A 72,089-nucleotide genomic window follows, 5' to 3' on the forward strand; every position below is an offset into this window, starting at 1 on the left:
TCTATTCACAATGTCATACTAATAATGTAGAAGAATAGTAGGAGCTATTGATAGTTGTTAAGAAAGTTTTATCTTTTTAAAGTGGTGTTTTTTTTTTCTTAAATCATTATTTATAATTCTTAGTCTTAAGGGCTAATTATTTGTTTATGGTATTTAATGAAACAATTTATAAGAAATGGACATTTTTTAAATAATTTGTAAATTTAGGATAGTCTAAGTAGTTTTTTTAGTTAAAATCTTGGAAAGCATAGTCTGGGACTTAAAGTTTCGGACACAATATTTTAAATATATTGTCTGAAACTTTAAGTTCCAAACCTGCCTTTTCACGGAGAATATCTATGAAAAGACAATGAGTCTGAGACCAATGCGTTGTCTGTGACTTAAAGTCATGGAAAACTCATGTCGTAACGCCATGTAGAGAATCTCTCTATATGGTGTACATGTAATTGTTGTTCGGGGATATAAATTAAACTATATGTTTAAAATAAGTCATCTAATTAACTAAGTCATTTAATTAACTATGCACCATAAAAATATAACATATATACTGATGCAAGCATTTCCAACATAGATATAATGATGCAGACATTTCCAACACGAACCCGGCAAGAGGAGTGGAAAAAGACCCAGGGGGCAGAACCTGAGTAACACGCCGTGTCACTTTCCGCATGTCGTGTCAATCAGCGTGCCAATCAGGCTTGACATGCGGAGCTCATGCGGATGAAAGGGAGAAATGGCTACGAGATTCCAGAACTGGTCTCACACGCCGTGTGAGCTAATGGAGATGTCTTCTTCGCCAAGCTGACCTGAGGGGGACAAGAGCTTCCATCATCTTAGTTATTGTTTTGCCATCACAACTAATTACTATTCTGTCATTTTCTCTAATTTCCTTATTGCCATTTATTCCATCCTACCCCTGTTATCTTCTATTTGCTTGTAACTCTATTGGGGCTATGTTGGTATTTTTACTTAACCTAAAGGGAAGTATATAACCCTTTCGTTTTGTAATGAACTCAACCTTTTATGAATTCAATAAAAAAAAATTAGCCTTCATTAGAGAGCTTTGTTCATCTGTATAAGATTAACTCCTTCAAGCAAATGATTGAGATTTGGATTTACGATTAAAATCCCCACGTCGATTTCACTCCGTAATAGTTGGTATTTTTACTTAATCTAAAGGGAAGTATATAACCCTTTCGTTTTGTAATAATCGAACTAATAACCGATTGATAAAATACCTTGTTGTTTAAACCGAACCGAACCAAATTACATTTTCATTTCGGTTATTGGTTAATTTTATTCACCCCTACTAATAAGATGTGATACCCTTCTATAAGTATTTATATTGTGCTCCGTTCGGGAGCATTAAGATCATGACACATGATGACTAAGGCTACTTCGAGACAATTTAATACCATAAACTTGATATGAAATGTGGGCATTTTATACGTGAACAACTTTTATAAATACATATAATTTAAAAAATATATTATTTTGGATTAAATTGCTTATTATTATAATTAAGTCTCTCAATTTAAAAAAAAAATTAAATTATTGATTTTTAATTTGTATACACATTAAGTTATTCATTAGTGCTAACAGAACCATTAGTCAGAGACTTAATGTAAGATCGATTGAGATTTTGATTTTTCACCTTTAGAAATCGGACACCAAATTAACATTAAACCTTTAGCATTCAGACATACATATCTTATTTATTTATTTCAATAAATATTATAAGAAATATTTCTTATTTTTTTCTTTTGGATATTAATAAAATTTAATTGATTTTTAAACATACATGAAATAAATCTTAAAAATTTAATGAATTGTATAATTTGAAGGGTTAATTTCAAATAAAAATTTTGTGGTTTCAAATTTTTCATATCGATATCTGTGATTTTTTTTGTTACAAAATAAAAATTATGTGATTGACATTGTTAGCCATTTTGGATTGATATAGCCAAATTTTATCGATAACAGTCTCAAAATGAAAATTTTTAAAACTTAAAGTTGTTTTGTATCATATTTACTATGTAACTATGTTTTTTATTTTTTAAAATCGTCATTTTTAAAGTTTTCTCTCTCTAAATATTAATATTCTCTCTCTTAAAAAACAATATCTAATTGACATTAAACCTAAAAATTTGAAAAATTAAAGTTGCTTAAAATATTATTTAATTTAAAAAAAAATTCAGTTTGAAATCGTTATCGGCCAAATTTGACAAAATCAATCCAAAATGGCTACCGATCTAAAAAACGTGAAACCACAAAGATTTTATTTGAAATTAACCCTAGTTTAAATTTAATTAAAAAATATTTTTTTAATTTATATTAAATTTTATTACATTTTTAAGTTTTAATTATTAGATTGAATCTATTACGGGATGTTTGTTAGAAGAGATATAGGAGGTGGGATTGGGATAAAAAAACACGAGATAAGTTATCCCGTGTTTGTTTGGGAGATAGAAGAGTGAGACGGGTGAGGGATACGCTTCTTATCCCTCAAATCCTATACCCACCCAGGAGGAGGGTGATATAAGGAGGTGTGATAAGTTTCTGCGATTTTAATAGGATGAAAATGTCCATCTTATCTCTCAAATTAATGTTATGCAGTTTAAATAAGATTAAAATAGTAAAATGTACTCCATCTATTTCATACTACATGTCTTTTTAGAGAGTTGTATAGAAATTAAAGATACTAGAAAAAAGACATTATTACCCCTTATTTATTGATTCCAATATTTATTTATTCTAAAATAAGTCTATTATTCTAATTAATTTTCGTAAACTCTCGTTTTAAAAAAAAGATGACTTAACGTGTACTGATCATATAAAATGACATGTAATATGAAAAAAAAAATTCATGTAATATCTAACGACGGTAGTATTATTTTATCCTCATCCATAACCCACGTACTAAACATTGAATACCATATCCCATATACCAAACATTGAATAATATACTATCATATTTTTATCCTTGTACCAACCATTTATCCTTATCCATATCATTGTCCCAACCTTTATCCGTATCAGTGTCCCAATAGATACCAAACGCCCACGGTGAATCGGATCATCCGTTAAAACCATCGACTCAGCGAGTGGAACAGCCCCCAATTCCCAAAAACCTCTCTTCAACCCCTTCATTCCCACCCTTTTTCCGTTTGCCAGTATGAATAGATTCCGGCGCCTTCCGACCAATACCTTCTGCCACCGCCTCCTCTATCAGTACTCCACCGCTGCTCTTATGGAAGAACCAGCAATTGAGGTCACTGCCGCCGCCCCTTTTACATACATCGAAGGATTTCCGAAGCCTGGCCCGCTAGAAACCATCATCGGTATTCCTAGGGCCAGCTCCGGCAAGAGTATAGCCGCCAAAGAGCGAAAAGCTGGTAGAGTTCCTAGCATTGTGTTCGAGCAGGAAGATGGGCAGCACGGTGGTAACAAAAGGCTGATTTCTGTGCAATCTAATCACATTAGAAATCTGGTGAACAAGCTTGGTAGATCATTCTTTTTGTCCAGACTTTATAATCTTGAGGTCAGGCCGGAGTTTAAGTCCGACGAGATCATTGAGGAAGTTCGCGTCTTGCCGAGATTGGTAATTCTTTTTCTTTCTCATTCAATATCAATTTGGGGATTCGTAGCTGGTTGTGTTTGGTTTCTGAGAAATTTCCTGAATACTTCACTTAATTGAGCTAATGCAATTTATCAGAAAATGCTGAAATCAAAGCTTGTGAGAATTGGCTTATAACTTTAGCTTTGTCTTTGAAATTAGTTTGGTTGAATTGTCTCAGATTCATTTGCACGCTATCTCCGATGTGCCTATTAATGTGACCTTCATAAGGGCACCTTCTGATGCATTGTTGAAGGTTGATATTCCCCTTCTCTACAGAGGGGAAGACGTTTCTCCTGGACTTAGGAAAGGTTAGTCATTCCTTCGCAGCATTTGTTTTTAAATTGGGTCTATATTTTTCGTTAGATGGATTACTCTAATTGTAGAAATGCGTTTAATCTGATAAAATGTAAGGATAACTCTGATTATAGAAATGTGCTTAATCTGATGAAATGTGGTTTATTTGGGTATATGTAAAGGATTCAATGAATGTAAATGTAAACCATCTTCCATCCATCAGGAAAATAAAAGAAGTAGAAAGTTACAGCCTATCTATGTATGTCAGGTCTTGTCATAGTCAGGTAGATTAGACTTCCGACTAATCATCTATACATGGAAGGATCTTCCTGCAGTTCTCCTTCATCAATTGAGAACTTATGATTCCATTCTATAGGAATAGGAGTTTCAGCAGGTTTGCAAGCAGTTAGACCTGTTCGAGAGATAAGGGCTATCTCATATTTGCAATGAGATAGGACTAATGGAGATACATACCTTACAAGGAAATACTGGAGTCTACCAAACAAGGGTCTTTCATGTCGAATAGACTTTTAGATGAGATTGAGGACCTTTAATGAAATGAATTCTGGTTTGACTTACTATTTTATATAGAGAAGAGCCAGAACTGATGCAGATTGCTTGACAGAGTAGTCATTTAGACTTCTCTTCAATCCCATCTTTTCTCCGTGCTGAACCGATCTCGAACTCAAACGTTGGCGCTTGGCTCTTAAGCCGTATAAATTTCTGTCATTTGCAGATGTTTCTTTGGGTCTGAGAATCCTGGAGGTCTCCAAAAATGCTATATTGTCCCCGCCCTTTTATTTTACTGCAGCAATTGCTATAGCAGTCGTTTTTTTTTTTTGTTATCTTGGCTACCGTTTCTTCGTAATCAATTCAAGACTCCTTTTTTCGCATATCCCTGAAAGCCGTGTTTCGTATCGCTCTATTCTCTCAATACATCTGATTTTTTTTACTTCTTCATTTCTTGTTACCAATCTTTTCCTTTAGAAATGGTACTTAGGAGAGAAGGTCCTGCGAGAGTTCGGCATGGACCTGCCAGTACCTGATTATATTTCGACTGAAAAGTAAACCCTGTTGAAGAGTTCGTTCGTCTGCAAGACTCACAAAGTGGGTCGTACTCAACCTTAAATCCCAGATGGGCACATTCTATAAAAATAAAATAAGGCTCAAGGCTGGGATGAGGATTTGTGGTCAAGACGATAACGCGCTTTTCCGCCCCCGGAGACAGAATCGAGTTAATGAAATAGGACTAGGAAGTGTACGTCGAGGCACTTAAAAAGTTAGCGTAGAATTTTTCTATCACAGTTAACGGTCTTCCTTTCATTTCGGCCAAGGCTGTAAGACAAGACATCGTCAGACCAGCAAGTCTAGCAGCAAATCCTGAAAACAGGAAGGCTTTAGACTGACTGATTGATGAGTTCAGTTCTTTATCAAATGGCATAAGGGAGCTTTCCAAACCAAAGAAATGCAACATACTGGAACTTCCAAACCAAAGAAATGCAACATGAGAAGGAGCTTTTTACGTTTGTTCAGCTGCCAGCTCATAACAAAATGTTAGACCGGGCTGGGAGGTTGTGCCAATACGGCTAAAGCTTCCTAACGAAAAGGAAGAAGATGGGGTGGTTTACTGTAAAAAGAATAGAAAGAAGGGCGTTACGGAAAGAAGCTATAAATGCCTAACACATCTTTGTGTAGACGAATAGAAAGCAAGAAGAATGGAAAGCTAAAAGAAAGGACTAAGGCATTTACGGAAGCACTAAGGATAAGAAAGTCAGAGCTGATGGTTTACAGACTTACATAAAAGAAGAAAAAGCAATTCTTTAGCAAGAAAGGGGTAAGATTCGGCCAAGGACAAGCAAGCGAAAAGCAAGGGTTAAAGGAAAGGCTAATGGTCCAGTAAATGAGTAGCAAGCAAGGGGTTACGGTAGGGCAAGAAAGTTTGAAGATTGAAAAATAAAGAACAACACGGGGTTTCATAACTTTTCATATTGAAATGATTGCCTACTTTCTTTTCCTATTCTGAAATCACCCTATTCTCTTGCGGAAAGATCAGTTACCGATCCAAGCCCTATCTTTTATGGGATTCTGCGATTCTGCGAATCAAAACCTATTTTTCTACCTATCTTTTCTGGTTTACCGATTCAAAACCTATCTTTTTACGTTCGATTAAATTAAAGAGTTGAGAGTGGATTAAATATGTAGTTGATGTCAATAGAAGGGGGTGCTTTTGAGGTTTTTAGCCAAACTGCAACACAATAGAGTTAGAACAGGGCCATCGACCAGCACCTGCACTTTGATGATTAAGTTAGTCATGTTTAAGAAGAAGAAGATTAAGGATATGAATCATGAGCTATGGGATCAGACAGAGTGTCTCATCTCGAGTAATACGTGCCTTTATAAAGGAGCACCGTCAGTATTACCTGGTAGGTCCCAATATCGAGTGGCCTGTGATTTTATCTTGGGGAACCATGGATTGGTGACTTGAGACTTGTGAAGTCGTGCCATCACACTTCTTAGACTTATAGAATATCATACCAGGCCACTTGGTCAAGTGTCTGGTGTGAGGGGTGGGGCGTAGCTCTGTGCATTGGTCCACATGGCTAAAGATTATTAGCAGCTGTCATCAGTAGTCTCTTTACTTTTTACTGTATATTCATTAAGTTTGCGTGCTATACTTTCACTTCCAATGAAACTTCTAACAGTTCTAAGTGCATCATAACTATCTGCCCAATCATGTTTTTTCTGGTGATATATTGCTGAATTTCTCTGCTGATATTCTTTAATTATCAGAGACTCTGGTTAATTGAGTTATTGGGGAATCTAGACTGCCATGTTGTCGTCTAGCTAAAGTAGTAGATACGAAGATGGAAGTACAGGCTTGTTTACGTCCCTATCATATTCCACATGCGTTGTTGAATTTTGTGGTATAGTATCAGTGCTATCACAGTAAAATCAATGCTACCTATTTTGTGAAAGTAACTAATAGTGTCAAGTTACTCTTCAGTCTTTAGAGCTGTTTTTTTATGGAAATAAGACTAGATACGTCTCTCATTTTTCATTCTGAGAGGAGGTTGGCTTCCAATTCTCCCTAAAGTTCGCACTTAGCATCTCTCGCTTACTCAATGACAAGTTTTGATATGTGATGCGTCAAGAAGCATATATCTCTTTGATTTTCTTTCTCTTACTGTTCCAACAACTTTCTCATTTTCTAGCAAAAGCTTACTGAAATCCTCTGCTGATTAATGTTACCAATGTCTTTTTCGAGCTTTTACTTTTCCAGATTCCTCTATAGATTAACATTACAAGCCTCTTATCCTTTTCAAGGTTCAGAGCTCCGAGGCTGCATTACATCACAAAGAAATAATAACGAACTGTATTCTTGTTGACTACACCCTAGTGTTGCAGCTTTTATTTGTTATCTACTGCTTAAGCATTAGATTATGTGGCTAGAAGCACTGATGACAGACCATTTCACCCTCTGCCTAATGCTCACAGCATTGGCAGCAACTGGTATTAGAATTTGCTTGAGTTGGTGATAAGGAACATGTATTTGTGAATGTTTTTTTCCATTGAGATGTTTTGTGTTTGAACGGTAAAGAATATTTTTACCGCCTATGCAACAATTGATGTGCTGTCTTTTGTGGTAGATCCTAATAGTGCAGTTCTCAGTCATTTTCCCAAACAAAAATGTTTGCATAGTAGTTTCTACTGTTATCTATCTTAGTGAAGCCATATAGCCGTAGAATCCTTGTCATCCAGTGATATTAGTTGCAAATCTGGGATTGCATATTCCATCCAACCACTGTTGTTAAAATTGTACAATTCGCGATTCGAGTCTGCTACATTTCGAGCCGACTCTATACGCAGAATTGAAAATCATCAAGAATCCGATGTGAATTGGATGAGTCGTCCGACTCCACCAATTCATGAATTAAGAGAAACAAAACCGACAACAATTAAGAGTTTTTATGATTTTGGAATCTGTAGAGTTTAATTAAAGGCAAGAATGACTATTTTCTGCTCAAACAACCAATTATAAGTTAACAAATAAGATCTCCAATTTGGAATTGTAAAATATGACTATTGGATTGACCATTTGGGACAAACTTGAGTTCCAAAAGGTAAAGGATCAAGGAAAAACATCAGCTAGTTTGACGCATAAGATCAACCAGGATGTTCTATTGCTATTTATTGCATTTCAAGCATACGAAGACGGATGCATTATGTTCATGCTTTTATGGAGAACTGATATATTTATCTAGCAACCTCTTCGCTGAACTAAACTAACTGGTGTTTTATAATAATCATTTGTTTGCTTCTCACTTAAACGTTTCTTCAGAGGTGAATAACAGTCTCCTCTTTGATATAGAATCTTCTTCATAGCATAGTTGTTAAAGGAGCATCTAAGGTTCCGAGTGCACAAGGCACTAGGTTGGGTGCAAAGAGGTGCGCCATGATGCGCCTATATGTCTCATGGTTTTTTTAGGGTTCTAAAAGATTTAAATACATGTCTAATTTCCACCATCGGACTAGACACATCTAGTGTCAAAAATAAACAACAAAAAAAGAAGAAGACAGACTTTGAATAAACACAAACACCACAATGGGAAAAAAAGAGAGAGGAAGAAGCGGGTTATGAAAGAAGAACTTGAAGCTGTTGAAGAACTTTGTAGATGAGGATGAAGAGGATCAGAATATTGAAGAAGAATTCTACGATGTTGGAGATAAGGAAAGTGATGGTGATGAGTGATGATTGATGATTGATGAATTTGGAGACTTTTGATGAGAAGTAGCTATTAGTCAACTTAATATTTACTCCCTTCGGTCTTTAATATATGTTGTTTAAGGTTTTTCACAAAGACCAATAAAATATTAATTAGACTATCAAAATGACTAATTTACCCTTAATATTTCTATCCTAAAATTCTATTTTCTATCAGAAATTTCTCTTTCTTCTTAATTATTATGGCTTAATTTGAATTATTTGCATGAATTACTAAACCCCTCTCTTATCATAAATAAGGGTAAATTTGAGAAAATATTGTCAAAAGTGCATATTGGTAATACAAAAGACATATAAAAAAGACCAAATTGAAAATCTTAAAACCACATCTATTTGAGACTGGAGGTAGTATTTAAGAATCAAACACTTTAGAATATGGGGTTGATTAATGTTAGAATTTATGATTAAGAATATTGTTATGATTCAGTATTTATTGCATCTTGATTTTGGAATTTACCATCTCCTATATTTTAAATATTACCATATTTTTACTTTTAAGGCACCTTGCGTCACTCAAGCCCGCGTCAAAGGTGCAAGACTCCTTTGCGCCTTAGTCTGCCTTGTGCTTGACCTATTAAAAATGTTGGTGTTGACCTATTATTTTGTGAAATAGCCTGTAAAAATGTTTGTGTTCTACTTCTGACCTATTATTTTGTGACATTAACCCCCCTGGCGTATGTCCAATTTAGACGAAAATTAGCATGTATATACAGAGACCCGTTAAATCTCTCTGTTTGATGATTGCTAATCCCAACCTAATTGTTATAATATTTAGGCCAATCTGCTTAGTTGCCTCAATTTTCATATAATATTTCACACCATACTCACTTGGCAGGTTCTTATTTGAATATTATTAAGAGAACGGTCAAATTCCTTTGCCCTGCGGATATCATCCCTCCATATATCGATGTCGATCTAAGCGAACTCGATGTCGGCCACAAACTCGTAATGGGAGACCTCAATGTTCATCCAGCTCTAAAGCTCGTTCAACCAAAGGAGCAGCCTGTTGTTAAGATCATGGGAGCTAGAGTATCTGACCAAAAGAAAGCTAAATAACCAAACACTTGTTCTTCTTCTTCTGCTTCTTCTGCTGTCTTCTCAAGCCAAAGTTGAGGTAATTTACATTCATAGCCCCTAAATTATAGCGGTATTAACATTATAACTCCTAAACTTTATTTCTTCACATAAAAATCCTTGAACTTTACGTAGTCTAAATCAATTCAAACTTGTCAAAAAACAGTTATTTGACTATAATTTTTTGTGGCATGGATTAAAAAGACAGTTAACAATCTAGTCAAGGACTTTAAAGTTACAAAATGTAATCTTCAAAGGATTTATTGGTCAAGAAATGAAGTTTAGGAGTCGTAATGTTAGTAGCACTATAGCTTAGCGGCTATATGAATGTTTCGATGGCGTTTATTTTTGTTGTAATACTAGCAGAGGGCCTGAATTAATACAAGGACCATAGATTAGCAATTTGTTTCTATATTTGCTTATCTCATAGGATTCCCTTTTTTCACATTTTGGGTTAGAAAATAGAGGAATGAGTGAATGCCATTTTGGGGCTGTGAAAAATAAGATACAAAGGAATCAATTCCTTATTTATCATCTTCTTCTTTTCCTCATGAAAATGGTTTTCATTTGGATTTTAGTAGTTTTAACATGGAATTTAATGTTTATATTTACGTGATTGTCAATGAATTGATAACTTTGATCTTGAGGTTTTACAATTAAACAGTGACCTTAGACTTTGGGTTCAGACTTCTAATGTCTATGTCATATTTTAGAGAATTTAAAGGTCTAATACATCCTCAGCTCTTCCAAGTTATCCAAAAACTGCAACTGACTCAAACGTTTTGAAGTTCCAAACACGCGCTGCCATGTTGCATTTGATGGGTTATTTGTTCCAAATAAACGAGTTGAGAGAGTTAGTTGTAACGTTTTAAAGTTCAGGGGGTCAGTTGTAGTTTTTGGACAACTTGGGAGCTGTGGATGTATTATGCCTAATTTAAATTTAAGAAATAAGGTACATGAATATGGCATCAGTGGCGAATGCATGACTGCTACTTTGGAGAGCAAATTTTAACCTGCGTGTGTGTGTGTATATATTTCACGCTATCTTGATATCCCAATTTTCCGGAGACGGGGGCTGGAACCATTTCTAGAGGGGTGATTGCAGAGGCCGGGACCCCAGGCCCTTCCGTCTCCGTCTATGATTATTGTCCTGGGAGAATGGGGCATTTCTTTTTGCTATTTTTTTCCTCATTCGGAATAATTCCTATTTGCATGGGAAAAACACCTTAGAACGAATGGATTTGTTTGGTTTAATTGTTATTGTTTATTGTTTTTTTGTCGGTAGTTTAATATTGTTGGTTGTTAAGTAGTTTACTATTGCCAATAAATGTTAGCTTATAAAACAAGTAAATCTTTTTATCTGTTTGTAATTAGAGGAATACAATATATTTTTCTTGCAAAAAATGGTATTGTGTTTTACACAGTTGGCAACAAAAATGACGGATGGTGTGACATGTTGACTTTGATAATTTGATACGATCATTTGTTGATTTTGATTATGTGGCACCTATGAAGCACGGACACGAGTGTGGACACGGGTGCGGACACGACAAACGATATTTTTAGAAAATATGAGACACGGGTGCAGCGGGGACATGACAAATTTTATATAATTAATTATATATATATTAGATATAAAAAATATATAAAAAAACTTGCTAAATCACAAATAAATCATTCTCTAATCCATTAAAAAAAAACATCCATAATAAGATAAGTCATTAATTCATCACAAAAACAATAACTACTACAAATCAAATCAAATCAAACCAAAGTACTTAATCTTCAAGCATTTCATTTTCATCATCTTTTTCGTCTACAAACATCATCGATTTCAATTTCGGTTCATCAAGAGATAGATCGGCAATCTCAAGGATTCCTGCACTATCTGGTGACTCAAAGGCATCTCCACCAATATCCTACATTCTTGACTTTCCTTTCTCATATTGTGGTGTCTTCCTAGAAAGAAGACGCAAGTTAGTGTGGACAAACACTAGATCCTCCGCACGTTAAGGAGTGATTTTGTTTCTTCTCATTGAATTGATAAAAGAGTAGGTACTCCAATTTCTTTCACAACAGGAAAAGGATGTCGGTTGACCAAGAAGCTTGATTGCTATAGATTTAAGCATAGGAGTACCGGCTCCATAGTAGAGCCACCAATAAGATGGATCCATTTCACCCCTGTCATTAATGGAATCAAAATCACCAAACTCTTCACGCATAGATTAAAACTTAGCATATTCAATTAAAATGTTTCTACGATCATCCCCATTTGGAAAATAGCGTCTAATACACTTGTTTCTTTCGGTAGAAATCTCCACATCATTATAAGGAGCTACACGTCCAACACCATTTTTGAGCCAATCATCAGTATAGTACCTACAAATGTTAACAATTAAATTAAATTTTTAAATGGATGAACTATAAATAAATTATTTATGTCAAAGGAAGAGACTAAAAAATTACCTAGGATTCAAGGAGTGTGCCAAGCAATGAAGTGGGGTGTTGCTTTTGTTCCAACGAGACACTAAAATTTCGTGAATCACATTGTAAAATGTAGAATCTTCAGCAGAAATGTCTTTGTGCTCATGTCTAAAGATAACAATCTTTATCTTTTCAATCATTGTGTCCCACATATCATAGATCAAGTGAGACATGGCTTGTCTGTGTCTGCAATCCTTAACATTTCATAAATAGGCTCAGTGAAATCAACAATGTATCTAATTTTGTCCCACCAAACATCATCAACTACCCTTGACTTGAAAAAAGCAGCTTTCTCCTTATCTTCATCCTTAAAACTATCTCATTTATCACTAATAACTACAAGTGTAAGCTCTCGTTTGATAGACAACATTCTTCTAAGCATCACAACTACAGAAGCAAAACGTGTAGGAGCAATTGACAACATCTTTAAATTGGAAGATTCATTGTAAATGGCAGTACTCAAGCTATGATTAGTGATGAAATTCTTCATTCCAAATGCATCACTAGCAACTTCAGCAATCCAATTGCATTCAGTATAAGTTTCAACATTAGACTCATTTGGTGCATAAATTTCTTTCAATGCCAAATTAAGAGTGTGGACTACACAAGGTGTCCAATAAATATGTGGAAATTCATTTTCCACCAACAACCCTGCAGCTCTACATAGGTCCACTCTGTGATGTAGCCATGAAGTTGATAATTGGCATTCTTTGAGGATCCGTCCATCCATCACTAACCAAGCTCAAACCATTCTCCACCCATTTGCTTTTAGTTGGCATCAACTTCCTTTCAATAGCCGCTCTTTCTTTTTGCAATAATGTAGTCCTCAGCATATTGTATCCTGGTGGCAAATATCCAATTATACTTTGATTTGCAGCCATTGTATACGAACTCACAAAGTATGGGTTCCTCGTAAGATGAAAAGGTAGCCCGACAGAATAAAACATTCTTGCAATTTCACTGTGTAGTTGATCAACTCTTTCGTTATTTGCTAACTTATCCAAAGGATTTGTAATCGATGCCTTCCTTTTCCGTTGATCAAATGGTTTCAGTCCGTCCACCCTAAAGGAGCCTGTTCCAGTAGTACCACCCATGCTGCTCGTATATGAACCACTACTTCGAGAAGTAGGAAGTGAGAAGGGATGCGGTTTTACTTGGGCCTTTGCTGCTGCTTCTTCTTCCACTTCTTTTTTACTTGAAGATAACTGTCTTTGTTTATTACAGTACAAGCTTGAATCCTTTGTCCTTTGATCTTCAACAAATGAGCTTTGATTCGGGATAAAGAACCAGTAAACTGCTTCACACAATATTTACATTCGAACTTCACATTTCCTCCCCTTTTGTCAAGAAGTCTATCAATCACTCTAACATGATTCCATAATGGGGATTCAGTAGATTTTGAAGTGTTTTCTCCTATTGTAGCAGAAGAAGAAACACTGGCAGAATTTGTATTGCTGGCTGTGGCTGAAGAAGAAGCCATGAGTGAGGAAGTATGAAATTAGAAGGGAAGGGAGATGAAGAACCCCAAAAGAACTATGAAATTCGAATATCCAAAAGAACTATGAAATTCGAACCCCAAAGGGAAGGGAAGGGAATGGTTTCTGTTTTAGGTTGAAAGAAAAAGGAAAATCAGAGAAGAACACAAGAAGAATCGCGCATGTAAGAACCCAGGAGAGAAGGAATTGTTGAAAGATGTTGATTTGCGCAGGGAGATGGAATCGTGATGTTGAAGGAGATGGAATCGTGATGTTGTGATTTGCAGGTTGCAGGAGAATCGCGATTTGTGCAAAGGAAGGAAGGAGAGAAAGAATACCTAATTTAATTTGCGATACACAGGTGAGTCTAATTTAGGTTTTGTTGGTAAAATGTTTAATTGATCCTTAAATTTTATAATTTTTTTAAAAAAAACCCTAATGTTTTACCCCAGCCGAGTCCCCATCCGAGTCCCCCCGTGTCCCCCGCCGTGTCCAACTTTCCGGCCGTGTCGCCGCTGTGTCCGACCGTATCCCCGCCGTGTCCCCGCGTCCGGCGAGTCCGACTCGGCCATGGCGACCCCGGGGAAGAGTCTGTGCTTCATAGTGTGGCACAATTGAAATTTTGAGTTTTGTTGATGTGTTATATGGGTTTAATGATGTAACATATTAACTTGATGAAATGACAAATAGTGTTAGTTAAATTTTTTTGTTTGCTAACTTTGTAAAGTATATATAACGACTCTACTTAACTTTTCCTTATAACTATTAGCATTTTCTGTTATCAGTTCTAATCAAATGAATAATATGATTCTTTCTCGGTTTCAACTTTAACTTGCGAGATGAAGGACTTGTTTCGGTGTCGAGTTTGTTATTGCTGATATGTAGTAGATGTTAGTTGATTTTTTTGTGCGTTTTGAAATTTTATTAAATACTTTTTTTATATCCCTTTTAGAATTAAAGGCAAAAAGAATTTCCAAAAGATGGAACCAAACAGGCACGAAGCTATGAGTCATTCAATGAGAAATCAATAGGTGAGATTTAATTTTTAATTTTTAAAAATCAATTATTTATTTATTAAAATGATAAGATATCAAAATAGGTCTAAGGTTTTTGGGGAAGTATCAATTTAGGTTTTACATAAAAAAAAAATAGCATTAATATATGCTCAACATTTAAAAAAGTATCAATTTAGCCTTTGATAACGGAATATGACATGTTATTTATATTAGTTTGTTAAGTTCTGTCAATTGTATGTGGAGAGAGAAATTAGAACTTAACAAAGTAATATGAATAACGTGTTACATTTTGTTATCGATACATGAATTAGTACATTTTTTTAACGATAATAATTAGATATTTATGAGATAAGGTATTAAAATAGGGTTATAGTTCTTGAAAAGTATCAATTTAGGTTTTACCGTATAAAATAATACTAATATAGTTTTAATTTAAATCTATATTGGTGCTATTTTATACGTGGAGCCTAAATTGACACTTCCCAAAAACTATAGCTCTATTTTATACTTTATTCCATATTTATAGCTAATTATTAGCAAGTGATGTCTATAAAATTTATCCAATTATAATTTTTCTCTTCAACAGGCAGATTATATTTAATTAATCCTAATAAAAATGGTCGAAATAAAAGTGAAAATTAATCCAATTATAGATTTTTTTTTTGAATCAAGATTTTTTATTTTTTAAAATTAGCAGGTTCTAAGTTATTGTATAGTTAATAAGAATAAAAAGGAAATTGAAGGCAACGTTTTAAGTGCTTGGAAATGATAAATTTTACAGGGTAAATAATTATGAGGTCTATGTTTTTACTTAATTTACTAGTAGATCCATTATATTATTATAAGGTCTTTAGGTTTTATCTTAATCAACTCTTTAATTTCTTTATTTATTTTTATACATGAAATACAAAATTACCTCTAATTATATAAATAAAATAACTTATCTTCTAGTTTTCAAATTTAATCAAAATAGTTTTAATGAAATTTGTATTTTATATATATATATATATATATATATATATATATATATTGAAATTCTTATGCTTGTGTATATTAATTATAAAAAAAGTTATATTTCTTATTCTCTTGCAAAAAAAGAGAGGGCGAGCCTTGGCACAACGGTAAAACATTGTTGTCTCCCCAGACCTTCGCTTAAGCGGGGACGCGTAGTGCACCAGGCCGCCCTTTATTCTCTTACAAAAAAAATCATTTTTATAATTTTATATAGTTCTAAGCCTATTTTCTTAATTTTTACTATATTTATCATCCATTTTTTTTATTGAATAAGTTCTACACTACTAAATTAAAATTTGTAATTATATGAAAATTAATAAAACAATTAACTAATATTGAAGAGATTATTATTATGAAGAAAAAAAACATAAAATAGGAAAAATAGATATTTTATTATTAAAACATATAATACATGATAATTTTGGTATTTTAAATTTTATTTAGTCTAATCTGACTCGCTCAAATATAAGGGCCCTGTTTGGGAATTAGCTGTTAGCTGTTAGCTGATTACATTAGCTGTTAGCTGTTAGCTGATTTGACTAGCTGTTTGTGTAGACCTGTTTGGTAAAAATTAGCTGATTGATAATAGCGGTTTGTGCAAAAAGACGAATAAGGGCATTAATTTTGGCGCAGGAAAAGAGGGAGTCTATCTATTAGGGTTAAAGAAGTCCATTAATTTTAATATTCCAAAACGCTAATTGAAAAAGCTCCTTTTAAGAGCTTTTTCTAAATTAGCGTTTTCATCCCAAAACTCTCTCTCAAACCTCTCTCTCAAACCTCTCTCCACCAAACACTCCAATCAGCGGTTTCAGTGGTCAAACCTCTAAAATTGGTCAAAACCGCTCTTTTTATCCCAAAACGCTCTTTACCAAACAGGGCCAAGAACTAAAGAGTTGACGAAAATAAAAACTGAGAGACTATATAATCATTTATAAAAACACACGAACTAACTAGTGTATTATGTAAAAACACATGGATCTTATAATTATTTACGCAAAAGTTTGATTAGTCACTGAACTTTTAAAGTGTCCCGATAGCCCTCTCAACTTGCATAAAATGTTCGATTAGCCACCTGGATTTGCGTAAAATGTGATCAATTATTCACTTGGTTACAAAAATGTAAGCTGCATGCGGAAGATGTGTTGCACATACTTTAAAATGTTATTACATAATTCACAGATTATATTAAAAAGGAAATTATTACTTGTTCAATTGTAAAACTTGTCTTCTTTAATATTAAATCCGCATATACCCCGGATGCTGCAATACATCTTCCGTATTTAACTTACTTTTTTTGCAACTTAGTGATTAATTGATTAATCTTACGCATTTGTGAATACACGATTAGTCAGGTAGGGAGGGGGTGGGGGGGGGAGAGAGATTTTGCACGTGCGTGCATAATAAAATTTTTTTTTTTTTTTGCTAAATCGAACTTGTTTATATTTTTTCGTATATATACATGTGATAATTTGAGTGGTCAAAAACCAATTTTTAACTATCAATATAAAACTTCTCAAAATTAAACTAGATTGTGTCTAAGATTCTTTAACATGTAAAAAAATTATGTTCAATAAAAAAAATTTGGATTTAGAGGAAGGCATAAGAGGCAAAAAGAAAATTACAAATTTGAATTTGAGAGAGCCTAACATGCCAAAAATAAATTAGAAATTTGGTTTTAGGAAGGGCCTAACACTTCTCGGACCGTTTTGGGGTGCTAAACCAGCACACCATTAATATTTCTTAGAGACAAGGGGACAGGGGGGACAGAATTGCATCTGGTCAGGCAGTTTATCAAATACTTAATCAAAATTGTAGGTCAAATGTCCAATTTATCAAATACATAATCAAATTACTAATTTAGTACTTAAAATCTTTAAATTTTGTTGAAATAGGAGCCGGAACTATCTCTTGTCATAGTGGTTTCGGTAGTCGGAGAGACCCGGATCCCTTCCTATATACGTCCGTGAAGTTGAGGAGGTTAATTAAACCTAGACCTGTTCATGGGCTGGATCGGGTTGGGCTTGGGCCGGACCTAATCGGGCTTGTCACATAATTAATTTGTCCAAGCCCAACTTAGCCCACACTATATTTACATCGGGCTCGGGCCGGGCTGGGCCAAGCTAAAAGAACTAATTCCCAAGCCCAACCCGATCCGACCCAACTAATCTTTGTATTTTTTTTAAATTAAAATTAAACTAAAAAATTATATTATAAATATAAATAATAAAATACAATAAACTAAACTTTAGAGGATTATTCCAATAAAAATCAATTAACGTAATCCTAAATAAAAAAATACTCATTTGATAGTAATAAAACAGTAACAAAAATATGTATATGTTCACCAATTCTAAAAAATACTAGTCGAAAACCAGTGCGTTGCACGGGATACAAAACTTTTATATAATTTACATAAATAAATAAATTGACATATTTATTTTAAGTAATTTTATATCATGCTATGAGAAATTTGTATATTATGTATATTTGAAATTAATATATATTTTTTATTGATAATTCAAATCAAATCAAATTAATTATGAAAATAATTGATTAATGTTTTTTTATAGAATTTTAACTAAAGGTGAATGATTTATTTATTTTTACAAAATTCAATGATTTATACTTTTTAGTAATTTTAATATATTTTCATATTTTCTTATAATGGGAATTCTATGAAACAATAATAATAAAATATGAGATTAATTAAGAAATATATTAGAATATAATAATTGACTACTTTTTTATAGAATTTTAACTAAAGATGAATGATTTATTTATTTTTACAAAATTCAATGATTTGTACTTTTTAAGAATTTTAATACATTTTCATATTCCAAATATTCTGTGAAACAATAATAATAAAATAGCAGATTAATTAAGAAATATATTAGAATATAATAAAAAAACCAAAAATTGAATTAAACTATAATTAAAATTAAATAGTATACTTACGATACAAAAGAATTACAATATAGGTTAAACAAAAATTGAATTAAACTACAATTAAAATTAAATATTATATCTACGATACAAAAAAATTACAATCTATGTTAAAATGGAAGCAACATCAATATATTATTCTATAAACTATTACAATCAATATTTTTCTAATGTTGCATATTAAGAAACTTTATCAATTCAATATGTTACATATAAAAAAAAATAAAATTCGTAAGAATTAGTCACAAATTCATCTTGATGATAATTATTTTGGTTGATGGAATTTCATGATCACCAAGTATTCGAATTCAATTATTCATTCTGCTACAATAACCCAATATATCTAATTGAATCAGTTTAAGATGATGATTTTTCTTATTTTCATCTCGTAATATCTCATCAAGACATTCGATCAAATTGTTCTTCATTCTTTCACTATATAGAGTATCAGCCATACTCGCAGATATCACTTATTTGACTTCATTAATATTTTCTAATAATTATATATTATTGAATTTTGTAAGTAAGAAAAGAATTGAAAAAAAAAATGAAGGGACGAAAAAGATAATTAGGAGAGAACCATCTTCCTCTCGGGTTTTTTTTTTTAAATAAGAGAGAATATCGAGACATAAGCGTATAAAGAGAATAGTGAAAATATTTTTTGCCCATTAATTAAACATTTTATTTTTTCTTAATGAAGTATTAAGTCCATAAATTAATTTTAGTTAAATATAATTAAATCGCAATTGTAACCACTCAGTACAAAAAATACGTTTTATAATTAATATGTGAAATTAATTATATTAATTAGAATCATTATGCTCAACATTTGAGAATTTGAAGAGATTCAAATAATAATATTTTCTTAATTAATATTTTTCAATAATTTGTCCTATGATCATATTTCATTTTCATCTGTTAAAAACTCTTGAAATACTAACAATTTTGTACGAACCATAATATAATAGTTAAAAATTATATAAGCCAATGTTGCAAAAGCAATTATCTCAATATCCATAATTAATGTACATTTCTAGGATTTTGAGTATCTAGCATAATCCACATTCTTCAAGAATAAACATCTTATCAAGCATATTAGACGCTTACAATCTCCTTGTCTAGAAAATTGGGAAAAAATAACTTCTTGATAATAATAATAATAATATAACATAATTTATATTGAAATAAACTTCATTGTAAGTATAATATTCCAATATCTCTTTAATATTTTATTTAATATGTCTCAAACTTCAATGAACATCTATCGTGTGAAACTTTATATCTATTTGTACTAAAATGCATAAAAATAAAAAATACAATCCATATCAATTAGCTAAACTCAAACTAAAAAATTGAGTGGATTTCAACATGTTCCGAATTAGAAAAATTAATCTAACTTCAAAAACTAAAAATCGAGTTCATAAAAAGCCGAAAATCTAGATTTTAGTTAGAGTTAATAATCAAAATGATAACACCTAGGAACATATACTAAAAAAGAATGCAAATATACAAAATCTTTATTTTAGTCATTTTGAAAAATAAATAAATAAAAAAGAAAACATGGATAAGGTAGCGAGAGGTATGGAATCTGGATAACGACAGAAATGGAATTTCATCTCTGAAAGATGAAACTATAACAGCAATTGTTTAATAAAAATAAAACAACAGCACAATTAAGAAAGACAAAAATTGAGTTCATATAAAGCCGAAAATCTAAATTTTAGTTAAGAGTTAGCAATCGAAACGATAACACCTAGCAACATATACTAAAAAAGAATACAAATTTACAAAATCTTTATTTTAGTCATTTTAAGAAAAAAAGACAAATAAAAAAGAAAACATATGAAAAAAATCGAATATTTACCTTCAGAAATATAATACACTATCGTGATCAATGAATATAATGGTGGAATACTATCTATCATGCTTTATATAGAAGTTTATGGGTAAATTACACCAATAGTACCTGAACTTTACCGATTTCACACTTTGGTACCTAGATTACATTTTGTCCTAAAAATATACCCGAAGTAATGATGACCGGACAATTTACTAAATTTTACCGGTAAATGACCGGTCAATAAAAGTTTGTCTGAATAAATTACATCAATGGTACCGGAAATTTTCTTAATTAACATTTTGGTACCTGGATTTTTTTTGTCCTAAAAATATAATTCAAGTGAAGGTGACCGGATAATTTAGTACATATGATCGGTTAGTGACCAATCAACAAGAGTTTGACCATTTTGAATTAAAAATTAGGACATACAATACACTAACATAAAATTATAATACTACCATTTAATATATATGTAGAGCTAACAGGTAGTATTATATATGTTAATTGAGTGTATGATTGATCTAAATTTCTAATTTGAAATGGTCAAACTCACGTTGACCGGTCAAATATACTAAATTATCGATTAATCTTTACTTGAAGTGTATTTTTTGGACAAAATAAAATTTAGGTACCAAAGTGTGAATTAGGGTAAAGTTTAGGTACCTTTCGTGTAATTTACTCATCAAACCCACATTGACCGGTTATTGACCGGTAAAATGTACTAAATTGTCCGGTCATCGTTAGTTCAGGTATATTTCCGGGACAAAATGTAATCTAGGTACCAAAGTGTGAATTAGGATAAAGTTCAGGTACTATTGATGTAATTTACTCAGAAGTTTATTTGTGACTTTTGAATTTCCTTTGCTTTGTGTTTTTTCATCTTCCCGTAACTCTTGCTTTTTTTTATTATTTTAATTAATAGGCTAGTAATTATTTAATATATTATAAATATAAATTTGTTATTTTTAATTAATTAAATATTTATTTTTAATTAATTAAATATTTATTTTTAATTAATTAAATATTTTTAATCTGATTTTTTTACTACGTTGACAACTCATCAAAAAGACCTCTAAAACACTTCTTCTCATTTCTCTCTGCTTCCGTAATTATATATAGTATAGATATGTTTTGAAAATTTTTATGTTGAAGAAATTTAAAATTTTTATTTTTGGAATATAAAGTTTATTAAACTATAATATTTATTAAATTAAAGTTATTAATAAAATTTCGGGTCGGGCTGGGCTTAGGTTTTGAGACAAATCTCAAACCTAACCTACTTTGTATTCGGGTCTAAGCGGGTTTGTACCAGGTTGGATCGGACCTATTACGAAATATGTACGTCCAAACCCATTCTTTGAAGAGTGGGTTTGGATGGACTGGGTGGCTTTTGAACAGGTATAATTAAACCTTTTATATATATATATATATAAAAATAAAGAGTACAACTTTAGAAAACATTATTAATTAATTAATTAAAGTGTAATAAAAGATCGAAGATGGGCCTTAACATGCTTGTTGACATAAAAAGACAATAAAATAAAAATTTCCGTCCTGCCATTACTACGTACAGAGCGCGCGCGCTCCAAAAGCTAGTTCTGTGAGAGAAAGTACAAAGACGCGCCTAGTGAAAGAGCGTGACACGTGAAACTTGAACCAACTCAAAAAGAATACAAAAAGCAATCACGTGGCATCTAGAACTGGCTGGGCCCACACTTGACGAGACACTTCTGAATTTCGTGTCTAATTTGAAATTATTACTTTTGTATCGCGATATGGGAAATTAAACGTGAGATGAACCGATTTATCGTATTCAAAGATAAATGCGAAAGAGACGTAACGGTACTGACAACATGATCACATTTGAAGAAAGTTTTGTTTGGTCCGAAGAGTAAATTTAAGATATACTATTATATTTATATAAATTAGGGATAAAGGACAAAAAAAAATACTCCAAACGTTCCGTTTTATGGTTTAATATATATTTACATTCTTAAATTTGATAAGTTTTATCTATTGATACGCTCAATTTTTTAAATAACCTATCACATATTTATAGTTGGTTTTAAAAATCTATCGCATACCTAAAATTGGTTCATTCGGACTTCTTGCACACAAAATTATTGATTTGTCATGTTTGATATATGAGGTGACATACAAAACGAACTAATACGCTTTTATTTTTTCTATCGCACGCACAACGACCTCGTCTGTCAAAGATGACAGATCAATGATTTTGTGTGCAAGAGATTCGAATGAGCCAACTTTAAGTGTGTGATAGGTTTTTAAAACCAACTATAGGTGTATGATGGGTTTTTAATGCCAACTACAAGTATGTGATAGGTTATTTAAAAAGTTCAAAGTGTCAATAGACAAAACTTGTCAAGTTTAAGGTGTAAATATGCATTAAGCCTAGTTTTATCGTCTAAAATAGTGCAATATTATCCAGGTAAATTACACCCATGGCCACTGAACTTTATATATTTTAACATTGTGGTCATTGAACTTCAATTCTTAACGGTATAGTTATTGAACTTTACACTTTTTGACATCAGTGGTCACTCAATGCCTCAAAACAACTGTTGATGGTCTCAAATAAAAAATTCAAAGAGTTAATGATATTTTAAGAAACTTTAATTCTTGAAAATTTTCGTTTCGATGTCATTTAGGTATTATTTGGTTATGGAAGAGAGTGTGAATTTTTAAAGAGAGAAAACTAAAAAAAAGTAATTTTGGAAAATAAAAAATATGGTTTCATGGTAAATATCGTTTTAAACGTTAATTCTTGAATATTTTCATTTTAAAATCGTTAATGGTCATTTTGAGTTAATTTGAGTGGCTACCGGTGTTAAAAAGTGTAAAGTTCAGTGGTCATACCATTAAGAATTGAAGTTCAGTGACCACAATATTAAAATGAGTAAAATACAGTGGCCATGGTGTAATTTACCCAATATTATCCCTAACATTGGTAACCAATGACAATTTTACCCCTAACGTTGGCAAGTTGGATCAATTTCAGACATTATTATAAAATGCAGATATTTTGTTCTTTATTTGCACCAATTGTACGTCTGTTGATTCTAAAAAAAATCATATTTTTTGTGATTTGATAATAGAATTAAAGATTAATATTTTTAAATTTGATAAAATATTTGAATTTTTTTTGTCCAACTTGTATAAAATACAGTATAATTTTTTTAATCTTTATTAAAAAAATTCATTTTTAATCATATGTTTGTAGCCTGTTACTAATAAGTGATAAAATGATGCACATGTGAAGTCTAGATGATAGGATTCATGATCGAGAAGACAATTTGATGAATTATTTTTCAAATTGATCCAATTTGTCAACGTGTGGGGTAAAATTTCTCTGACTACCAACATCAGGGATAAAATTGCACCATTTTACACGTTATGGATTAAATTGCTCTTTGCTAATATTACGAGTATTTTTAGATCTTATCTCTATAAATTATTTCATATTAACTTTTTTTATAAAAATAAATTTTCATTCAGACAAAAATAAAATCAACATGATCACCTTAGTTTTTTTTTCTTTCTCTTTTACAAATAAAAAATAAAAGAATATATATTTTTTCTAACCATGAGATATTTGCTTATTTTTCTGAAAATACTCATCATTTCATTAGACTAAGAAGGACCAATATAGCAAGTAAACGGTAAGAAATAAAACTTCATAAAAGATTTACGAAAGGACAAAAACAACTATAAAAAAATGTATAAATACAAAAAAAAACAAAAAAACATATACTTCTCGTAAATCTAAATCCACATCCACAGAAAAACAGTTACAAACCAATCATCATCATTCCGAACATTCGGATTTGAGTCATTTCTTTTGATGCAACCATATAGATCTAACAAGATAAATAATTTCTGTTTTTGCTGAATCCGAAAAAGGTATAAATGAAAAAATAATAGTAAACATATACAATTTAAACGGATAAAGAGATCCAAAATAAAATATATGAATACAGAGTAAAAAGAAAATAACAACAAAGATAAATACATAAAATCTAACCCGGTGGGATTATGAAATTTTGACAGAAGATAAGAGAAGGCGGTTCTTCAAGTTGGAAATCCTCAACCATAGAGAGATAAGGCAATTCTTAATCATTAAATATTTTAAGGAGTTCAGATTAATTCAGATTTAATTCGGATATGGAAAAATTACTTACGACACAAAGTTAACACGTAATTTAATGCTTATATTTATTTTAGGGTAAAGTACGAAGAAAATACGCGTGGTTTGCCTTATTTGCAAATAGAGATATGTGGTTTAAAAGTTTACAAATAGAGGTATGTAGTATGTTTTTTTTTTACAAAACAAAGTATATAAAATTAAACTTTTAAGTAATTGATGACAATAAGAGCATTTTTTAATTTTTTGCAGTTACATTTATATATTGACAAAACACAGATCCAAAAATCAAATTGCAACTGTGTAAAATGAACTTAAATATCAATTTAGTTCATAAATTGTCAGATTAGTAAAAAACGTAAAATTCCACCATATTATTTATTGTTTCGATTTAGGATGTTTTTTTCGGGGTTGTGTTCTGCTGATATGTAAGAATAATTTTTTTAAGATAAAAATGTTTTTAGTTGTAATCATAACTTAACTATGTAATTGTAATATTTTATTTTGTAAATAAAGCATAACACAAACTTTTATTTGTAAACTTTTAAACCACATGTCTCTCTTTACAAAATGGACAAACCATATGCATTTTTTTCGTACTTTTCCTTTTATTTTAGTAGATACTGCGTCATTTTTGGATTAACATATATTTTTTTAGTTAGTGTTTAGCTACTAATTCGGAAATAACACAAATATTAAAAATTATTATCAGTTTTCTCATATTTTTACGTGTGACTTTAATTATTAAAGATAATACAATTATAATTATTACCTATAAGTACGATTTGAACATCTTGTACTTTTACATGTTATTCTTAATAGAGATAATAAAATTACACGTGACCTGTAAACACATTACACGAACCCAACATTATATTAACGAGATTTTAGATGGGGAATGTTAACATGTTAATTCAAAAATGATATAAAATATTTAAAAACATATTTAAAGTGACATATTGGACTATGAACTTACTTATACTGATTTATTGACCCCTTAAACTTACTTAAAGTGAATACATTTCATTTTGTCCAAATTTAATATTGCTCTGCCATGTGGACTCACTCAGGGAGTTAATCATATCACTTTAAACAAGTTCAGAAAGCTAACAATATACATTGTAAGTTCAGTGGGCTTCTAATGTATTAAGCCATATATGAGATAAGGTGCAAAAACGCCTCTAACATTGACAGTTAAATGCAATTTTTTCCTAACGTCTAAAACAGTGAAAATTTACCTTAACGTCGACAATCTATAGCAATTTTACCTCAATATTGACATGTGTGGTCAATTTGAAAAATAATTCATCAAATGTGTCTTCTCAATCATGAATTTTATGATCCACACAGTATATGTATGTCATTTTATCACTCATCAGTAATAAATTACAAATATATGTATACATGTGAAAAACTAAAAAATTGTAATATGTTATGTACGGGTTGGAAAAAAAATCAAATGTTTTATCGAATTTAAAAATATTAATCTTTAATTCTATTATGAAATTTTAATAACATAAAAAAAAAGTTAGAAACAAATGTTTGGCTCTTTTATGGATAATGCAGACGTGCCAGAGAATTATAGTATTCTCGAACTATGGAATAAAATTGCGCCTACTACCTTCTAAATATCAAATGACTATGAGGAATAAAAAGACCGTAAAATTCCAAATGATTTGATTATCAAAACGAAATAGACCTTATAGAAATGATTGAAGAACAAAAAATACTGGAAATTTGAATGAACTTGAACTTTGAAAACTGAAACTAAAGAAATAACTGCGAAATTTAAATTACCAAAGTCTAGAGAGAATTTGTTAGATTTTTGTTGAATTTGTGTTTTTTTATCGTGATTTCTGCCTTATATATATTGAAAGTAACTTCATGCTTCCTTCTACTAAGTCACGTTCTCCACATTCAGATCACGTCTTGAGTAACTGCTCCACCATCTAGTTCTCATGATCTCCATGATGCATTGACTCTGATATTTTCTAATTTTTATGCTTTTAAACTGGCTCACATAATACATATTAAAATATTAAATAACATTATGACTCCCTTATATTTACCTCAAGTCTTCCATGGGGTTCATGTTGGTCCATAGTAATTAGTTCCAAGGGGGGGTTAGGAACTAATGTAACTTTTTCGCTTTTAATTATGCTGACTTAATGTAGTTTTAAGAGTTTGATAACTCAGCGTGTTGGTCAGCACGGGCGTTTGATTAGTCAGACAGTTTTAGTTCTATGCTGACTAAGACTGCTTGACTTGAGAGTTGGGAATTGACACTTGAAAGGTCAGCTTCCAACTTAGCACTCAGATTTACTCAGTTTCAGTTTTAACAATTTATAAGCTGAGTAAATACAACAAGCAACACATGCACATATATATATATATTGAGAGAGAAAGTTTAGAAGTTACTCAGCACGACTTATCCTGGTTCGGCCTCTCTGCCTATGTCCAGTCCCCAGTTCCTCCTGGGATTTTCAATCCAATACTGAGCTCTTTCAAGGTAGAGCAAAAACCCTTTACAAGGCAGTGAGTATGCAAGAGTACGTCCTCTATTCGTCTACTCAGCTCCTACTAAGTACTACAACCCAGCACTTAGATTTTTCTACCACTCAATACTTACAACCAAGTACTCAGCTCAATACTCTCAATATTCCTATTGATCACACACTTGTTCTTTTTCAACTAAAGAACACTTTAGATGATTACAAAACAATCAATCTAGCATCTACACAGAGAATAGAAAAGTTGGTGTAAGATCTTTTTTGTAATTGAGTGCTTTCAGAATTTTCTCTCTTGTATTTTTCTTTTGATGCTTGAGCAAATGATCCAAGAACTCTCATTGTCCTTTTATAGATGAATTTCTGAAGATTGGATCATTTTGAATTGGTTTAGCCGTTGTGTCCAAAACGGCTCTTTTAGGAGACAACTTCTGATCAGCTTCAGACTGTTCCGTCATTCCCTTCTTCTGTTTTCTTCAGGCGTCAGATTTTGTTTTCTTGCATCAGACTTGTCTTTTTGTGCCAGTTGTCTTTTTACCAATAATCCACAGACCCATGATTCTTGGAATTAGTCTTCTGTGTGCTTTCGAGGCTTCAATTATTGGTGCAGAAGATTGGCAGACTTTGTCCTTTAGTGAACGGATCTTTCATGTTGTCCTGACTGTCACTCAGCTTCATCCGTTATCTTCGAATGTTCAACTTCTATGCTGAGTTCCTTCTTAGTCAGCTCCGTTCTTGTTTATTCAATTCTGAAGAGTCTTCTAATTTAGTCAGCTTCGTTCTAGCAACTTTTGAAAGAAGCTTCTGATGCGGAGTTCTACTTTACTCAGCTTCTATCCTTTCATGCTGAGTTCCGTTCCACTCAGCTTTTGGCTTATGCTGACTTCTGACCTGTCTTACTTTATATATATATTTTTGCACTCAATATTGAACAAACACATTAGTTCAATTAAATCAAAGCATTTAAATTTAATTGCCTCTTAATCATGGATGATTTTGTCAAATCAAAATCTTATGGAAATGTGTTTCAACAGTTCACTCTAGGAAGTAGGTTTCTAATGAGTTTCACTTTAGGAAAATATGTCTCCCTTGAGATTCACTTTAGGAAATAGGTTTTCATGAGGTTCACTCTAGGAAAATAAGTCTCCTTTGAGGTCCACTCTAGGAAAACGGGTCTCTCACGAGGTTCATTTTAGGAAGTAGGTTTCTCTTGAGGTTCACTCTAGGAAAATAAGTCTCCCATAAGGTTCACTTTAGGAAAATAAGTCCCCATGAGGTTCACTTTAGAAAATAGGTTTTCCCTAACGGTTCACTCTAAGAAAATAAATATCATTTGAGGGCCACTCTAGAAAAATAGGTCTCACATGAGGTCCACTTTAGGAAATAGATTTTCTATGAGGTTTACTCTAGAAAAATAAGTCTCCCCTAAGATTCGCTTTAGGAAATAGGTTCCCCTGAGGTTCACTCTAGGAAAATAAGTCTCCCTGGGGTTATCTCTAGGAAAATAAATCTCCCCTAAGGTTCACTTTATAAAATAGGTTTCCCCTAAGATTCACTCTAAGTTTCCACTGGTTTCTCTCAAAAATTTTCCATTGCTCAAGATGTTTTCCATGAAGTACATCAAGAACGAAATATGAGGGTGCATGATGAAAAAATATATATAAAAAATTCCTAAAATAAAAAGTTTCCTATAAGGAAAAGTTTTCCATATAAAAAGTTATAAAAAGTGTACGGATATGCATAAAAAACTATTATTTTTGGTGCAAATACTAACTAATATGCAACTGATGTAGAATATGAGGATACTTTTTTTGTGTTTTTTAAGGATGTTTGAAATTTACTCAACTTGACAACATTATGAGTAAAGTTGCTCTTAATTGTCAATTTATGAATAAAATCGCACTATTTAGATGTTAGAGATAAAATTGTTTTTGATCATCAATATTAATAATATTTTTACACTTACTCCCTATATTTATCGTATATGTTTGGTTCTACTTTTTTTGCAATTCTTTTCGCTATTTTATTTCAAAAGATAGATATAAAATATTCAGTTAGACTTAAAAAAAAATGTTAATAATTATTTTAAAAGAAAAATCATTAAAAATCTATCAATTATCAACAATAAATAATTAATAGTAAATAGTTAAGTAAACAACAACTAAATCAAATAAACCTTATGAAACCTTATTTGGGGGCTATATGTTCCGCGTAAAGTAAAAAACTTGGTATGAAGGGCATTAACAGACTGTCTGCCTTGTATGGAATCACTGGTTCTTTGGAATCCGTCTAGTCGGTTTGTTGCAACGAATAACATAGTGATTGATGGTATTACTAACCCTGCAGTGGCTGAGGCATTATCGGTCCGCGAGGCGTTGAGCTGGACAAAGATCAAAGGGTGGTCTCGTATTATTTTTGAGACAGACGCTCAGATTGTTACGCAATCAATGACGAACGCATCAAAGGCAGCTTCTCCTTTTTTTTACATAGTAAGGGATTGTATTGTTATGCTTAACGAGCTTGATAATTGCTCCATAGTGTTCGTTTGTTGTTCTTCCAATGTGCTAGCCACTCTATAGCGCGTTCAATTGGCGATTTATCTCGTAGAGGAAAATGGGTAGATGCCCCCTTCTTTTTTATGTAACATTTTTGCTTCGGCTTAGTAATAGAATATCTCAGTTTCAAAACAAATCAAGGGAAATTACAAAAATAATGTATGTGGTTTGCCCAATTTGCAAACAGAACTTGTGGTTTAAAAGTTTATAAATAGGAGTCTGTGGTATGGTTTAATTTAAAAACCAAGATATTTCAAATCACACTGTTAAGTTCTGATTAAAATCAAGGACATTTTTATCTTGAAACTTTTTATTCTTACATATCGACAAAACACAGTCCATCCCCCCAAAATGCAGCTCCTTAAATTGAAACGATGGAAACTTTACATTTTTTTACTGATTTCACATTTTATGAACTAAATTAATATTTAAATTTATTTTACGCAGTTGCAATTGAATTTTTGAATATGTGTTTTGTCAATATATAAATATAAATTTAAAAAATAAAATAAGAATATTTTTTATTACATCAAAACTTAATAATATAATTTAAAACACTTTATTTGATAAAAAAATCATATCATATAATTATATTTTTTTTTTGTAACTTTTAAATCACATATTTTTTTCATACTTTACCCAAAAATCAAATACACCTCAACAACTACAAAGTAAAAGGGAAAAAAAAATCAAGGCACAGACTATTTATTATGACTTTTTTTGAACATTGTGAAGTCATCAATTTAATGGATGTAAATGGAATAAAAAATACATAATGGTATTAGAAACAAAACATCCAAACTTGACAATGACATTAACTTAGGGTAGGTGTGCACGCATCACTTCTATACATAAATCTTTATTTAAATCAATATTGTACTATTCAATAAAAAGTGTTGTTAAATATAGCCTCAATTTCCCACCTCTAGCTCCATGAAAGGATAAAAATACCATTTGAGGCTTTGAGGTGGGAAATGGGGGAAAAATACCTTTCCCGGCATGCGGGTGTGAGGTAATCACGCCCCACCATAGGATGAGGCGTGAGGTAATCACGCCTCACCACAGGGTGAGGCGTGATAGCCTCACGCTCGCATGAATAAATCCCTGAAAAATTTAGTTGTTGATGATTGTGGTTAACTCGAATTAACCGTTTAGAAATAAAAATTAAGGCATTTTAACTCGGATTACTCTTTAACAAATAAAATTTAACAACATAAACATTAAAATAAAAATTAATAAACATAAAAGAGTACATATAATATCAAAAGTGTTAAAATGTAATAAAAGAGTACATATAATTACAGCATTTAGTTCGCCCGACGCCACGCGTCCATAAACTAATCCATCTCTCTCCTAATGAGTGGAGCATCCTCGTCAGATCGGTGGGTAGCCGCTCGTTAGGTGACACGCCACAATCAGCTAACCCACTGCAAAAAAACATTACAAAATAAACACATATAAACTAATACTAAATAATAATATTAAATAATAATAAACTTACAAATTCGCGGTTGGCGCGAGCATACTGGACCGGTCCATCCTGTGGTCCATGAAGGAGATGAGGATGCGAATATCGCATATACCAGTCCATGTAAGCAGCATCACAAGCAGTGGGATCGTATCCAACTGGCTGGCATCTCCTCGATCGATGCCCCGAGCCGATGGAAATCTCCGCCAGGTATCCTCAACTGTGACATCCTCTGCGCAAAACGACCTCCTCTACGCTGGGTCGGCTGTCTGCCCGGGGTCGGCTGCTCATCGACATCCTCACCCTCGCCATCACGTCCAGCTGCAGACTGTCGCAGTACCTGGGCTACCACATCCAAGTAGTCCTCCACAGAATCGCTATCAGGTTCTCTGTCATCAAAATCCGTCGCCCCCTCTGATCCACGAATATCGGGCTGATCCACAATCGGACTCCTCTGCACCTGCTCCGCCGCAGCCCCTCTCCGCCTACGACCAGATATATCAATACCACGCAATCTCGTATGCCGTGGTGTATCATCCTCGTCGTCCATATCTAGACGACGAGCAAATGACGAGATGGATTTCCCCCCGATAATAGGCCGCTCCGTCTACAAAAAATTACACTAAATTAATCTAAAATTGTAACATATAAATTATAAATTACCCTAAATTAATTTAAATGTAACTATAATTTTTCAAAAAAAAAACCCTCAGACGTATGAACATCACGCCCGAACCACAGGTCGGGCGTATGAACATCACGCCCAACAAATGGTGCGGGCGTATGAACATCACGCCCGACCTATGGTTCGAGCGTTTGCCTATCACGCCCGCACCACTGGTCGGGCGTGATGTTTATACGCTGGAACCATCGGTCGGGCGTGATGTTCGTACGCCCGACTGCGATTCCGACGCTTTTTTAAAAACGCCCACAAATCTCAATTCGAAGCTTAAATCAAAAAAATAAAACCGTAAATCTTACCATTTTCGCTTTCCCTTTACGGCCTCTTTCACGATCCATGATTTGGTTCAAAAACTAGTCCGGATTTGATCGAAGAGTGTATAGGGTATTTGAGAGGTTTTGTCTTTTTTCAATTTTTGGGCAAAGGGTAGTTCGGTCTATTCCCGAGGCTAGAGGTAGGAATTTGTGGCTAGGTATAGTAATTCACTTCAGTAAATCAAGTTGAAAATTACAGTAAATTTCTTCAAAAAAAAAAAATAGAGTAAATTTTATTGCCAAACACTAGAACAGCCCGGGATCGAGTCGTACCCAATGTTAAAAGCTTAAAACCTTAAATTCAGAGTAGCACACTGTTAATTTAGAAGGATTCGGATCAGGTAAATTCGGATTTAAAAGTCAAATCACAATCTCCATCTATATAAGTCCACTTAAAAAATAATATATAAATTTTAATAACAACAAATAAAATTTATATTTAAAAATAAATATTCAATACTTAAAAATTAAAAATTAATATTAATAAGGACGGCGAGCATTATTTTTATAAATCTCAAACTCGTCCAAAAAATAGACAATTTTTAATGGACCTTAACCGGACTGAGTTTAAAGTCAATTTTCATTGTCCAAACTCAACCTAGAAGATACAAGCCTATGCGGTTCGTACATGTCCAACCATGAACAGGTCTACTAAACAATATAACTTTTAGTAGACCTAATGTTGAGGAGTTGGACACGTTAACCGGAGAGGATCCACCTGCGTTGGGAGCGGTTTTCCGAATACACTCCGACGATCAAGTTAGTAAAGGGAGTATAGAGCGAGAAAGTCAAGTGCTTAGAAAGAGATGAAGTTATCTTTAGGGGGTTATGGTAGGGGTATTACCCTTTAGCCATGGCTGGTCCATGACCCTAGGGCCTCCAGATAGATGTCCTTCTCTAGAGGCGGAGGCATTCGTCCGGGCCCGATGGACGTCCGAGATCGAGGATCGGGATCGATGGTGCTAAAAGAAGAGATCTTTATTTGCTTCATCAGATGCCCCCCTCACAGTGGAGGAAGCACTGAGTGCGATGCCTTTGCTGGAGTCAATATTGGGTCTACCTGGTCATTTAATACGCCTTATGTATCTTTTTAGACGTGTTTTTTGAAATGGCGGTTGCATTTATTTGCTGTCATCTTACGCCATTATTAGCCTCCCTACTTTTGATTGATTTTGTACGGAAATCTTACGTGTTAGAGTCTTTAATGGGGATTTTTACCCTCCCCATGTTGGACTCTTCGCCTAAGGTTCAGACTATAAAAGAGATTTTTTTTCTCCTTTTATAGGTATGAGTTCTCTTTGTTTTCCCTTTTCTCCTAATGACCTTGTGCTTTGAGTTTTCCTCTCTATTTATTCCATACCATTTTCGACGTGGTTGATGCATTTCTTTCCCTTATCCGGTGGTGACGAGGTCAGTGTTTTGTCCTTTTGTTTATCTTTTTATTTCACACTCATTTTTCTCCTCCTCTTGGGAATGGGTTGTTTTTGTGTTTAGAGTATGTTCAGTAGTGGTGGTAGAGGCATGCAAGAGGAAGTAGGGCCTTTTGAGTCGAGGAATTCAGGTGGGGGAGTAGTGGGGAAGAAACGAGATGCTCTAAAAAAAGGAACCTTTCTTACCGCATCCGGGCAATAGCGTGATTCGTGAGAATCACATGGTGATTTCGATCGAGCTCCCACCACATGTTGTGATAGTAGGCATGACTTTGGCTGACATATGCAAGATATGTATGACCGGCTATGGCCTCGGGGTTTGGTAGAAACATCTCGTCGGTGGGTCTATGTTACGACGTTGAGACTAGGCCGCACGCGCTAAAGGTGAAGTTTGTGGCTGAAGCTCACATTATTATCATAATGAGGGATTTGGGGGCGATGTCCCTTGTATGCCATCTAGGGAAGCCTTTGATATTATCAGCTCTAGGTCTTCAAGAGAAGCTGAACGACCATTGTACCTCCAATGAGATGTTTGTTTATGAAGATCAGCTGGATGCGGGGCTTCGAGTGCCTTTTCTCCATTTCTTTATGGAGGTATTACATGAGTTCAACCTTGCTCCTGCTCAGATTACGGGAAATGGGTGGAGACTGATGGTAGCCATGTACTCCTTATGTCGTGAAACCGACTATCGTTTGATGGAGGGCCATTTTTAGGCAATTTTTTACACCGTCGAAGGCATGCTCGTCGCAATATGTGAGTTTTCAGCATCCTTACTTCAAGCAACTAGGAGGGTTGAAGTCGAAGGTTCTAGAGTGGGTGGGTGTTTGAGCTGGAAGAACTCCTAAATCCTTTTGTTGTCTTTCAGCATGGCCGTCTGTGTGGCGAGCATTTGGCGTTGAGCTTCGGCCTAACCACTTTAAGCTGTTTGGAATTGGTGCAGGGTTTTCAAGAGATGGAGTATATGGGTAGGGTCCTGATCAATGTTTGTAGAGGAACTGATCGTTGCGCCACCGTGAAAGTGAGGTGGTTAGTCGTTGCTTCCAGGTCCTGTTGGCTAGTAGGTTGACTAGTGCCTACTATTTCCTTAGTGGGTGTAGGTTCCATCGGTTGGGGGGTTTCTGTCATGTCGAGTGTGGGGAGAAAAATAAAAGAGAAGGGTTTTAAAATTTTCAATCCACGTTCACCGCATCAAATGTTGAGAAGTTGGACACGTTAACCAGAGAGGATCAAGCTGCGCTAGGAGCGATCCCCTGAATATACTCCGATGATCAAGTTAGTAAAGGGAGTATAGAGAGAGAAAATCCAAATGCTTAGAGAGAGAAGAAGTTACCTTTGTGGTTATGGTGAGGGTATTTATAGGTTTCCTCTTTAGCCAAGGCAGCTCCGTGACCTTGGGGCCTCCAGATAGATGTCCTTCTCTGGAGGCGAAGGCACTCGTCCGGGCCTAATGGGCGTTCGAGATCGATGGCGCAGAAAAAGGGATCTTCATTTGCTTCATCAAGTAATATTTTTATATATAAATAAATTCAACTTAGTCATTGTTGATAATGTAATATAATCTTATACTATGATGTATGTATGTATTTGTATTAATCTAGAAATTCATTTATTATGAAAAACTAGTTCATGCCAATACAAATATTACAAGTTATTTATAAGACAGTACTATGCATTTTGAACAAAATTTTATATAGACATTAATTTGATCTTATGCTAACATTTTGGAAAGTTTTTTTTTTGTTAAGCAAAGTTTAAGGAAAGGGTATCTCCACTCAGGAAAACCTCAACATTATAAAGGAATTTACAAAAGACTGACATATTGTTATATTTATTGAGACTCCAACAATCATAGTGAAAATCGATTCTAAATAGAATATTATTAGAAGTGATAATAAGCCAAAAAATGAGCGAGGTCGAGCTAGAAAATTTTGGTTCGCCTTAAGAACGACTCAAAAAGTATGGTTCGGTTTGAGAATGACTCGAGAATAATCATGAATTCAAATTTGTACTTTTTTTAAGGAAATCTCAAATTTATATTTAAATATACATATTTTAACATTTTGTTATTTGATTTTAGTATTATAATGAAATAAACACTAACTTTAAACTTAAATAAACAAATTTAATATAAAAAATATATCAAACACAATTATTAAATACTAAAATGAAAAATAAAAACTCAAAATTAACACAGACGGATTAACAATTGGTTACCTGGATGATGCAAGTGTTGGAGGTATTTTTAGAACCTCAAGAGGTTTTGCTCGTGGTTCTTTTGCTTTTGATATGACGTCATCTTCTGCTCACATTGTGGAGTTAAAGGCTGTGATTTTAGCTATTCAATTGATGTGGTAGAAAGGTTGGGTAAATCTTTGAATCGAATGTGACACAAGACCTGAAATAACCTATATTGTCAACAATTTATCTCAAAACTCACAACTCCAACGACAAATGACCTTGAAAGAGTTTATAGAGTTTTGAGATACCCGAAAAAATGCTCCTAGGCTTGGCTTATTTTTCCTTCCTCAAATCACTTGGTCTTTTAATCCTTTACAGATTCTGACTGTGCTTCATGAAAACTCCATTGTTTGCTCAACCCTATCAAGGATTTCGGGATTTGCAAAAAGATGAGAGATTGATTGTCAAATATTTGTTAAGTTTAATTCAATTTTTATCCTATTTTTTAATGAAACGACGTTATTTCACTCACTTGAATGAAACAATATCGTTTTATTCAATTAAAAAAGTAATCAAATAAACTCACAGAATGTCAAGTCATCTTCTTCAACATTTCCCCAGCTTGATGGATACTACAACAAAATAACTCCCAGAGATTCAAAAATAGGAGAAGTGCCCCAATTATCCCAACTGTGGATTCGTCTCTATATGTATGTATTGTCGCACAGTATATTTATAAGCATGTGAATCTTATAGAGATTATAAAGAGTTGGTCTCTTCAAGTGTGAGTGGAAGATGTCGGATATTTCAGGCAGGTCACCCTTGAGGTGACTTAGACCTAGCTCGGTTTGGCCATTTATTTTATTACAAATAGGAAAACAATTGAAAGAAAACTTAATTCTTTCATTCTCAATAAAACAAAGAACGTTCCTTTTCTCTGTAAATTAGAAATAGAGACAATTCTTCAGCTCCAACTCCTACTTTTCGTTCTTCGTTATTCTCTGTGAATCAAATGAAATTTTGATTGGAAGTATACAAGAGGTATTTATTTCGTGAAACTAATCTATATGTTTTGTCAATTTCATTGATGTGATTGTGTATATTAATTCATGTTTATAATCTTGGACTTGATTAATTGTGTTATTAATCATATAAATCCATTAAGATGGTACTGAAGTAACATCCCAAATAAGCTGACGGGGTGTTTGTTAGAAGGGATATAGGAGGTGGGATAGGGGGTAGGGATAAAAAAACACGAGATAAGTTATCACGTGTTTGTTTGGGAGATAGGAGAGTGAGACAGATGAGGGATAAACCTCTTATCTTATCCCTCAAATCCTATACCCAAGAGGAGAGTGGTATAAGGAGGTGGGATAAGCTCCTGCGATTTTAATAGGATGGAAAAGTCCATCTTATCCCTCAAATTAATGTTATGTAGTTTAAATAAGGTTAAAATAGTAAAATGTATTATTTTATCCCTATCCCTATCCCACGTACCAAACATTGAACAATAATTCTCGACCATCATATTTTTATCCTTATCCCAATCATTTATTCTTATCCCTATCCCAACCTTTATCCTTATCCTTATCCCAATAGAATACCAAACGTTCCGTGAAGGTATATGCAAGCGAGCTGGGTGGACCCATAAACATATGTATCACGAGTTAGAGTTCTAGGAAAAAAAGTGGCATTCAAAACTCTTTATTGAGTTTTATTTAAATAATATTAGATTTAAGCTATTATAACGTGAAATAGGCTGTAAATGGGGCGGGGATTGTATTAACCATCTCTGACCATTAGTCTATTGGGAATTCTCCGTTCCTATTCCTGGATAGCATATGGGGAAAATTTGGCTACCATCCCCGCCCCACGAGGAATCCCCATCCCCATTTAAGTTTTTTATTTTTTTATTTTTTTTTCCAAAATTGCCATAATCAACCTTTTATTTTCATCAAGATACTTATGGATTTGCTCAGTGGTTATGTTTACTGGCGGATATGAAGGCATCATCTGCAGCAGCTGCTGCTGCATATTGTGATCCTCGGTATGCTTTGCTTTAGACAAAGCCTAAACATGTAGTAATTATCTCGGTTTGTTTTGCTTTAGACAAAGACTAAACATATATATTTTTTATATTCGGGTATTTAGTCGGAGATCCGTTGGGGACATTCGGGGATGGGGACAGGGATGCGACACTTGTAACCATATCCGCCCCATCCCCGACTCTCGGGGACAAAATAAAAATCATCCTTACCTCATGGGAATCCCAATCAGAAAATTTCCATCACCAACGAAATGAGTCACCTGTGGAGATGAGGAATCCCCAACTAATTGATAGGTCTACCATGAAATGGTAAGCGGAGTTAGGAGTATTTAAGAGAAAACTAATTATCATGACTATATAACTTCATATATAAGAGAAAAAATCAAACATGTGGAGTGTAGAGCGAGCGAAGAGAGGAAGAATGTATTAGTTATTGTTTAGGCTTAATATATTATTTATCCTCTAAACTTATTTAAAAGGGTTAATCGGCCCCCTGAACTTTCAAAGTATCTCAATATCTCCCTCAACTTGCATAAAATATTTAGATAACTCTCTCAACTTGCGTAAAATGTAATCAATTAATCACTCGCTTGCACAAAAAAAAGTAAGTTGTATGCGAAAGATATATTGCGCGCACTTTAAAATGTGATTACATAATTCATAGAATAACTTAAAATAGGTTAAAATTGAAGTTCTTATTTGTTCAAATGTAAAACTTATCTTCTATAATATTAGAACCGAATACTCCGAGTTGGTTGCTTTACTTTTCTAAGGTACGGACAACACACCTTCCGCATGTAACTTAATTTTTTTTTTGCAACTAAGTGATTGATTGATTACATTTTATGCAAGTTGATAAGGCTATATTAACATTTTATACAAGTTGAGGGGACTATCGAGATACTTTGAAAGTTCAGGGGGTCAATCAAGTTTTATGGAAAAGTTTAGGGGGGAAATGATGTATTAAGCTTATTTTTACTTAGAGCATCTTCAATAGGATAACTTCTACGGTGGATCGGGTGCAATGGACCCAACCAATGAAAAAAAAGAATCATGCTACCTCATTGGGTGATAATTGATGTAAAGAAATAGAGTGCACAATTGTCACAACCACACAATATGCATGCCACATCATCCATTTAATAAACTTCATTTTATTGAACTATTTAATTTCAATGGTTAAACTCTATAACCACTCAATCATATATGATCCACCAATTAATTAAATCCTATCATATTATTTCAAAAATTAAAAATATATTATAAAAATAGTCAAACGTTTAAGGGATAAGATACCAAAATAGGCCTAACGTTTTTTAGAAAGTATCAATTTAGGCTCCACGTATAAAATAGCACTAATGTAGACTTAACGTTTAAAAATGAGTATCAATTTAGGGCCCAATAACGGAACGTGACACATCATTCATATTACTCCGTTAAGTTCTGATTTCTCTCTCCATATACAATTGAGAGAACTTAACGGAGTAATATGAATGACATGTCATGTTCCGTTATCGAAACCTAAATTGATACTCTGTTTTAAACATTAAGCCTATATTGATGCTATTTTATACGTGAAACCTAAATTGATACTTCCTCAAAAACCTTAGACCTATTTTGGTACCTTTTTAAAAATATTAATAAACTACTCAAATCTTAATAAACTACTCAATATCTATTAAGTGGCAGACAAATACTCAATATATTAAAGGGAAAATTACAAAACTAGGTCAAATGGGAGGCCCATTTATATATTTAACCCATTTACTCAACCTACTACATATCTAGACTGATTTTGTGTGACTTTTCCATAATACCCCTAACCTTCCCACTTCCCACAACGCGAACGGCCGCTCCCCCCCTTCTCCTTGGTTACGCAAAAAGTTGGCTCCTCCATTAATGATTTTAAGACTTTTGATCTTCCTTTAAATTGCACGAAATCTGCACCATTTCGCCAAATCACAATGAATTTCTCTTTTTCCTCTCTTCATCTCTTGATTCTGCAACTTCCTAATCCTAGAAAACGAAGTCATGGTTCTTCATCTTCTTGTTCCTGCTCGTTACTTGGTTTCTTTCTTCTTGTTACCATCAAAGAAATGGTTATTCTACGTTATTTTCATCGTTTTTCCCAGTTTATCATATTGTTATTGTCGCTTTTAAGGGTGAAAGGCGCGAAAAATGTAAGTATCTGCTGTTTTTTCTGCGTTTTTTCATGAATACACTCCGCGTAGTCGATGATTTCGCGAAGATCTGCGAAGAGAAAGAGCTTGAAATGTGACGATCTACTTCGTGAATCGATTAGTTCGTGAAGTCTGCGAGTAGAATTCATGATTTCCCTCGCAGACTTCGCGAAAGCATCGATATGCGACGTAGATCGTCACGTTTCAGACCTCGCATACCTCGTGAAAACATCGATTAGCGAAGTAAAATCATCTCTTTCCCTGCACATTTACATTCGCATGCTTCGCTAATCCTCATTTCGCGAAGCCAAAATCGTCTTTTTCCCTGCCTAACACGATTAATTTTTTCTGAAGGTGGTTGATTACATAACATCCCTTTCTAGAAGGCGGCGCCCTCGGATGCAGGGGAGATAACTTTCCTTCCTGTATAGGGAGAAATTCCCCTCAAGATTGACACATTCACTTTAAAATGGTTGGTTAGGAGAGATTGTGCCAATCTTGGTGTGCACCATGGGATACGTCCATCCCAAAAGATCTGGACTTCCATTTCTCATCCCAAAAGGTCTAGACTTCTTGTAGAGAGAGAAATTACTCATCCGCTTCAAAATTGGTACCGGTTTAGTTAGGTTCACTTTGAAGTGATTTGTTAGGAGTTTATTGTGGCAATCTTGTTGTAAATTTTGGTAATGTTATGATTTTAATGTTGTTATTGTGGCAATCTTGTTGTAAATTTTGATAATGTTATGATTTTAATGTTAGAATCCGTTGTTGTTTGACATTTTTTGTTATATACCACTTCGCGAATTAGCTTCAAAACACATCCAGGCTTCACATATGCTAATTAAATTCATCAAGTAAACCAAACATTAGCTGCGCAGGCTTCGCATATGCTAATTAAATTCATCAAGTAAACCAAAACATTAGCTTCGCAGGCTTCGCATATGCTAATTAAATTCATCAAGTAAACCCAAACATTAGTTTCGCATAATGTCGAATCTGCGAAGTCAGACGGGAGGAAGGGAGACGCGCGTAAATATTAAGGGTATTATGGAAAAGTCACACAAAATCAGTCTAGATATGTAGTAGGTTGAGTAAATGGGTTAAATATGTAAATGGGCCTCCCATTTGACCCATTTTTTGTAATTTACCCTATATTAAATTCATTCAAATAAGAATGAGTTTAATAAATGAGTATAATGAGATTAGAGATGATCTAATTTTTTCCGTTTAAACTACCCAATTGTCTAACTGACTTGCAACCGTAAAAGACTAAATTTAAATTTCATTAATTACATACTAATGATTAACTTGATCAATTCAACACATTTAGGTTCTGTTTTTTTAACTGAACTAAATAAACTGAATTGAACTGAATTCTACTAAAACTGAAATAATAATATAACCCTTTAAAAAATAATAATATTTAAAATAAAAAATTTATAATAATAATAATAATGGTTCTAATAATAATAAATAATTATAATTATAATAAATAATAATAAAATACTCAATTGAAATTACTTAAAATTTATCACAGTGATAAAGAACACACTTATAAATAATAATATTAATGATTTTGAACTCTTTTTTTTAACAACCCACTATTCTAATTTGTAAAGGTGTCCATAGAGTGTAATGTTTGATTATCATTTTAGCTATTTTTTATTATTTTATTCATCACTTATCAATAACATTAGCATCAAATGATTAATAACAACAATTGAAATAAATAAATCCCTAATTTTCTCAATTTTTTTTTAAATTTAAGTTGCAATTATATTTTTAAGACAAATAAAGATTTCTTAAAAAAAAAAAGACAAATAAAGATTGGATAATTATTTTTGCGATAAAAGTTTAGATTATATGAAATTTATTACAAACCATAACGCATATACTAGCTACTTTTATTTATTTATTTATTTATTTTTGAAGGGTAATGCGAACTTTATTAATTATACTTTTATTTATTTAATTTGAAAATAAAATATATTTAGGGAGTCTTCCAAAATCCAACTCATTGCCTTATATGTGGCCAAATCTGAGGTTGAGTTCAGACCAACTCACATCCATAACGCCACCTACAAATAAGACAACTTCCATCAATTTCAATTCACGCGCTTTAATAAGCGCGTTCTGTTTACGTTTCCATAATTATAGGTGTTCTAATTATGGGACTTAATACATTATTTGCCCCTCAACTTGTCTAAAAAGTTTAATGTGTCTCCTGAACTTTCAAAGTGTCTCGATAATTCCATCAATTTATATAAAATATTCTATTAGCCTCTTAAACTTATAAAAAATGTAATCAATTGATCATTTAGTTGCAAAAAAGTAAATTAGATATGGAAGACACAAATGTTATTACATAATTCAAAAATAAATTAAAAAAGGAGGTTATTACTTGCCCAACTATAAAACGTGTCTTCTCTAATATTAGAACCGCATACTTCGATCTTGATCGTTTTACTTTTTTTTTAAGACGCGTGTAATACATCTTCCGCATTTAACTTATTTTTTTTCTTCAGCTGAATGGTCAATTGATTACATTTTACATAAGTTCAGAGGGCTAACTGAATATTTTATGCAAGTTGAAGGAGCTATCGGAACGCTTTAAAAGTTCAGAGGGTCAAACAAACTTTTTGAACAAGTTTAGGAGGCAAATGGTGTATTAAATCTAATTATGGCTTAATACATTATAAAAAAAACCTTAATACATCACTACTCTCTGAACTTTGTTAGTGTCTCACTAGCTCTCTAAACTTACCTATTTCATATCACTAGCTCCTTAAATTTGTTAGTTCCCTAAACTTTACAAGTGTCTCACCAGCTCTCTAAAATTGCTTATTTCGTAAAAACTGAGTACAAAAACTTATTAAACTTAAATTCTAAAAATACATCTTCATCTATCGAGATGTAGTTTTTTTTCTTCTGCTATACCTTTCAGCCTATTATAAGAGTTAGTGTTGCAGGTTTGAGAGATCGAATGGATGAGAATCGAGAGTTAGTATTATGGTTTTTATATTTAGTTGTTACGGAATAAACATGTTTAGGGAGCTGGTGAGACACTTGCAAAGTTTGGGAGCTAATATATTTTTATAGACAAGTTTAGAGAACTGATGATACTAAATAAGTAAGTTTAGGGAGCTGACAAGATACTAACAAAGTTCAGAAGTCAATCTATAATATACACAAGTTTTGTGTAATTTTAAATATTTGTGTTTTTTCAAATTACATTATTATTTTAATGATATAATATTTATTTGGCTGTCCAAACTAAAACTTTAACGTTAATTAAGACTTTAAACTATTAAAATCATGAATCAGGTTCCTGAACTAAGTAAAACCATCAATTGAGTTTTCATTGTAAGTAAAAATCATCAATTGAACCTCATTGAAAATCATTATATTGAAATTGACCATCAATTCTTATTTTCTAAACCTATTTTGGATCAACACATAAATCATTATATTTTATGTCAAATCGTCACAATTTATGATTTTAAAATAAAATAAAAATGTAATTAATAATATATACTTAATTTATAGATCTAATTAATAACTTTAATACTTTAAGATTCTAATTAATTTTTAGTTTGGAACAAGATGAGTGTTAGATTCTGTTTTTTTATTGAAATTAAATAAATTGAATTGAACGTTATTAAACTGTAATAATAATAATAATAATAATAATAATAATAATAATAATAATAATACTGATGTGACGTAGATTTATACCTGTTTTAATTAATTGCCCTTGACTGATGAAACCAAACTTTTCTTTTTTTTCCTTGAGAATGAAACCAAACTTAATTGTTACATAATTGAAAACTTTGCTTTTTATAATCATTATATATCGCGATAAATTCAATTAACGAGAAACTCAGAAAGGAAACTAAACGAAAGCGACACTACCAACAGAGGGGGGACCGACTGGACGTGTGTACCGAATATTCACTAAATTTTAATTTGTGGTTTCGAATCCGCTTCACCATCTCTCATAACTTATCACTTTCACCACCGATAAGCACAAGAGCATCTCCTATAAGTAGACTAGATTATCGATAAGTAAACTTACTTATCACTGATAGGTCAGTATAGAAATGAAAGACCCCTGTACAACGCATCGAAGATAGCGAGAAGTCTCTCTCTTATTTATCTTCTCTCTTTCTTCAAAGCAGCCTTTCAAACCCTAGAACAAGTCATCGAATTCCGAGCTGAGTTTACGCCAGGAAGCTCACCTGTTTTGATGAATTCAGCTCAGATTCACGATTGAGCTGCTGTAATTTATGAGTGGATTAAGTTTTGTGTGTTTGAGTTGAGCGCTCTTGGGGTTTTGGATTTGAAGCTTTGTCCTGTTTTTTCGCTTTACTGATTTGGTTTGTGGATCGGTTTAGGGAGCTCAGAAATGTCGTCCTTGAGCAGAGAATTGGTTTTTCTGATACTTCAGTTCCTTGAAGAAGAAAAATTCAAGGAGTCTGTGCATAAGTAAGACTTCCTTCTTTTTTCCCCCTATGCTCTGCCTATTTGTATGTACATAGTGAAGTTTTTGCATCTATATGTATATGTATGATTTTCAAGGTGTTGTGAGAGGTTGAATATTGAGCCAGAGATTTGTTTGTTTTTCTAACGAAAGATGTTTGAGATACAAACTCCGGTTTGGGGATGTGTATGAGACGTGAAGGACAGTTAATATGATCACGGAGAGAAATTTTGCGAGATTTGAAAGACTTGAGCCTTTTGAGTTTGCTAAATGATTTCCTCAAATGTATACATGTTTGCATCTTAAACTATCTTGAAGATAGTTGCATTAGGAGTATTGTAATGATGAGGCTTTTGTTAATTGAGATTGTCTAATCAAAATGCTGTGATTTAGAGTCTTAAATTGGATTTATTTATCATGCTAAAATGGAAAGAATGCTAGGAGGTAAAAATTGCAGTGTTCTGTTTGTAAGTTCAAAATATTCATAGATTCATTTTAAGTAAGATGCTTCTTAATATGTGTTATAACGGCAACAAAGGGTAAAATCCAAGTCGGGATGAAGACCGAACTGTGGCGGAGATATCCTTCCTTTCTATTTATAATAAGTGAAATGGTTGAATTATGTTCGCTGAGTTGAAAGTTTGTGGTTTTCCGGTTTAGTTATTTGAATTTGGAAGTCTAAGATGCATAGTTTTGCATGCCATATTAAGCCGAATGGTTTATTTAGGAAGTAATTGATTAGATATATTTTAAATGATTGTTTCTTGTTTCCACAGGCTTGAGAAGGAATCTGGTTTTTTCTTCAACATGAAGTACTTTGAGGAGAAAGTTCAGGCTGGAGAATGGGATGAAGTTGAAAAATATTTAGCTGGATATACCAAAGTTGATGATAACAGATATTCCATGAAGATATTTTTTGAAATTAGGAAGCAGAAGTATCTTGAAGCACTTGACCGGTACGTTAAACCTGGCTTATTTCTTAAAGTGTTTTGTCGTTTTCGGAAAATAAATACGTTTTTATCTTTGGTCTATTTATTGCAGGCAAGACAAAGCGAAGGCTGTCGATATTCTAGTCAATGATTTGAAAATATTCTCAACATTTAATGAGGAATTGTACAAAGAAATTACTCAGCTTTTAACTCTTACAAATTTCAGGTGATTTCCGTTCGGACTAGCTTGAGTTAATTAATTAGCCAATTGAAACATGATAAGTTGTTTTACCTTTTGATTTGTTTGGTTTCTAAAAGACGGATAGTAACAGAGAAGATTGAACTTTAAAATCACATATGTTGGATAGTGAAATGGAAACATGAACTTTTTACTGTTGGCATATTTTCTCATACAACTTGTGAAAATAAGTTGCGGTTTGCACTGGTTATATTATCATGGTCCATGGGGTTGCGTGCATCATTATTGGAGTTTATAGATAACAAATGTTGCACGGAAACAGAAACGGACACCAGGAAACTTTATTTTCTATAAAAAATTAGCCAGGAAACGGCAATGGAAACGGACAATGAATTAAAATACTTGCCTTTTCTCCTGGTTTTGATGACAGGGAAAATGAACAGCTTTCCAAATATGGTGATACTAAAACAGCTCGTGGTATAATGCTGATGGAGCTAAAAAAGCTCATTGAAGCAAATCCGCTTTTTCGTGAAAAGCTTGCCTTTCCTACTTTGAAGTCATCAAGATTGAGGACTCTAATTAATCAAAGGTAAACCCAACATGAGATAAATAAAGAATCATGTTTTTTCTTTTACTGTCTCTGTTTTTGCAATAAAACTATTAGAGTTAGACAAGCTTCAGTTACAGTCACGGCTAGTTCCTTTATGAAAAAGGAAACTTGTTATAGCTCCTATCAGCCATTTAATCTTTCTTGGACACTTTTCTATACTTTGCACGGGTTATTACTAGCAGTTTTTGGCCTTGCAGTTTAAATTGGCAGCACCAGCTATGCAAGAACCCAAGGCCGAATCCAGATATTAAGACTTTATTCACAGATCATACATGTACCCCTCCAAATGGTCCTCTTGCTCCTGCACCTGTCAATCTTCCAGTAGCTGCTTTGACAAAGCCTTCTGCTTATACAACTCTTGGGGCGCATGGTGTATGATATCTTGATTTTTTTTATGCAGCTAAACTCTAATGTTTTAGAACTTCAATGATTGAATACTCATTTGCAATATTTGTATATAGCCCTTCCCGCCTGCTGCAGCAGCAGCTAATGCTAGTGCTTTAGCTGGTTGGATGGCAAATGCTTCTGCTTCATCTGTTCAAGCAGCTGTTGTCACTGCATCATCCATGCCGGTTCCACAAAATCAAGGTAGATTAGAATTCGGTTAGATGTGAATTTTACTTGTAAAGATACTGATAAATTGAAGCAATTTTTTGAAACTAATTTTTAGAACAGGATTTTGTTAGATATAAATATAATATTGTTTATGTGATAAATAATGAATGAAGAAGTTGAATTTTGCTCAACAAACTTTTTCACATCTCCAGTTTCAGTCTTGAAACGACCGAGAACACCACCATCAGCTCCAGGAATTGGTGATTATCAGAGTCCTGATCACGAGCAGCTAATGAAACGTCTGCGAACTGTTCAGTCTGTTGAGGAGGTAATCCTGAATTGTTTTTGTTCATTTTGTATAATTTCAGGACATCTATTTTTCCTTCTAAGATTTGGTTTCTTTATTTTGATTACTAAAGTTGGGAACACTCTTTGTACTTCACTTTCTAGGTCACTTATCCAACTTCTAGGCAGCAGCCATCTTGGTCTTTGGATGACCTTCCAAGAACAGTAGCTATAACCATGCATCAAGGCTCTGCTGTCACAAGCATGGATTTTCATCCTTCTCACCACTCGTTGCTTCTTGGTATAATGATGACCTTTTTACTTGCTCTGTCATTTTACCTTTTCAAGCTTTCATTTCTGATAAATCATGTCTCTTTCACAGTTGGTTCTGCTAATGGTGAAGTTACTCTATGGGATCTTACTCAAGGGGAACGGTTGGTTTCAAAACCATTCAAGATTTGGGATATGTCAGTCTGTTCGTTGCAATTTCAGGTAAATTTTATCATATAAGATATTGTACCTTAAACTCCTGCTGCTGAAACTGGAACTGCTACAAGGGCTGAACACTGTCCTTCCAACCGCACTTGATTACAAAGACCTCTTTACTTTCTGGGCACTCTGCTTTTTCATAATACTCATTTCTAAATGCCTATTAATAGTAGATGAAAGCTTTCAGATAAATTCTTGTTATGCTGTAAAAGTTTGTTTGGGTTCCTTCGGGTACTGTTATCGTTGAAGCAATAATTGTTTCTGACGTCTCAAATCTGGGAGTTCCTTGTAGGCATCCTTCACGAAAGATACACAGATTTCCGCCAACCGTGTTACCTGGAGTCCTGATGGGAGTCTTGTGGGTATGTGCCTTTTAACAAATATTGAGCAATTGAAGTTGTCCTTTTATTAACCCATCGGTTTTGTTGTAACAGGGGCTGCATTTAATAAGCATTTGATTCACTTGTATGCTTATGTCTCAAATGATTTACGACAGCAGTTGGAGGTGAGATCGATACTCACTGATCCTGCGAGACAAAATGTAGCTGTATTATTTACTTGTCTGCATTTTCTTTTATTACAGATTGATGCCCATGCTGGAGGTGTTAATGACTTGGCTTTTGCTCACCCAAACAAACAGCTATGTGTGGTAACCTGTGGAGATGATAAGCTAATTAAGGTGAGATATTTATTTGAATGAGAGAATTGATTGAATAATAGTTTAATTGATATCTAATGCAAGTTGTGAAACAGGTGTGGGATTTAGGGGGAAGGAAACTGTTTCATTTTGAAGGTCACGAGGCCCCTGTTTATTCTATATGTCCTCACCACAAAGAGAGTATTCAGGTACCCATATTATAAAAGGGCTTGTCATTTGTCATGTTCTTTTTGTTTCATTGTCTAGGAAGTAACTATGTTAAAAAAAAGTATTTACATACTGGTGCTTGATATTTTGGTGCTAGTGAACTGGAGGTTCATTATTTAAGAACACATAAATGTTTACAGGCTGTTTAAAAATTCGGACACAGGATAGCTTTATGCCTTCTGTGATTTTTCGTAACTGTCCAAGGTCTGGCGTACATGATCTTCACCCAAAAGGAAAAATTCTTTGTTCTGAAATTTGTAAAAAAGACAAAAGAAGATATGCTTACTTACCTTATTGTTGGACCTCTTGCATTAATTGCGAACCTGATTGGTTACTTTTTGAGTTTGCCATATTTCAACTTTTAAAATACAACTTAAAATTTTGCTTTAGCGCTAATTAGTCCCAATCTGTCATAAGTTGTTATCAATTAAATGGTCCTTTGCAAAAAATTTAGCTGAAATTAATGGTTTCAGTTGTGATTTTGCAGTTCATATTCTCAACTGCTATTGATGGAAAAATAAAAGCCTGGCTATATGATAATTTGGGATCTAGAGTTGACTATGATGCTCCGGGCCGATGGTGTACTACAATGCTCTACAGTGCCGATGGTAGTAGGTAAGATGATTCAATTGAAAAAATTGGGCCATTTGCTCAGTTTCTCCTTGTCCCTTTTTTCTGCGTAGTCTTACCTTCTCTAATATTGTATTGTCCATTTCTTTAAATAAACTTATCATTTCTCCCTTCTGAAGATTATTCTCTTGCGGAACAAGTAAAGAGGGAGATTCTTACCTAGTTGAATGGAATGAAAGTGAAGGAGCAATAAAGAGGCATTATTCTGGGTTTAGAAAGAAAACATCAGCGGGTGTAGTGCAGTTTGACACCACACAAAACCACTTTTTGGCTGCTGGTGAAGACAGTCAGATAAAGTTTTGGGATATGGATAATAATAATGTACTTACAAGCACAGATGCAGATGGTGGACTTCCGGTTAGATATTTGCTTGATTATATATCTGTTTTTGGAATATGTGTATTCATTACATATTCAAATTAGTTGGTTAATCCTTTCAACTGCTTCAGAGTCTTCCTCGCCTGAGGTTCAATAAGGAAGGAAATCTACTTGCTGTTACAACTGCAGACAATGGGTTCAAGATACTTGCAACTGCTTCTGGCCTCAGATCATTGAGAACAGTAGAAACTCCTGCGTTTGAAGCATTGAGATCACCTATCGAATCTTCCTCTGTTAAGGTTATATTTTTTGTAGTTTACTTATTTAAACTTCTTTGAATCATATTTGTGTACTGAGATCTATACGAATGTCACTGTCTACGGATCAGGTTTCTGGTCCTCCTGGTGTTACAAATGTCGGTCCAGTCAGTTGCAAAGTGGAAAGAAGCTCTCCTGTCAGACCACCTCCAATTATTGTAAGCCAGCTACATATCTCTTACTATGGGATTTGGTTTTGTTTTTGTAAATAATGTATGGCATTAATTCAGTTCAAATTCATATGGAAGAAAAAAGGGTAATCGGCTAGAAGCTTTTTGTTTGTAGTTGAAGTGTCCAAGAAAAAAGAGTAATCTTTTTGTTGGAGAAAAACTGGCAGCCTGCATGCTAGAGAAAAAAGGATAATTTATCATGTGAAATGTGCTTAGTTTTGAAACATCTTTCCTATATTACATGTTGTCGGGTCGGAACATGCATACTGCAATTTGACTATATTCACAAACTTTGGCCATAGGCGTTCTGTTTATGATATTCACCTTGATTCTTAGGACATTGTTTTCTGTTTATTTCTTGAGAACCACTACTCTGGATTTCATTGTTAGTGAAGGATTTTCATTCAACTGTTCTTATCCTTTTGTTCAAGAATGGTGTTGATCCCTTAAGTAGAAGCATGGAAAAACCCAGAACTGCTGACGATGTAATGGAGAAAACAAAGCCATGGCAGTTGGCTGAAATTGTGGAGCCTGGTGATTGCCGATTAGTTGCCTTGCCTGACAGCACAGATACTTCCAGCAAGGTTTGTTAGGATACATTTTATGTTGAAATTTGCATGATCCTCTATCCAATGGTGCTTCAAGTATGTCGATTTTTACAGGTTGTTCGACTTCTATATACAAATTCTGGGGTTGGCATTTTGGCACTTGGGTCAAATGGTGTACAAAAACTCTGGAAGTGGTCACGAAATGAACAAAACCCAACTGGAAAGGTACTATCTTGATAAATATAGTTCATGTGATGTTAACATTTTTTCGTCCCCTATACATATTACACATTTTTTCTCTTGCTTGCTAGTGGTTAAAGTTCTTATCTTGTTAAATGTATCACTGAAGTTGTCGGTGTCTAAAGGCCACTGCCAGTGCCGTTCCACAGCATTGGCAACCACACAGTGGTCTTCTTATGGCTAATGATGTCTCAGGTGTTAACCTTGAAGAAGCAGTCCCATGCATAGCACTTTCTAAGAACGACTCATATGTGATGTCAGCTGCTGGAGGGAAGGTTTCGCTCTTTAACATGATGACATTCAAGGTATGTCATGGTAACAGTACCTTGTTTCAGAATTATGATAATAATAATGCTAACTATTAGTATTTATAGTACTTACGATGAATACTCGTTCTGCAGGTCATGACAACATTCATGTCTCCTCCTCCTGCTTCAACATTCCTTGCATTCCATCCTCTGGATAATAACATCATAGCCATTGGAATGGAAGATTCAACTATCCACATCTACAATGTTAGAGTCGATGAGGTGTGTTGCTTACTGAATTGGATATTTAAATTCCACTCTCTACGCGACTTGTCCCTTTTACAGAGCTTGATTTAGTGCCTCTGCTTTGATTTTCTAGGTGAAATCAAGACTGAAGGGTCACCAGAAGAGAATATCGGGTTTAGCTTTTTCTACCAACCTTAATATCCTTGTTTCTTCGGGTGCTGATGCTCAAGTAAGTGGGACAAATAATGCTGTTCTTCAACCCCACTACCATTTTTCATTAGCTCTCCTTGTATTTTGCATTAGTAAGAATTAACAACCCTATGCTCACCGATAATAACTTGTCGGCTTTCATGTAACATGCATATGACAAGCCAATCCAACATGAGACATGTCTACGATGTTTAAGTGACGTTTCTTCATCATCTGTCAAACTTGTAGCTTTCTTGGTTGCTTTCATTTGTAGATATATTTGTTTTCTAGGTTGGTCTGAGTCTATTTGTCATGTTCACTCGTATAAGATGTCTATGATTCGATACCTGTCCTGGATATTATGTGTGACAACGGTGTTACTATAGTCAAAGTTCTCTGTTTACTGCGGACGTCTTTTACGGCATATGCATCCATTAGTTTGTAAAACTTCAGTTTTTCATGACACTTATTAATGTGAGACACTAATTGCAGCTTTGTGTCTGGAGTATTGACACATGGGAGAAAAGGAAATCACTTACGATTCAGCTCCCAGCTGGGAAGGCACCTGTTGGCGACACCAGAGTACAGTTCCATTCTGATCACACTCGTTTATTGGTGGTTCACGAGACCCAGTTAGCAATATATGACGCCTCCAAGATGGAACGTGTCCGGCAGGTAGGAGGTTGATGTACATACATATTTGTCATTCTATTGCATTTACCAAAATCTAATTACGATTATCTTATTCGTTTCTCGATTTCAGTGGGTACCGCAAGATGCATTATCTGCACCCATTTCTTATGCAGCATACTCTTGCAACAGCCAATTAATTTATGCCACCTTTTGCGACGGTAATATCGGGGTGTTCGATGCCGATACCCTCAGACTAAGGTGTCGTATTGCTTCATCGGCATATTTACCCTCGAACGGGTACGTAATCTTCTGCCTTCTCCGAGCTTTTACCTCTACTTTTTTGCCACTATCTTCACACCCTCTATCCTCTACTTTGCAGAAATCAATCTGTTTACCCTGCTGTTGTTGCCGCACATCCGCACGACTGCAATCAATTAGCTATAGGTCTGACAGATGGATCTGTGAAAGTGATGGAACCCCCAGAATCAGAGAGAAAGTGGGGATCAAGTCCACCTGCGGATAACGGGATGCTAAACGGGAGGACGCCGTCATCATCTACTACAAGCAACCATGCACCGGATCAGTTACAGAGATGAGTTCCCTTATACTCTACACATTTCAGCTGCATCTCTTACTTTATAACCATAGAATGTAGGTTGTTAGTTAGATAATGTCCCTTATCAAAGGTAAGTCCGACATCAATCAATCATATGATATGTTCATTCTTCTTGTACACTAATGTCTAGTTAGCAGTAGAAATTTTCCTCGAGTGATATATATATATATGCTCTCTGCAACAGTTACTACTGTATTCATAATTTGTTTATTTTCCTTGCAATAAAAACTCAATTTGTGAATTTTTATTTCCTTATATTGGCATTAGGTCATCAATGAAAAATGGTTACTTGCTCATACATTATATGCATAGTTATTAAAGGCTCAAGAGGCACTAACGTAGATTGCTCGCGGCAAAATATGAATTGAGACGAAAGCTTTATAACGCCTTTTTGTGAAGATTCCGATCTGTCTAGTGATATTAAAGACAAAGATCGTTAGAAGTTGTCCAAGTTGTCAAGAAAGCGTTGAACGAGTAAGAAATTGATGTATTTCCATGGGTTGCCCACTGTCATATATTAATATGAAGTGTACCTTTAATTATCAGCTTGAGCTTTTAGTTCAATTGGTTCCATGACATGGTATCAGAGGCAGTGACCAAGTGGTTTAGACCTTCAACTACCAGCTTAAGTTTTAGTTCAATTGGTTCCATGACAACAACGCCCTCATTTGGAGTGCTAAGGCGCTCAGTCTAGTGCCTTGTGCTTTTGGAGCCTTATGTGCTTAGCTTGGAGCCTTATGTGCGCATTTAACAACTAATGATTGTATGCATTTATCCGTTCATGGAATCTATCTGCTCCGCAGTGCCTTCTTATTTCATTTTTTATTAATAATTTATGGCTTAATACATCATTTGCCACCTAAACTTGCCCAAAAAGCTTGATTGGTCTCTGAACTTTCAAAGTGTCCCGTTAGGCTGCTAGGCCCCTAAACTTGCATAAAATGTTCAGTTAGCTCCATGAACTTGCATAAAATGTAGTCAATTAATCACTCGGCTGTAAAAAAAAAAGTAAGTTAAATGCGGAATATTTGTTGTACGCATCTTAAAAAAGTAAAACGACCAAAGTCAAGGTATGCGATTCTAATATTAGAGAAGAAAAAGTTTTATAAGTGAACAAGTATTCAATTATAAAACTTTTTCTTCTCTGATATTAGAATGGGATAATTACTAATCTAACCCAATGAAGAACCCCACTTTACATATCTAACCCACCTTCCTTTCATTTTACCAAATTAGACAAATAAATCCATTTTGGACAAAACTACCCTTGTTCTCATATAACAACCATCTCCTCTTTCCCTTTCATTTACTTTCACATTCTCTCACAGGAAAATTCATCAACTCAACCCAAGATCTAAAGATATCCATACCCCATTCAAGTTCATCTAAGTATCATTCCCTCATTTTTCATACACATTACTAGAAATACACAGTTGGTTTTCGAATACATTTGCTTGAATCTTGACATTTTCCGATTCCGCCATTGTCTCCCGATGTGTCGCATTCGGTGGTCAAATGCGACACAGAGAATAAAATGCGACAAGGACTAACATATAGCTTGTCGCATTTATATCCATGTCGCATTTGCTGTCGCATTTGGCGGTCGCATTTGATGTACCATGTCGCATTTGGCAGTCGCATTTTGGTATAGCTTGTCGCATTTGAGTCGCATTTTGGTGTATCATGTCGCATTTGAGCATCATTTACATATGAATTGGCTTTATTATGTTTTGATCACGTGTCCATGTTACTAAATGTAGAAGTATGTTAACCAAAGAGAGGTGTACGTGTTTTTTATCTTGGAACGGACTGTGGACTACAGAAGGAAAAGTGATGACATACGTGGGTGGTAAAGCGAAGTTGTTGGTTTTGCCAATAGATATTGACTTGCAAAAGTTGAAAGAGAAAGTTTATGGTGCACTCCGCGTTGACTCAACCTCGTATGATCTCCAAATGTCCATGCAGGCGACATATGGGCCAAATAAACTGCGTGGTGGGATAGCAGATATTGATGACGATGGAGATGTCATGGGATTCATAGAGTACTGCCGAATGAATCCGACCGATTTGATTCCATTGTATGCTACTCTAAACATGCGAACAATACAAGCTTCAACATTGCAACCTAACAATGATGGACATGTTGGTCAAAGCAAATCAACGGAAGTAGTAAGTAATGATCCCACCATCGAACTGGATGCTCCTATACATGGTAAGGATGACAACGATTGTGGAAATGGTATCGATGATTATATGAATAATGATAATCACGATCATTATGATGAGCATTATGATAATGATTATTGTTACGATAATGGTGACAATGTGGAGAATGAAGATACCACTCAGAATGAAATTCCTGTTAAAAGTGTTCACGAAACAGTTAAGCAATCTAAATGCGTACAACGTATCCCATATGAGGATGGCGATGAAGATAGAATGAAAAGGATGACTGATCCATTTCGATGGTGTCCAAAGCCATGCGATGCGCCCGTGAATATGATTGCACCTAAACAATCAAACGGAGGTACTACTTTGAGGGTCAATGATATATTTTCAAACAAAGTTGAATTGCAAGATTCACTTGGAAAATATGCAATTGAAAATTCGTTTGAATGGAAGGTTTACAAATCAAACAAGTCTTTGTTTGAGGTGAAATGTAAGGATGTGGGCAAATGTAAATGGAGGGCTAGAGGGATCGTCATTCCAGGTTCCAATTTGTTCAGGCTTTCAAGAATAGATGGTATGGACATGCATGCTTGTGGGAGAGATCAGATATGTCCGCACCATAGGCAAGCGGGGAAACGTGTTGCAGGGATACTACTCCGAAGCAGGTTTGATTTGGAAAATCGGGTGCATCGATCAAAGGATATTGTTTTCGATTTTGAACGAGATTTTTCCGTTAATCTTTTTTATATGCAAGCTTGGAGAGCAAGACACTGGGCATTGGAAGCACAAAGTGGTTCGCTAGAGGAATCGTTCATGTTGTTGCCGGACTACTGTGAGATGTTGAAAAGTACAAATCCGGGTACCGTGACACATATCGAGACAGATGATGATGATCAATTTAGATTTTTCTTTATGGCTATGGGTGCATCTTTAAGAGGTTTTAAACTACATATTCGACCTGTCATTGTCGTTGATGGAACGTTTCTAAAAGGTAAATATCCCGGCATATTATACATTGCAGTTGGTATTGATGCGAACAAAATGATCTTTCCTGTTGCATTTGGAGTTGGACCGAAAGAAAGTAATGAATCATGGCTCTGGTTTTTCAACAAATTGAAAGAGTGTCTGAATGATGTTGAAGATCTAGCCATTATATCAGATCGGAACCAAAGCATTATACACGCAGTTAGTTTGGTTTTTCCTAATGCTGTTCACGGGGCGTGCGCACGTCATCTGCAACAAAATGTTAAGGCCAAATTTCGTGGAATTCGTAAGATAGATGAGGCGTTTTGGAAATGTGCAAAATCCTATCGGGTATCTGATTTTGAGGAATCCTTTGCAACACTTCGTTCCCTACATTCCGGTGCTGCCGAATATTTACTGCAAGCTGGAAAAGAGAAATGGTCCCGTGCATTCTTCTATGGTCGTCGATATAACATTATCACGACGAATGTGGCAGAATCATTCAACGCGTTAATGGTGGAGGCTAGACGTCTACCAATCACAATGTTGGTTGAGTTCATACGCATGACACTACAAAAATGGTTTTACGAGAGACGTACAGAAGCAGGTTATAAACGTGTATTCTATTTTATTTTATTTTATTTATACATACGTAATTATTTACAAGATTAATATGTTGCTGCAGGAGAACGTGTTGGCTATTTGGCAAGGAAGCCGGAAGAAAAGATGATAAAGCATGTAGGGGCAGCGATACGTTGTTCATATTTCCCTGTGGATAATCACACCTTTCAAATCGGTGATCGGGTTAAGGGGGGACTTGTTGATTTAAATGCAGGAACATGTACGTGTAGGAAATGGCAACTAGCCCAATTTCTATGTGAACACGTATGCAAAGTTGCTTCCAAACATAGGATGGATAACGCCTATAGGTGGGTACATCGCTACTACACCAACGAGTCAGTTAAGTTGGCATGGGGTGAGTCGATATATCCACTTGGTCATCAATCAGAATGGAAAGTGAACAAGAATCCTATGAAAGTGCTTCCTCCTAAGAAGGAGGGACGGTCTGCTGGTCGACCAAAAGGTCAAAAAAGAAGGCCATCTGTGGGTGAAGATGTAATTCGCACAAGGTGTAGCAGATGCGGAAGCATCGGTCATAATCGTTTGAATTGTCCATCCATGCTTCCAAACACTACTCGGCTTCCTAGTGTAATCTCAAGTTCAGCAAGTTGTTCTAACACTACCACCTCGAAGCATTTATGATCTAGTTGATTAATATCATTTGTCTTTAGCATGTGTTTGTATGATTCTATTGGGGACAAGCAAATTTATCTTGTGCAATACTTTAGCATGTGCTTGTATGATTCTATTTGGGGACAAGCAAATTTATCTTGTGCAATACTTTAGCTTGTGTAAATAATTCGTGTCGCATTTGTGCGTTGAATGCGCTCAAATGCGACTCAGCAAATTCATTGTGAATACTTCGCGTCGCATTTGAGCGCATTACATTCAAATGCGACAGGGTTTAGAAGAACCCTAGTCGCATTTGTGCGTTGAATGCGCTCAAATGCGACTCAGCAAATGGAACTATGTTTTCTCTTTTTAGATTCACTTGGATCATGTTGTAACAATTTTAAACATACACACATTAAATTCTCTAACAAAACTGACATATTCTATGTATAAGGCTTAAAATCATGTCGCATTCGTCTGTGAATGCGCTCAAATGCGACAATGTTTCATGGTGTATAATGTCACATTTGAGCGCATTTAGGTAATAAATGCGACAGATTAATGGAATGGCTCGTCGCATGTGTCGCATTTAGGTCTCGAATGCGACACTATGTTCGCCTATTATCTTTTGTCGCATTTGAACGCATTTAGGTAACAAATGCGACCATATCTACGTACAGTTAACATACGAGCACATTCGAGCGCATTCGAGCGCATTTAATCCATTAATGGCGGTAACAGGGAAGAAGATGATGCATGCTTACCTTATGCTTCGTCCGTCCTTCCTCTTCGCTTGCCGCCGTCGCCGTCGCCTTCCGTTTTCTCGCCATCGCGCGCAGAAGAAAGAAACCGGAGATGAAAATGTCGAGGTAGGAGATGAAAATAAAAATGAAAATGTAGAAGAACAACCCGGATTATATATAGTGATGAGTTCAAAACGTAAAATGCAGTTGAAACGAACTGAAAATGAAGAAGATGAACCACAATGAAGTTGAATGGGAAAGGTCAGGTGAGGAAGTGGAAGTGTAAGGAGCGGGAGGTAGGAGATGAACCTTCAAACTAAAATAAGGGTAGTTTTGTCCAAAATGGGTTTATTTGTCTAATTTGGTAAAATGAAAGGAAGGTGGATTAGATATGTAAAGTGGGGTTCTTCATTGGGTTAGATTAGTAATTATCTCTATTAGAATCGCATACATTGACCTTGGTCGTTTTACTTTTTTTTAAATGCGTGCAATACATCTTCCGCATTTAACTTACTTTTTTACAACCGAGTGATTAATTGATTACATTTTACTCAAGTTTAGAGAGCTAACTGAACATTTTATGCAAGTTTAAAAGACTATCAAGATACTTTGAAAGTTCATGAGGCCAACCAAGCTTTTAGGACAAGTTCAGAGGGCAAATGATGTATTAAGCTATAATTTATTATTAAGAAATCTATGTTATAATTAATAATTTTAATGACAGATTAATAAATAAAGAGTGAAAGTGAGTATTATTGGAGATTATATATATTATTCGGGTAAATTACATCCATGGGCACTGAACTTTACTCATTTTAACATTGTGGCCATTGAACTTCAATTCTTAACGGTATGGCCACTGAACTTTATTCTTTTTAACACCCCTAGTAATTGAACTTTAACTAATTCCTCAAAATGACCGGTAACGACCTCAAAATTGAAAATATTTAAGTATTAAAGTTGTTCAAAAACGATATTTTTCATGGAACCGTGTTTTTTATTTTCCAAAATCATTTTTTTTTGTAACGCTCTCTCTACAAATTCTCTCTCCCCTCCTACCCAAAAAACACCTAAATGACCTCAAAACGAAAATTTTCAAAAATTAAAGTTTCTTAGAAGATCATTAACTCTTCGAATTTTTTATTTTGATGTCGTCAACGGTCGTTTTGAGACGTTGAGTGGCCACTGGTGTTAAAAAGTGTAATATCCAATGGCCATATTGTTAAGAATTGAACTTCAGTGGCTACAATATTAAATGAGTAAAGTTCAGTGGCCATGGGTGTAATTTACCCTGTATTATTCACTCTTAAATCACTAAAAGCGGGAATATTCACATGGATCTTAATGATCAAGTAAATTTGGTCATTTCCCGTTAGATCCAGGCTTATTAAATCTAAGCCGCATGATGTTTTGAATCTCCATCTTAGAGATGAATGACCAAATACTGCACGATAATTAAGGTTCATGTGATCAAAACCGAAAATTAAAAGTCTGTTCCATGTTCTAATATGTTTAGAAATCACAGTTCTTGATTGAGCTCTACACACTAGAATTCCTACTTGTCTCCCTATCTCTACAATTCAGCCGACATTGTTACTGCTAGTGTTCTTATTCTTGGTTATACTGTTGGATTTGGTTTCAATGAATAGTTTTTTTGTGTGGAGAAAACTTGAAAAAGATAACATCTTTAGGTTTTATCTGCTTTGTACCCTTTTCCGTTGATGATCGGTAGAATCATTTTTTCTGATGAAGATACTGAAAGAAAAACCATCCTAAGATTCCGATTTCTTCTTCGGCTGTTTCACTCTGCTATGGTGATTAGAGTTTTGCATTGTAAGAAAATGAAAATTGAGTTTCGGGGGAAAATGGAAACCAATATAAAAAGCAAACGCTAATTACGAAGAGTTTTTGAGTTTTGGTGCAACCAAAGTGGAGAAGAAACTGAAATAGAAGAAATGAAATGGAAATATGGAGTTTTAAAAAGAAAACGTGGGTTGAGGAGTTTCGGAATTTGTAAAGCTTTTTGTGTGCGTTAGGACTCGAATTTAAAATCTACTTTAAGCGACTTGATGTCTTTAGCCATTCAAGGTAACTCCAATATATAGAATAACACTATTTGATCTTCATCGTTTGTGAAATGAGACTAATTTAGCCTTGAGCAGTGTAACTTGAGAAGATCTATAACTTATAATGTGTAAGAAATTATAAAAAAATTGAATAAATCTAGCTTAGAATGTTTAAGAAATTAAACGAAATATGAACATGTTGATATTTCATTTAATTTCTTAAACATTACAAGCTATAGAGTATATGAACATGTTGATATTTCATTCAATTTCTTAACATTACAAGCTATAGAGTATTTAGGTTTTAAAATATTAAAAATAAAATAAGATGAACTTTACAAGGCTTGCCTTCATTTCTCGTCTCAATCGTAAATTCTCTCTCTTATCAGTTTTAAATAGGCCTAACACAAATACCCGCTGAACTGAACTTGTCCAAATGTTGCAACTGCCCCCTCCAACTTTCAATTGTAATAATTTACCCCTCAAACTTGTCCAATTGTAACAACTTATCCCTTAAACTTGTCCAATTGTAAAACACAACCCCAAATTGCTGACATGGACTGCAATTGAAGAAACACGTGAAATACAAAATCTGCAATGCTCGTGGAGTATGATAATCAGATTTTTGGCGTGATACGAATCCGAGAAAACTTTTTTACGGTTGCTTCAAATACGGGGTAAAAAAATTCCCAATTTGGGGGGGCAGTTGCAACATTTGGACAAGTTCAGGGGGGTTATTTGTGTATTAGACCTTTTAAATATTACAAGCACTCTAGTCAGAATTCTAGCCGAGGAAGTGAGCTCTCCCTTTTCATTATATAGCCCAGAAAGATTCCTCACAATTTACTCAGAGTTACTGCATTACTACTCTAAATTTTACACCACTGTAATTTGTTGTTCTTACCAAAGGTTAACTAGTTTAGATATTTTTTTTTAAATTTCAATTTCATGTATAACCCAACATATTTAGGGGGCATTTGGTTCGCACAGAGGTAACAGAATGAAATCAAGAAAGAGAAACAAGGAGAATGGAATGACCCTACATTCTTTTGTCTTTTTTGTTTCAGTTCTACAAAGGGAATGATATAACTCATGAAAGTCAATTTATTCAACCATTAAAATCAAAAGACGATAAAACTGAAATAAAATAAATCAAAGAAAATACATAAACATTCTATTTAAAAAGAAAATAATTATTTTAAAATAATTAAAAATAAATACTAAAACTGAATAATATGATAAAAGAAAAATACTTGTCAAAATTATTTTAGGACAAAAAAGTGAGATTAGTCTGGGTATAAAAGATATAAATAAATAAATATAAGGATCAAAATAAAAATAAAAAAATAAATAAATATATAGACCAAAATAAATATAAGGACCAAAATAAATCTAACATTAAGAAGCTAGACCAATTTAAACATTTTTAAGAAATATAATTATTTTGTTCATATATTTGGATTTTATTTTCTCTAACACGTAGTGAATGTTTTTCATTCTTATATGTATTTTTAATCCATTATTGAATTGAAATAACATAATTATAATAATAGAAAATTTGGTTAATAACATCTGAAAATGATTCAATTTGTGAATTAAATCTTTAATTAGATTCAGTGCAATGTTAGAAGTACAAATAATGAAACCAAAGTGTATAGAATTCATGGATCCATAAATATTTTTGAGATAAAAAAAAGCTCACTAAGTCACAAGATATTATCAATTGGCATCATGATGACAGATAATGTATCTCCTTCAAAACCCGCATCACCAATTCGATCGTTAGTTTTTCTTTTTCTTCTTGGATCGGGTAACTGCAGCTTGAGTCATCAGCAATTGGACATCCTTTGTTTTATCTTCTTGAGCCGTAGTAGCTGAAGTCTCAAGTTTGGAGATCACATGTCTAAGATCGTGAGCCTTAAACTGCGCTTACTCGGTCCAAGAAAAAGAAGAACAAGGATAAAAAAAGAAGCGCATAAAACAAAGGACAAGAAGAAGAAGGACAAGGACACGAAGAAGAACAAGAAGATCCTGTCCTTGTTCTTCTTCTTCTTGGACCGGGTAAGCGCAGTTTAAGGCTCACGATCTTAGCCATGTGATCTCCAAACCTGAGACTTCAGCTGCTACGGCTCAAGAAGATAAAACAAAGGATGTCTAATTGGTGATGACTCAAGCTGCAGTTACCTGGTCCAAGAAGAAAAAGAAGAAAAACTACTGATCGAATTGGTGATGAGGGTTTTGAAGGAGATACACTATCTGCCATCACGAAACTTACCAATTGATAGTATCTTGTGATTTAATGAACTTTTTTTTTTATCTCAAAAATATTTGTGGATCCATGAATTCTATACACTTTGGTTTCATTATTTGTACCTCTAACATTGCACTGAATCTAATTAAAGAATTAATTCCCAAATTGAGTCATTTTAGATGTTATTAACCAAATTTTCTATTATTATAATTATGCTATTTCCACTCAATAATGGTTCAAAAATACATATAAAAATGAAAAACATTCCCAACATGTTAGAGAAAATAAATTAAAATAAAATCCAAATATATGAACAAAATAATTATATTTCTTAACAATTTCCCTATAAAAGACCAATTTAAAAATTAGCAGGGTGTTTGATATTCTATTGGGATGAAGATAAGGATAAGGGTTATGATAGAGATAAGGATAAATAGTTGAGATAAGGATAAAAATATGATAGTCGAGAATTATTATTCAATGTTTGGTACGTGAGATAGGGATAAAATAATACATTTTACTATTTTAACTAGGGGTGTGCATCGGTACAAAACCGAACCAAAAAAACCGTATACCAAAATGATCAAAATAATTCACACCGATACTGAACCGAATAATAGGTAAAACCGAATTAAAACCGAACCAAAAAAATCGTATACCAAAATGATCAAAACAATTCACACCGATACTGAACCGAATAATAGGTAAAGCCGAATTAAAACCGAACCGAAATATGCAGTTCGGTTCGGTTTAAACCGAACAAACCGAATTAAGTTAAAAATAACAAATAACAAATAAAAATCACTATATGTTCTCATTAAATTTACCTCAACAACAATAAAAATTGAAATGTTTCCAAAATGTATCTATATTGGGTCATTATCTCAATAATAATAAAAGAAAATTAAATTTATATAATTAAATATATGTGTGTATATGTTGGTTTGTTTTCTTTCCTGTTTCTACCAAAAAAAAAAATATATGTGTGTATATATATATATATATATAAATGTAAAATATGTGTAATTCGGTGCGGTTCGGTTTTTTTAGATTTTCTGTCAAACCGAACCGAATACAATACACTTAAAATTAAAACCGATGCCGAACCGAATTGTTAAAAAAACCGAAAACCGAATTCACTCGATTCGATTCGGTATGCGATTTAAACCGAACCGATGCACACCCTAATTTTAACTTTATTTAAACTACATTACGTTAATTTGAGGGATAATATGAACTTTTCTATCCTATTAAAATCGCAGGAGTTTATCCCACCTCCTCTTAGGTATAGGATTTGAGGGATAATATCCCTCTCTTGTCTTCTTAACCTATCTCTAAAACAAACATGGAATAACTCATCTCAGTTTTTTTATCCCTATCTCCGTATCGTTATCTCCTCTAACAAACACCCTGTAAAAGAAATTAGAATGAGGAGTTTTCAAGTTTTGAAGAAACTGAAAATTGAAATAGAAGAAATTAGAATGGGAACATTGTCTTTTATAGGGAAAATTGAAGAGTTTCTTGTTTTATTGGGATTCGGATTTTGAGTTCCCATTTTACCCTCACGTTAAAATGGTAAATTGAAGAGTTTCTTGTTTTATTGGGATTCGGATTTTGGGTTCCCATTTTACCCTCACGTTAAAATGGTATTTGAAAATTAGTGGTTGAATGGGTAATGGAATGGAAGGTAATTAAATTAGTCAAATGAAGGAAAGTATTGTAATTATGGAAAATGCAATATATGTTACAAAATATAAATTTTGGATTATTTTTTTGTGGGGATTTTCCCATCTTATGGGATAAATTATGGGAATTTCCAAATCAATTTATTTTTTAAAAAGGAATTTTTTCAAAATGAATTAAATATCACTAAATGCCAAATTCAGATATACAATTTTTGCTCTGTTTGGCAATAGATGTTAGCTAATTACCTTTTTTATTAGCTGATTTGACTAGCTGATCGTGTAAACTTGTTAGGTAAAACTTAACTGATTGCTAATAGCTGTTTGTGTAAAATAACATATAAGGACATGATAAACTCTTTATTTGAAATTAATTGGTAGTAATTAGGGATAAAAATGTCTTTCAAAAAGAGATTAAGCAATAAGCTAATTGAAAAAACTCATAAAATGACCTTTTTCAAAATTAGCTTTTTGGATCCAATAAACTCTTTTAAACTTATATTCATCAAACATCACTATTAGAAGTTTGACTAATCAAAACCTCTAAAATAGCCAAAATTTCTAATTTTAACATCAAAAAAACTCTTTATCAAACAGTGTCTTTATAAATAAATGGAACTCTTTCTTTTTTTTTAATTGAAATACGGACCTACCTCAACGGACATCCCAACCAGGTTGGGACAAATGGAACTCTTTCAAATAAACATAAAGATAAAGTGTAAAAAGAATTAGCTCAATATTATGAGTCAAAGCCAAATTTAGTCCGAACTTTTTAGGTAATATAATTATAATTTTATCTTTAATATTTGTAAATTGGTCAATTTTACTTTTAAATTTTGAAGGTTAGATTAATTTTCGGTTATTATTATTAACGGAATGTTCTACATAGTTACTAATAATGTTCAATTTTATTTTTGTCTTTTCGATCTGCTGCTGATGAGTGAGAGCATCTCCAATATTATGATATGACTAGAGATGACAACAGATAAGGTATCCGTAGGTAGTGTCAATCTCAATCTCAAACTCTTATCCGTTTACTTTTTAATTACTCGTACCCATCTCATTACCCTAATGGGTATACATTTTGCATCCCATAGCCATCCCATTTAATTTGCAAGTACCCGCGGGTACCCTTACCCGTCCCATTACCCTAACGGGTATACATTTTGCATCTCATAGCCATCCCATTTAATTTGCAAGTACCCGTGGGTACACCTCCTTCAAGTGCATAACCATGGAATACGTATCCATGTTCTCATGTTGCCTTTGTAGCTCTAGTGCCATTGCTGCAAGTATGATGCATCCTGTATATTCGTCGTCTAATTGGTGCTTCCGGTAAACATCAATCTTCTTAACAAGAGCATCATCAACATGGAGATTGGGTATCGACGTATCTTAATACATACCTAATATTTTTTCGAACTTCAAAACAATTTTGACGGGAGGTATCCGTGTATCCAAATACATACCCAACCACTTCGAATCTTCAAAACAATTTTGACGGTTGCAAAACTAGTCGGTGAATTTTGAACTATTAAATTTGTTATCGGTTAAAATATTATGTAGATCCATTTTAGATATGGTGATTTAGAGTATTTATTTTTACTTGAGAGTGAGATAGAGTGACGAATGTTATTCATTTGTTTTAAGTACATAATTTAGACACATGACTTTTGTTTGTTTAAATTGCTCCCACTGTTTTTACCAAATTAATAACCCTCTATATTAATAGAATTTATATAAATTCTTTAGTGAGCTAGGATCCTATCTAGCGAAGTTTCGCCTTGAGTGACTCAACAAGCTAGCCTCATTCGACAGGTAGATTCGTATAATCAATCACATCAACTATATGACTCCTAGGTTATTGGGTTACTAACCACATTAGTAACTAATATATTCTAATATTAATCTCAACCATATTACCTACTAGCTTTGAATAACATGAGTGACTCATCCAATTATTCTAGGCTAGTTTAAGTCTTAACCTTATATTCATGAAAACAATTTTCAATAATTCAGGTGTTATCTAAAAATAGAGACCCCAAGCTTGAGTGACTCAATAACCCAAAAGCCCCAGATACTGCTGGCTGAATTATAATATTAGGGAGGCAACCGATTTATAACTTATTTATTGACTTAACTTTTGTTTAGTGAGTGATTGTTGACAAACATCACAAACAGAAATAGGAGGAAGAGTAGGTAGATGAGATACATGTTTGAGTTTAAGTGGAGAAATATGACCTAACCGCTGATGCCATAACAGTGCATCTTGTGTATCAACTTGTACTGAACAAGTGATAGGAGTTTTATTTGCAATAAAAGAGGAAACAGTCAAATGATAAAGGTCTTTAACAAAAAAACCTTATGCCAACAGCTTTTTAGAAGTTTGGTCCTGCAGTAAACACTTAGTTGATGTAAATGTAACTTGAATATTATTGTCTTGAAGCAACTTGCCAACAGAAATCAAATTGAACTTAAATTTCTCAACATACAGTACATCTTGAAGTTCACAACCAGGAGCCAGAAAAACTGTGCCCATTTTAGTCACAAGATTTGCTGAGCCATCAGCTAGGAAAACTCTTTTAGGACGAATTAAATCTTTGACAGTTGTGAAATGAGACAAAGAATAACACATATGTGTGGTGGCTCCAGAATCCAAAATCCAATGCATATCATTTTGTTGTTTATGAACATTTAAAACCAAATTATCACAAGAAGTCAAAGGAATACCTGCAAAAGATGCAAGAGCATTGAAATCTTGTTGTGGTTGAGATTGTGCAAAAGATGCTAAAGCATTAAAACTTGGCTGTTGTGCTTGCTGTGGCATCTTGCCTTTGAGATATTTTTGGAATTCTTTGTGCATCATTTTCTGCATTCCTTGTGATATAGGGATCTCTGCATCATCTGGATCTGTATCAAGATATTCTACAGGTGAATCTAGAGATTGAGTAAAAAGAGCATTTTTCTGTGTTTTAATTTCTCCATTTGGCCCAGGTTTTCGAGGACCTCTGTACCACTCCGGATATCCTATTATGCGAAAACAAGATGCCATGTCACGTCCTTTCCTCTCGCACAGATCACAATATTTGTCTCCTTTGCTTTTGTCAGACTTCTGTGAATTCTTCTTTGTTGAAGTTTTGGCATTTTGAGATACATTTTGGGTAGAAATATTGACAAAATCAGCAGGAGGACCTTCCACAGACATTTCCTTCTGTTTTTCAATGCGAAGTAGCATAGAAAAAGCCTTATGAACACTAGGGAGTGGATCCATAAGTAGTATTTGGTTCCTCACATGTGCATAATCACTATTGAGACCACACAAAAACTGCATGAGATGATCTTCTTTTATAAAAGTCTGAAAAACAGTGCGAGGTTCTCCACATGAACAACCAGGCATAGGCCTTAGCACAGCTAATTCATCCCACAATCGCTTCAATTTATTGAAAAATTGACAACAGACATAGTTCCTTGCACAATTGCATTCAATTCTTGCTTTAAATGAAAAAACAAGTGACTATTGCCTTCTCCATAGCATTGTTCCAATTCTTTCTATAATATTCTTGAAGTGGGAGCAAAAAGAAAAGTATCCGCAAGTTCCTTAGACATAGAATTTAGTAACCATGAAAATACTAAATTATCTACTTGTTGCCAATCCTCATAAGCAGATGAATGAATATTAGGAGCAAAATTGTCTTTTAGAACAAAATCAGTACGTTTCTTGACACGTAAAGCAATTGACATCGATCTTCTCCAGGAAATATAGTTATTTCCTGTCAGTTGAGAACTGACTAATATGGAACCAAGATTATCAGTATTTGTAACTAAGAAAAAATCACGATTCGAATTTGTATTGTTGTAACGAAAATCATTAAATCTGTTAGGGTTATGATTTTCACCAGAATTGTTGTTGTGATTACCATTATTGTGAGCGTGATCTTCTGGTTGATGATCTTCATGATTTGGAGAATTGATACGATGCCTCTTCTCTATTTCTGGACTCTTGGTTTGTGAATCGCGATCTTCAACTTGTTCTTCTCTCGTCTTCGAGCTTTCTGTATCATGCGTTTGAAGAGCTTGGATGTAAGTTCTTCTTTTATCCGCCATGATTGCAAAGAAATTGAGATCTAAAACCTAGAGCTCTGATACCATGTTTGAACAAAATAGAAAGAAGTAATGAATTCTTATTGATATCACTTAGTGATTGATACAGAAAACCCTGATATATATAGCCAGGAGAATACAAGAAGAAACTTTGTTTACAAAAGTGTTTAACAGAATGACTAACAGTGTGATGACAGAATCCTAACAACTTTAGTAACTGCTTGTGCCACATCAGCATAAGCTACTAACCATTTCTCCATTCTTGATACTTCATTCCAACAAAATCATGTGGATCAATTAATTCTATATATATTAATTTTAGTTTTTTGAAAAACCAAAATACTTTGAAAAAATAGAAAATATAGAATAAATGTGACGGTACAAAAACCGGGTTCGTCCCCATCGCAGATCACATCTGTGATGCTGGGCGATGTTGCTGCCAAAAGACAGCAACATCCCGCCCAGTGCAAATAATGTGAGGGCTGCGAACAGTATTTGCGCAGCCTCTCAACATTCATGTTTATTCATTTATTAAATTTAAAAGCTTATATTTTGTTTTAAATTTGTTTTTAACATTAAGTCCTTTTGAGTTAGCCGTTTAAAACAAAGTCGACACTTAGGCCCTGTTCTTTTTTACTTAAATTCAGCATAAGTAAATTCAGTTCAGTTCAGTTCAGCAGCATTCAGTTCAGTTCGGTTCATTTCAGTATTTACCATTATTTATTATAATTATAATTATTTATATATAATTTATAATTAATATTATTTATATATAATTCATCATTATTTATTATAATTATAACTATTTAATATAATTTATTATTATTTATTATAATTTATTATTTAATATTATCTATATTCATCATTATTTGTTATAATTATAATTATTTATATATAATTTATAATTTAGTATTATTTATATATAATTTATCATTATTTATTATAATTATAATTATTTATATATAATGTATTATTATTATTATAATTTAAATATAATTTACAATTTAGTATTATTTGTATATAATTCATCATTATTTATTATAATTAAAATTATTTTTTTTTATAAGAAAGGAAAGAAAAAACAAACAAACAAAGCCGCTTAACCCGGGATCAGCCTGGGAAAGCTGACCCCCACCAAATCATCCAAGATCATGGACGAAATGAACATCGGAGGAGAAGAAAAGGTTGAGAGACCCAACATCCTTGTATGACCTTCAGCCGCGAGACGGTCCGCCACCCGATTTTGCTCCCTATAAATATGACCGAAACTAAGAAAATCAAAGGAAGAGCAAATCCTTCTGATACCTTTGATTAAATTTTGGCTATTCAAGCAAATAGCGTTATTCTCCGAGATTATTCTGACAGCTTCAAGGTTATCAGATTCCACAAGAAGCTTCTTCACCCCTAGATTTTTAGCTAGCCCAATGCCAGAAAAAAATCCCCCAAAGTTCTGCAGAAAAGGACGAACCCATGTCCAAATTCTGAGAGAAACCAGAAACCCAACCACCACCATCATCTCTCAGAACCCCTCCCGCAACAATTCTCCCGTCTTTTAGACAGGAGCCATCTGTGTTTAGCTTAACCACACCTTCACTAGGCCTACACCAGTCTAAGAGATGGACATCTTTCCTCTGAATAGCCCTAGCCAAGGGATCCTCAATGAAGCTATCAACCAAGGTGCAAATCTTTTTGGAAAAGAAATCAAAAACATTAGGAATAACAATCGTTTCTCCTCCAAAAATCTCCTCATTCCTCCATTTCCAAATCTGATGACATACAACCACAAATAAGAGAACACCATGCTTCAAATCAGCCAAAAGTTTCCCATTAACCCCATCCACAAACCAATCCAGCTCAGAGTGGGATAAAAAAGTAGACAGCACCTTTATAGGGAGAACTTTCCTCCACACCTCTTTACTCTTCGCACAGTCTCTTAGAGCATGGCACAAAGTTTCTTCATAACCTCTGCATCTTCCACACGCTCCAGAATCCACCAAATGTCTCATTTTCCTATCAGAATTAGTAAGCAACCTATTTTTAACACCTAGCCACAGAAAGCTTCTAATACGGTAAGGCACTTTTAAGGCCCAAATCGTCTTCCACACCTCTGGGTGCAAAGTTTCCAACTCTTGATAGAAAGCTTGAAAAGCCGATTTACAAGAAAAAAACCCCGTTGTTTGTCAAAGACCAACAGTAACTATCCCTGTCTTCCTCCTTACTACTAATCTGAACTCCTCTTATTCTCAGGAGCGATTCCAGACTGAGGTAAGAATCAAACTTTGACCAAATCCAATCACCCTCAGAATCCACCACTCTGCAATCCTCCAGTTCTGAATTTCTAAAGGCGGTAAAGACTCACAAACCTCCAATAAAGGCTTTTTACCAATCCAGATATCATTCCAGAAGCTAATAGATTTACCATTACCCACATTCCATCCAATCCCTGAGCAAAATTCAGCAAACACAACACTAAGGCCTTTTCAAAGAAAGGAACAGTTAACCACTCTATCCTTAGGACCCCAAAGACCTTATCCTTTCTATATTTACCGCATAATAATTGAACCCAAAGAGCTGACGGAAGTTGCCACATTCGCCACATAAGTTATTTATATATAAATTATTATTTATTTATTATAATTTATATATAATTTATAATTTAGTATTATTTATATATAATTCATCATTATTTATAATAATTATAATTATTTATATATAATTTATTATACTTTATATATAATTTATAATTTAGTATTATGTATATATAAATTCATCATTATTTATTATAGTTATAATTACTTATATATAATTTATAATTTATTATAATTATAATTTATAATTTTTATTATAATTATAATTTTTTTATATATATAATATATAATTTATCATTATTTATTGTAATTATAATTTTTTATATATAAAATATATCATTATATATATATATAATTTATTATAATTATAATTATTTTGTGCAAATCAATTAAGTTTAGTTCAGTTCAGTTAATTTAATTTAATTTAATTTCAGTCAAAAAGAACATGACCTTAGTCTTTCAATTTTATTATTATATATATATATCAATAATTAATCAGTTCTAACCGCTTCGTTTAAATTTATTAACAAAATTAAATTTTAAAGATTAATCTAATTAACTCTTTTAACGATTCAAACGGTTAAACCCTTAATCCACAAAACACGTATATCACATATACAACCATTATTTTATTCAACCGTTTAATTCTACAAACTCTTTGTTAATTAACCGAATCATAAAACATCTTAATCTCGTCTTAACCATTTAATATTTTCATATATGAAATAACGGATTTAACGCTCGCTCTGATACCATTGAAGGAAATTAGACAAGCCTAGGCGCAACAGAAATATAAAATTTTATCTATTTTTGTCTATTTCCTTTTTCCAAGACCCGCTAATTGTTATTTCATATAAAGAGAGATCAAACATATGTACCTTGTCTGACGAACTATCTACCGTTGCAAATGAAGTGCCCTCATGGATGTCACGTTAATCACGAACACAGTCATGAACACAAACAAGAAATCAAAACCGAAAGTTAGTAATCAACCAAATAGCAATCAAGTGTAGATTGCCTCTAACGGTATCCACACGAAAATAAAAAACAGATGGAACAGAGTAAATAATTTACTTGAGTGAGAGACAAAAAAGAAATCCTATTTCTCTATAGCGTTGGCCGAATTTTCAAGGCTAGGGGGTCTCCAATTTATATTGAATCTCAATTCAATTAGGTTTAGTTAATTAGAATCCTAACTCTCTTAGGTTTTCTAATTAGATAATAATACGTATTTATTAAATATTATTTATATCAAATACAATATATTAAATAAATACTATCTTAATCCAATTAGAATAATTAATTAGGTTAGGATAATTAATTAGATGTATAATCACATTATACTATTTAATAAATATTATCCTTATTAATTGTTTTAACCATAATATAATCCAATTATATTTATCTAAATAAAACAATAAAAATCTTAATTAAAGGACTATAAATTTCGCCCCCCTCTCTCTCTATTAAATTACTATTCTGTCCTCCGGTCTTACTTCATGTGTGACCCATTAGGTTCTTACCGAATCTAGCCATATATGTTTATTTAATTAATTCTACTAGATTAATTTAATCCCAAACATATAACGAAATGAGTACACATACCGTTTTATCAGAACCGTCTCATTCCCCTAGAGTGATAAGAAGTCAGGTTGATTCT

At 33.6% G+C, this 72,089-nt stretch overlaps 3 protein-coding genes across 3 annotated transcripts; all 3 read left to right on the forward strand.

The window, feature by feature from the left end:
* Positions 1 to 3,080: 3,080 nt before the first annotated feature.
* On the forward strand, positions 3,081 to 10,387 carry LOC136206885 (uncharacterized). Its single transcript, XM_065998086.1, has 3 exons — positions 3,081 to 3,601; positions 3,798 to 3,927; positions 9,532 to 10,387. The coding sequence occupies exons 1-3, from the start codon at positions 3,176 to 3,178 to the stop codon at positions 9,750 to 9,752; spliced, it is 777 nt and encodes a 258-aa protein (XP_065854158.1). The 5' UTR covers positions 3,081 to 3,175; the 3' UTR covers positions 9,753 to 10,387.
* A 33,805-nt stretch (positions 10,388 to 44,192) lies between these two features.
* Positions 44,193 to 52,874, forward strand: LOC136206543 (topless-related protein 3-like). The gene is made up of 25 exons (XM_065997635.1): positions 44,193 to 44,551; positions 45,323 to 45,502; positions 45,588 to 45,701; positions 46,105 to 46,263; positions 46,482 to 46,656; positions 46,746 to 46,872; positions 47,052 to 47,167; positions 47,290 to 47,425; positions 47,507 to 47,616; positions 47,906 to 47,975; positions 48,048 to 48,118; positions 48,197 to 48,292; positions 48,367 to 48,459; positions 48,966 to 49,093; positions 49,228 to 49,465; positions 49,558 to 49,725; positions 49,815 to 49,901; positions 50,345 to 50,497; positions 50,576 to 50,686; positions 50,827 to 51,006; positions 51,103 to 51,231; positions 51,329 to 51,424; positions 51,877 to 52,059; positions 52,148 to 52,314; positions 52,397 to 52,874. The coding sequence occupies exons 1-25, from the start codon at positions 44,472 to 44,474 to the stop codon at positions 52,611 to 52,613; spliced, it is 3,384 nt and encodes a 1,127-aa protein (XP_065853707.1). The 5' UTR covers positions 44,193 to 44,471; the 3' UTR covers positions 52,614 to 52,874.
* A 146-nt stretch (positions 52,875 to 53,020) lies between these two features.
* Positions 53,021 to 57,133, forward strand: LOC136206544 (uncharacterized). Its single transcript, XM_065997636.1, has 2 exons — positions 53,021 to 56,372; positions 56,451 to 57,133. Exons 1-2 carry the CDS (start codon positions 54,398 to 54,400, stop codon positions 57,026 to 57,028), a joined length of 2,553 nt encoding a protein of 850 aa, XP_065853708.1. The 5' UTR covers positions 53,021 to 54,397; the 3' UTR covers positions 57,029 to 57,133.
* Positions 57,134 to 72,089: the final 14,956 nt, after the last annotated feature.

Source organism: Euphorbia lathyris, chromosome 9 (genome assembly GCF_963576675.1).
Source record: "Euphorbia lathyris chromosome 9, ddEupLath1.1, whole genome shotgun sequence".
Taxonomy (NCBI): Eukaryota; Viridiplantae; Streptophyta; class Magnoliopsida; order Malpighiales; family Euphorbiaceae; genus Euphorbia; species Euphorbia lathyris.

Coding starts and splice junctions, on each gene's coding strand:
- LOC136206885 (XM_065998086.1), top strand. CDS start 3,176: ATGAATAGATTCCGGCGCCTTCCGACCAATACCTTCTGCCACCGCCTC. Junction 3,602..3,797: donor TTCGCGTCTTGCCGAGATTG/GTAATTCTTTTT, acceptor GAATTGTCTCAG/ATTCATTTGCACGCTATCTC. Junction 3,928..9,531: donor TTCTCCTGGACTTAGGAAAG/GTTAGTCATTCC, acceptor CTCACTTGGCAG/GTTCTTATTTGAATATTATT.
- LOC136206543 (XM_065997635.1), top strand. CDS start 44,472: ATGTCGTCCTTGAGCAGAGAATTGGTTTTTCTGATACTTCAGTTCCTT. Junction 46,873..47,051: donor GCCGGTTCCACAAAATCAAG/GTAGATTAGAAT, acceptor TCACATCTCCAG/TTTCAGTCTTGAAACGACCG. Junction 48,293..48,366: donor GAGATGATAAGCTAATTAAG/GTGAGATATTTA, acceptor GTTGTGAAACAG/GTGTGGGATTTAGGGGGAAG.
- LOC136206544 (XM_065997636.1), top strand. CDS start 54,398: ATGTTAACCAAAGAGAGGTGTACGTGTTTTTTATCTTGGAACGGACTG. Junction 56,373..56,450: donor CGAGAGACGTACAGAAGCAG/GTTATAAACGTG, acceptor ATGTTGCTGCAG/GAGAACGTGTTGGCTATTTG.